The sequence below is a fragment of the Eleutherodactylus coqui genome, chromosome 7 (genome assembly GCF_035609145.1).
Source record: "Eleutherodactylus coqui strain aEleCoq1 chromosome 7, aEleCoq1.hap1, whole genome shotgun sequence".
NCBI lineage: Eukaryota > Metazoa > Chordata > Amphibia > Anura > Eleutherodactylidae > Eleutherodactylus > Eleutherodactylus coqui.
Genome location: NC_089843.1, coordinates 195,982,722 through 196,054,810, shown reverse-complemented (window position 1 = coordinate 196,054,810; position 72,089 = coordinate 195,982,722). Strand labels below are relative to the sequence as shown.

Sequence of the window (72,089 nt, the reverse complement as noted above, 5' to 3'; positions counted from 1 at the left end):
TGACCCGTCTCCCCTTCACGACCAGTCTCATTGTCCTGACTAATACCCCATTGTATTGGTGAACTGTGTCATACATTCCTTTATTTCACTGGAGTTAAAAATTTTCTCCATAAACCCCCTCCATTTTTAAAAATCTTTTGGGGCTTGCCTGTGGTATGTCTTTATCAGGCAGCCTGTAATTCAGTATAATGCAATACTGTAGTATTGCAGTGTATTAAAAATTTATATATCATTAAAAAGTTTACTATGGGGGGGGGGGGGGGGGGGAGTAAAATTAACAAAAAACTTAACATATCACTGTGGCTATAAAAGTCCAATTTATTAAAACATGTTTATCCTGCACGATGAACACCATTAGAGAACCCAAAATGGTAATAAAAACTAAATGTTGCCACAAAACAAAAAAAAACCAAGTGCTCATACACCCCTATTGAAGATAGGAGTGACGTTTGTTTTTGTTTTTTATGTGGGAGTGTTGAACATGGTCATGAAAGGTGAAGAACTTACCACACTGCTCGTCTGTACCATCAGGGCAATCCCTTTCTCCATTGCACAGCCAGGAAACTGGAATGCACTTCTCCTTACATACAGACTGCTGCAGGACGCTGCACCGCAGAGGATCTGGGAGACATGTTGGAACACATTACACTACTACGTACAACTAGCTCCACAATTCCTAGGAGTTCCCCAGGGTCAGTGCCACAGGTTTGGGTGGCTTCAAACATGGCAGCAGTCGTTTTCCTGTTCCATCATGGGAAAGAAAACCCAACCGACAGCAGATCTTATGGCTCATGTCCACGGAGGTATGCGTAGAATGCTGCATGGATTACGCAGCATCTTACCCGCCTGCTAGCTGGCTATTGCCATGGAGGGCAGCAATACGCTGTCCTATGCACTACACTCACGCAGGTTGTCATGTGCAGTGTGACTTAAAATTCCCCCATCTCTGTAGCAATGCATACACAGTGTATTGCACATGGCCAGCGTAAGCCTTTATTGGTGAGACTAATGGCACCCAACAGACCAGCGGTCATTTTCCCAGTCCGAGGAGTAAACTGATACTTTAACGTAGACAGAACCTCAGAGTTTTAGCAGACGGGTTTCACCATCTGCAGGTTCACACGGGCGTATACATAAGCTGTGTATTTATGCAATAGAGAAAAAAAAAATGCCCTGCATAACCCAGCCATGCCTGCTGGTTTGTGCGCACAAGTACGCTGTGCATTTATACATGCAAAAAAAAAAAAAAAATGATGGGTGGGAGACATCCATTAGCCATCTGTATCCCAATTCCAAAATTGGAAACTAAAGGGCAGTTGCCAAAAAAAAAATGATGGGTGGGAGACATCCATTAGCCATCTGTATCCCAATTCCAAAATTGGAAACTAAAGGGCAGTTGCTTTTGATCCAGTAAAAGAAAAAAAAAAAAAAAAAGAAGAAAAGAGGGGACAGGAGCCACATGCAGACAGAGAACCTGCACGGAAATTCCACAGCAAATCCATTGCGGTCAAACCTAGCCTTGGAGTCAGCAGCCAGACTGCCCCACCTGAGTGCAGCTTTGTCTTCACTAGTCTACAAACTTTTTTGCCTAAATGAAGCCAATCACACAGTCTATATTGGTGAAAACATCTCAGAGTTGGAGCAGCAACTCACCTGCAGTAAAGTCTGCTAGTAATCCAGACCAGAAGACCAAAATCAATGCCACACATTTCCACCTCATTGTTCCTCAGCTGGCACTTACACATAGACCGTTGCCTGAGAGGCCAGTGACATTGAACTAGGAAATGACAAACCCCTGAGCCCCCGTAGCACCGGTATTTATCCTGCCAGCTGCTGGCAATTCATTGTTAGCTCCAGATTGATCCCACCTGATAGGGTCCAAGGAAAGTGGTTGAGGAGGCCATATGGGAACTAATGCAAAAGCAGAGGTGCTGCACATAGCGAGCGACCCGCTTCCATAAGGCTTTCAAATAGAGCAGAATATTCTCCAACAGCGTTGCCCACTGCCATCCTGCAGAATACTCGGCCCCAAAATCTGCCCTACTGTTGTGAGGGTTTGAAAATAGCTAAATTCTGCCGGCAAGCGCATCAAAATCTGTTGCTAGACGTGTGGATTTTGCTGCGGAATTCCAGGACGCCATATTCCACAAAGTTCTTACAGAATATTCTGTCCTGTGTGAAAGCACCCTTGTACACCCGTAAAGAGAAACAATGCAAAGGCTTTGTAAGGCTTCCTACACATGGCCAGATACCGCGCACGCACGTGCAATGTACTGGCATTTTACAGTAATAAACTCCTCCAATCACTGCGGTGAGGTTGCGATCCTCCGGCGTGATCAGCAAGTTTTTCCTACCGTTTTCAATGGGAAACGTTGCATTACACTCGTGTGCGCATTGCACATTGAAAACAATAGGCAAGGCATTCTGGGGGAACGCCCAAAGATAGGACATGCTGCAATTTTATTTCCTGCACCGCGATGCGATGCGGGAAAAAATCGCTCATATATATGACCGATTCAAAAGAATGGGGTTCATATTGATGTGAGATTTGTTTGTCCCGCAATGCACAAATCTCACACAATTTTCATGGCTGTGTGAAAGTAGCCTACGGCCTCATGTCCACTGGCTAAATCGATTTACCAAATCCGCACGGGTGTCCCGCACACGTGATCCGCACCCATAGGGATGCATTGGACACCCGCAGGTAAGTAAATACCTGTGGATGTCATTTTTCCCTGCCGCACGGATCGCACGCGCGGAAAATCACCCACAGCATGCTCCATTTTTTGTGGGTTTCCCGCGCGGACAGCTCCCGCAGGCTTCTATTGAAGCCTATGGAAGCCGTCCGGATCCACGGTACATCACAGCTGAATTTCTGCTCTGCCGCAGGAGTGCGGGAGAGCAGGAGTTAAAAAAAAAAAAGCATGGCGCATGGCCCAGCACGCTGCCGGCCTGCTAAGCACATCCGCCAGGCAGTGGGAAAGAACATCCGGCCGCAACAGACGGGAACCAGCAGCGTCCGGACAGGTAAGTAACATCAATTTTCAGGCCTCATGTATGCAGGAAAGGAGGGACACGCTGCGGGATTCTGCATGGAGAATCTGCGCTGGCCCGAATTTCCTAGTGGACATGAGGCCTAAGGGTTCATTTACACGAATGTAGGCGTTTTTATGCTTGCCCGCCAGCACCGTAAAACTGTGTGAATGGGCGTCTTTCTTGCCCATTCACACACCTTTGAACGTCGTTTTTAGCAAAAAAAATATGCTGCACCCTAGAAAACCCTCGCTCTGCAAAAATCCTTGGGATGCCTTCCAATGCTTATATAGAGGCACCTGTAAGCTTTTTGCAGCGTTGGATGCTGCACAAAATGCCTCCCGCTCCCTTTTTTCCCCTCCTTCCATAAGAGTCTATGGGAGCCGCCGCCATATATTCGCCAAAAGATAGTTCCAGAACTATCTTTTTGGCCACTGTGTATACACTGGACATATTTCGGTCGCGTATGTTCTATCTTCAACGGGTCGATGTTTTAACGCGCAGTATATTCACACGTGTGAATAAATGCATTGAAAACCAATGCCTCAGATAGTCGCTAATATACGGTCAGGCGTTAAAACGCGGCTTATATGTGCTCGTTTGAATAAGTCCTAAGGCTGCATTCCCACGAACGTATATCGGCTCGGTTTTCACGCTGAGCCGATATACGTCGTCCTCATGTGCAGGGGGGGGGGGGAGGATGGAAGAGCAAGGAGCAGGAACTGAGCTCCCACCCCCTCTCTGCCTCCTCTCCGCCCCTCTGGACTATTTGCAATGAAAGGAGGTGGGGTGGGGATGGGGTTAAGTTTCGTGAATTAGCCCCGTCCCGCTCCGCCTCTTCCCATTGCAAATAGTGCAGAGGGGTGGAGAGGAGGCAGAGAGGGGGCGGGAGCTCAGTTCCTGCTCCTGGCTCTTACATCCTCCCCCCCCCCTGCACATGAGGACAACGTATATCGGCTCGTGGTGAAAACCGAGCCGATATACGTTCGTCTGAATGCAGCCTAAGGCTGTATCACACATGACAGTTGGGGTGTGGGCAGCAACTGCATTAAAAACAGATGGAGTTTTTATTCAGGTTCTCCCATAGGGCGCCACCTCTGCTCTTCTTTGCAGTAGCTTTCAAAATAAATGTGTCAAAAAAAATAAATTGTCTCTATTTTTGGCTAGGGGGCTCCACTGTAATTAACTTGTTACAAATTTGGTGTAATTCTTTGCAAGTGCTCCGCTCTGTCCCACCCACTCCCATTGCTGGCTGCGGACAAGGGGTGGGGAGGGGGTGGGAGCTTAGCTCCACCTATCCTGCCCACTCCTATTGCAAACCACTCGGAGGGGAGGAAAGAGACCGAGAGCTGGTGTGAGAAAGGGGTGGACTGCTCAGATGGAAGCGTATATCGGCGAACTGTGAAAACGCGGACCGATATACGCTCGCGTAAATTAGCCCTTAGAGCGAGTTCACAAGGATCTTTTTTCCGGTTTGTTTGCTGACCATGTATTTCACGGATAGCACATGGACCCACTATAGCCTATTAGGCTACTCACATGTACGAGTTTATATATAGACTAACGATCCAGGTAAAAAGCACGTCCACACATCAGACAGCAGGTGGGCTGCTTGTTTTGAAAGTAGTCATAAAGTTTGCCGATGACAAATTCTACCAGGTGAACAGAATACCCAAGCACGGGCCTCCTCAAAGGATAAGCTGTAGAGCTACAGATGTTTCTTGTGCTTTCGAAAATTTTAATTTTAGGCTACACTGTCATGGGCAAGACTCTTGTGCGAGTTTTGTGCGTGACAAAGTCACGTTGACAAGTGTGATATCAGGTGTCAACATGACTGACCACTTTGGTCACTTCCTCAGAGCAGGCTAAAATGGCACAAATGTCATGATTGGCAGCCACTGAATAGACATCAAGTGACCGACCTCCGTACAGCGCCTGCTAACGGCATATACTATCTAGTACTCCGCGCTCGCTCTCAACATATGCAACCCGGAATTTCACTGTGTAGGCAAGTCACAGATGAGACGGTTGGGTGGTAGTCCAAAGTATTGCTGCACATCTGCCAGCCAAGAGGCGGCTTGGTGTGAATGCTGAAGTGTGATCACAGTTTCCTGCCTTTTCCAGCACTGGATGTAAACTTGGGTAATTGTTTAGGAAGCGCTGCAATAGTAGGTTCATCCCGTGAGCCAGGAAAGGTACATATGTGAGATTGCCAAGACGAAGGGCTTCAAGTAGGTTGGCCCCATTGTCATGCATGACCTTGCCTGTCTGCAGTTTGTGCGGGGTCAGCTATGTGTCCGCCTGGACTCGCAGTGCCATCAACAGCTCTTCGGCCATGTAGCTGCACTTCCCTAGACATATGAGTTTTAGGACAGCATTTTGGAGTTTCCCATATGCACTGCTGTTTGAGGGCCAGATTTTATCATATACGGAATTCTGTGTCAATGTGGAGGGCGATGGAAGCTGATATAAGGAAGGAGAAGGAGGAGGGGGGTGGGGAAGTGACAGACAATGATGAATGTCCCACAGCTTTTGGGGGTACCATTAAACAGGGACCACCACTTTTGGCTTCATGCCCCACCTACAGGACAGTGACCCAGTGTGCTGTTAAAGATATGCATTGCTCCTATCCATGCTTGCTGGACCCTGTGTCCAGGCTTAGGTGCACCCTGCCAGTGACATCATTCTTCAACGCCAGGGACACGTCATTACTCACATGGTGGTGCAGGGCAGGGACGGCTTTTTGGGCAAAGAAATGGTGGTTGGGTATCTGGTACTGTGGAACAGCACGGAACACCTTGTTGCAGAAGACGTCAGGTCCTATGTTTTCACGCAGCACGGACTTTAAATGCGAGCATTTCAGTCACTTTTTCAGTCCTATCTTTATAGGTGCATGTTCCTTGCCCACCTAAAATTCCTTCATCTGAACATTCCCATAGGAAACCATTGGTTCTACTAGCCAAAAGTTTTTTACACACATGATTTTTGCGAGTGTAACGGCATATTTTACTGTACTTTTTGTATACGCAGGGCATGTTATTTTTGCGCATTGGGCACAACCGCTCCCCAATTTAAATGGCTATTTGGCCAAATTAGTTCCACATGTGTTGTTTTTTTTGCAGAATTTCGCATCTCCTTGCGCATTGCAGGTGCATATGTGCAACCTCCCCCCAAGAGACTTCTACAGAGACTTTGGTGTGCAAGTGCGCACAAAAATAGTGCATGCTGTGATTTTTTCCATATGCATGCGTAGAAAACAGGTAATGTGAGTGAATGGGTTCTGTTCTCTGCGTATTGCACACCCAAATTTTGGAAACGCAAATAGTAACCTAGTATGTAGGCCAAAAAAAGACCCCTGTCCATCCAGTTCTGCCTATTACCCCCCAATGTTAATCTGGAGGAAAGCAAAAAAAGCCCAATGAGGTAGAAACCAATTTTCCCCATTTAAAGGGGTTTTGTCATTAGAAAAGAAAATTTTATTACCTATTCCTCCCTGTCAGTCTTCTTACTGCAGCTTCTCCTCCCCAAACTTCTCCTGGCTCCCTCAGTCCCCCAGGTCACCTCACCTCCAGCCATCCGGATCCTCTTATTCCTGTGATGTAGCGTACATTCGCTACAGCTTACTTCCTGTAGGGCAGTGAATGCCAAATCCTTGCCAGCCTGCTTTAGCGTGTCTCACCGGGGGTCTTGCCGCTACGTCACTAGTGACCGGGTACACTATCCTGCAGGAAGCAGAATGTCGAAGATGTATATTACATCACAAGAAATAGAAGGATCGGCCGGCTGGAGGTGATGTGACCTGGGGGACTGGAGGAGCCAGGAGAAGATCGGGGAGGACAAAATGCCGTAAGAAGACTGATGGGGAGGAATAGGTCAGTTTGATTTTTTTTCTCTAGTGACAAAAACCCTTTAAAGGGGTGGTCTCGCGGCAGCAAGTGGGGTTCAGCACTTCTGTATGGCCATATTAATGCACTTTGTAATATACATCGTGCATTAAATATGAGCCATACAGAAGTTATTCACTTACCTGCTCCGTTGCTAGTGTCCCCGTCGCCATGGTTCCGTCTAATTTCGGTGTCTTCTTGCCTTTTTAGACGCGCTTGCGCAGATCCGTCTTCTCCCTTCTTCTCCCTTCGGCTCCGCTCGGCAGCATCGGCATTTTGGCTCCGCCCCCTTGTACGCATCATCGCGTAGCTCCGCCCCATGATGTGTGCCGGTTCCAGCCTCCTGATTGGCTGGAATCGGCACGTTGCAAACAGTCAGAGAGGAGGTGAGTTGGCGAGGGGAAGAGAAGGGGAAGGGGCAACGGCATGGTGGCCTCGGTGTACATGCTCCGGGGCCCATGCCATCTGAACAGGCACACAAACATCACATCTCAGATGGTAGCGTATATTGGCCGGCCATGAAAACGGCGGCCGATTAACGCTCGTGGGAAAGAGGCCTAATGCTGAGAATTGGAAAAACATTGTTTGCACTGCTAGACTAGGTTCACGTAACGTTTATTGGTACATCCAGCCCCTGCAAGTTTTCAACTTTTGTCTCCATTTAACTAATTTAAGACAATAGTTCAGTTCATGGTCGTGTCTTAATCCTTTCCAATCCAATCTCCCTGACAAGGTCCAACACTGGATCGGAAAGGGTTAATACCATCTTTGGGGATTCAGACAGAACCCTGATGTGGAAAGGTTGGATGTAGCCAAAAAAGCTGTGTGAACATAGCACAAAAGAACAATTCTATGCTTTTTTAAAATCCTACTGAAAAAATCTCATTTCTGCAGTGCAGTATTTCCAGCACTCTCCCCTTCAACACAGCATCAGAGAGCATTCCCGGCTCCGAAATGCGTTGTAAGCCATATCCTTGGACTGCTCTCACTCCCTTGTCGCCTGTGCTTCGTTTGAAGTATTGCAAGTTTTTTCGTATTACTAAGACAAAGACTTCTTTTGCCTGAGTATGTCCTTTTATGGGGGTCTCCATAAGAGAGACCTCCCACACCAGTAAGTTCACCTTTCTAAAACTGTCTGCACTTTACCCTATGAGCAACAGATCATCTTTGCATAAGATTTGTGTCTCCCCTCAAAGAGCTACAGAAACAAAGAAACTTTACACATTGATTCTACACTTTTTATTGTATTGATAAGTTCTTCTTAGATTTACATTTTGGCCTGGGTATTAAAGTATTCACATACTGCATCCCTTATGCTTTCAGCCTGACGGTCTGTAGGACAGGTCTGACAAAGAGATTGAGGCAAGACCGGCAAGTCCATAGTTTCTACTCCTTCTAACCAACTAGCATCGAATCTCTGTTCCAGTGTTTCACACATGTTGTGGAGCACACAGCAGGCCAGTGCTAGGGTGGGCACTGTCGTATAGCCAAACGGTGATAGTAAGTACTGCCATCGTGCACGCAATCTTAAGAGTGCGATTTCTGCCACACTTAGTGCACGCTCAAGGTGAAGGTTATACTGTTCCTCTCTCTGATTCAATTGCCCATCTTTTGAGTATGGTGTGAGTAGCCAGCTCTTTAATGGATAGCTAGAATTAGCTAACAAGAAATAATTAGGGGCTTTCCCTAAGAAATGATCTTTAGATGCAGTTCGGAATCTTCGTTCCTGAGCTAGATCCCAAAGAGCAGAATTCTCCAAGATTGTAGAACTGCTCATATTATCTGGATAACAGGCACAAGCTTCCCAAAGCAGCCCCTGTCCATCTACTACAGCGTGCAATACCAGAGCATGAGTGCCGTCCCTTCTTGAATTGGAAGACAAAGGAATTGGAAATGAACCTAGCGCCCCTATGCAATGTGGAAACCCCCAGTGAGCATTAAAGATGCGTGCTTTGTCCTTCAGGGACTGACAATCTGGTGGATGAAGGTATATGGGCTTCATGATTGTTATTATGGCTTGGCATACCTTAAGAAAAAAAAGAAATGTAGTTTAATATTTTAAAAAATGGATTGTGAAAAATAAATGAAAACAATACAATAGAGTACTGAGTAAAGTGTGCCACTTGAACTCACCTCCTTTAAACATCGGTTTACCAAATTACGACCCACTCTAAACTTCTGGTGCAATAATGGGCATTTGTTTTTACATGACAGCCTCCATAGTGCTATGCCCACCTTCTCCTCAGGTGCAAGACCAGGGCGATTTAGACTGTTTCGTAGCTGGTCACACAAGTAGATGAAAGTATCTTTGGACATTCGGAATATTTCCAGCCAATTGCATGCCTCGAATTTCCTGAGGAATTGAAAATGATCGGAATGGATGGCTTTTTGTCTACATTGGCTTGTTTGTCTTTCCCTCAGCAACATCAGCTAGAATAACAAAAAAGGAATATTTTATTCTACATAATGGAGAAAATATATATTTGCAAATACATGAAAAGGAAGAGACCGATCAATCATATTTAGCAGAGGAGAGCTACTCAAAAGACCCTTGTCACAAGCGTGGCACTTAAAGAGGTGCTCTCACGAAGACAACCCCTACCCAGATGCTCTACAAGGGCATATATATATATATATATATATATATATATATATATATATATAGTGGGAGGATAGCTTGGTAGCGTGCGGGTTTCGCGATATTCAGAGACGGAACACCAGCGGATGCAGTCCAAAAGAAGGCGTGACCTGCGTTTATTTTTATAATAGCAACATAAAAGTCCAACCTTAGCTTCAGGCAAACAAATAATAGTCCAAAATCCAGCTATCAGGCTGTCCCGGCCTGATCAGGTCGCACTTAGCAGGTGCAGCACACAGCAGGGCTTCTATCTCCAGCCGGTCGCACAGGCTGCCAGGGTCCAGCAGCCATCTTAGCTACCCTGTGTCCGTGCACCTGCTATTTATGTGCACACTTGATCAGGCTCAGCCTCAGCACCTGGGCTGATTGAGCTCGCCCACACCCTGGAGTGGAGGAGGTGGAACCAACCTGCCATCCATTCCAAAAAAAAAAGGCCCAGATATTTTTAAAGAACAGATCTCCAGCAACTGCTTGCTGGAGACCACATTACGCTCCTAGTTTCTTACATCTCCGAAAGTGGGACATGACCTTCCTCCAGTCCCCTTATGCATAGTACCGGAACCTAGGGGCGACGTAGCGACCGTCCACCACTACGCCCCTCAGTACCTCACTATATATATATATATATATATATATATAAACGTGAAAGCCCGCACTGACTGACTGACTGACTGACTCGCCACTAATTCTCTAACTTCCCGATGTCGTACAAACATGAAATTTGGCAGGAACATTCTTTTTCCTAAATAGGAAAAATAAAAGGGTCTCAACTCGAAAATTCTGTGCTAAGTACAAAAGTATTGGCGCCCCTGTGTAATGTACCAAATCTAATTCTCTAACTTCCTGATGTCGTGTAAACATGAAATTTGGGATGATCATTCTTTAGGTTCTAAATAGGAAAAGTGAAGGGGTCACAACTTGAAAATACAATGATAAGTGCAAAAGCATTGGCGCCCCTGTGTAATGTACCTAATCTATTTCTTTAACTTCCCAATGTCATACAAATATGAAACGCCTGTGTGAATGAGCCCTTAAGATGTGATATTCAAAATATGAATTTTCTAGTCTTAAAGTAGTTGCTGAAATTGAGAACAAATTGGAAAAGTGCCACAGGTATGATGTCTTTTCCTAATAATTTGAGAACAAGAAAAGGTTATAAGAAAATGATGATATATACTTTTTGTCAAAAAAAATCCATCACCTAGGAGGAGTTGTTGTTTTGCTGTGAAACTCATCCTGCAGTTCCATCTCAGGCAGATATGTAAATGATAAGAGTTGTGGTGATTAGATGAACGGTCTTGTCACCAGAGGCTCTAAAAGTGGTTCCCCCCTTGGCCCATAAGAGGTTCTCCAAGACTCCTTGTGTGTAGTGATTAAGCAATATTTGTCATTTTATTGCTCTGCCCAGTCTTCCTAATGGGAAAACATTGGCTAAACTGTTCATAGCTGATGTTGTTAGGTTACACGGGGTACCATCTAATATTAACTCTAACCGGGGGTTCAGTTTGTTTCTCGGTTCTAGTGCTTTGTGTGTCGCCAGTTAGGTATACAGCTGTCTTTTTCGACCGCTTACCATCCTGAGACAAATGGTCAGACGAAGAGATGTAACCAGAGTCCTCTGATAATTGGGGTATTTACCTCTAGCAGAATTTGCTCTGAACAATAGACCATTAGAGTCGTCGATCACGTTTCCCTTTTTTGTAATGATGGTTTCCATCCGTGTTTTGGTTCATTTTCTAAATCTATATCTGAGACGCCTGAAGAAAATTAATTTTCATCCAGCCTAAAGGCAGTTTGAGAGAAGGTCCAGAAAACTCTTAAAAGATCTGTAAAGACTTACAAAAGGGTTGTCTACTTAAAACATTAAGCTTAAGCAACCGTTTTCCAAATTGGGTCTGCGTTTCACTGGTCCTTTTAAAATCAAGGAGAGCATTAACCCTGTATCGTTGAAGTTGGAGATTCCTAACTTGTTGGTCATCACCGTTGTGTTCCACAAATCCCTTATTTAAGAAGTTTCTTAATCCGATGCATGGGTCATCTTCTGCTTCTCCAGTGATGCTGGATGGGAATCTTCAATTCAAGATCAGCCACATTGTTGATTCTCGTCGAGTCAGAAACTCATCATAGTACCTGCCGCACTGGCGAAGGAAAGGTCTTGAGGAGAGTATGTGGGTTCCAGCCGCTGATGTCAACGTGGATCAGTTAGTTAAAAACTTTCATAGACTGAATCTTAGTAGACCAAGTCCGAAGGGTCCTGAGGCTCCTCTTCAGGGGGAGGTACTGTCACGGCTTGTCGGTCACGACGGTGTCATGGTACATTACCACCATGTGGAAGCAGACTGGTCACTCTGCTCCTATACAGGTAGTTGGTTGACACTTTGTGTGAGGGTTGCCTGCTACCATCTGTATCCATATAGGTGCATGTTGGTATTTCCCTCAGAGTCCCCCACCTCTGAGAGAGGTTTCATTAGGAGCAGTTTCTTCTTTGGTCTTCCTATCAGCAGGTAGGGAGGGCTTTATATTCCTACCCCTTCCTTAGCTCATTGCTGTTTATTTTCAGTTGACTTGGTCGTGGTGCTTGGAGTGGTGTCCAAGTACTCCTGGAGTTAGCAGTACCTCTATCAGTTAAGTAACGGTTTGTTTTCCACAGGCTGGGTTAGGTATACTATGTTCGGTCTTCTCCCTTACCCCTGTTAGGGTCAGGTAGCAGGCCGAGAAGTATTCAGCAGGTTCGCACTTTTCAGAGCGGTCTATCTGCTTTCAGATAGGGACCTGCTGTAACATCGTGTATTTTTGTTAGCCATTAAAAAGTATCTATCTACAAGGGTATTTGGTTTCTCTTGCAGAGAACAATCACACTTTGCTTTGACTAACATAGTACCAAACTTTTTCTTTTTATCTAATTTTATACTTTAAGTAGGTTAGTTGAGAAGAGGTATATATATATATATATATATATATATATATATATATATACAATTATATATATTTATAATCACACCATGTCTGTGCCCTCCATATGTGTATATATATATATATATATGTGTGTGTGTGTGTGTGTGTGTGTGTGTGTATATATATATATATATTTCTTTGGATCTGTCCTATTAAGTCTGTGTAAGACCCCCAAGTAGGTTCTCAGCTTACTGTATCATAAGGTGACTGGATTTTCCCAAGGTCAAAGTAGGAAAAAGGGGTGTGGTCAGGGGTGGTGCTTATCGTAACATATACATAGTAACATAGTATGTTAGGCTGAATGAAGACAATGTCCATCTAGTTCAGCCTGCTTCAACCCCCATCCCCCCTGTTGGTCCAGAGGAAGGCAAAAAAACCCAAGCAGGCATTTTGCTCATTGGAGGAAAAATTCCTTCCTGACTCCATAATGGCAGCCAGGGCAATCCCTGGATCAAAATTTGAGATCAACAACCCCTCTGGTCACCTAATGTCTATATCCTGTAATATCATAGCGCTCTAGAAAGACATCTAGTCCCCTCTTTAATTCCTCTATGGATTTTGCCATAACCTTGTCCTCAGGCAGAGAGTACCACAGTCTCACAGCTCTTACAGTAAAGAATCCCCTTCTGTGTTGGTGATGAAACCTGCTTTCTTCTAGACATAGAGGATGCCCTCTTGTTACCGTCGTAGTCCTGGGTATAAACAGATCATGGGAGAGATCCTTGTATTGTCCCCTAATGTATTTATACATAGTTATTTGGTCACCCCTTAACAGTCTTTTTTCCAGGGTAAATAATCCCAATTTTGATAGCCTCTCTGGGTATTCCAGTCCTCCCATTCCGTTTATTAATTTACTTGCCCTTCTTTGTACCCCCTCAAGCACTGCAACATCTTTCCTGAGCACCGTTGTCCAGAACTGTACGCATTATTCCATGTGAGGCCTGACAAGTGCCTTATATATTGGAAGAATAATGTTCTCATCCTTCGCCCCTATACCTTTTTTAATGCACCCCAAGACTTTATTTGCTTTTGCAGCAGCTGACTGGCATTGATTGCTCCAGTTAAATCTACAATCCACTAGTACCCCCAGGTCTTCTTCCATATCTCTTTTCCCTAGCAGTCCCCATTTAGTGTATATTGGTGACATCCATTTCTCTTGCCCATGTGCATAACCTTACATTTATCAACATTGAACTTCATTTGCCATTTCTCAGCCCAAGCCCCCAGCCTATCCAGGTCTGTTTGTAGCCGTACATTGTCCTCCGTTGTATTGATTATATTGAATAATTTTGTATCATCTGCAAATATTGATATTTTACTGTGTAGTCCCTCTATCAGGTCATTGATATATATCTTGGACAGAATGGGGCCTAATACTGAACCCTGTGGCACCCCGCTAGCAACGGTGGCCCAATCAGAGTATGAACCATTTATTACTACTGTCTGCTTTCTATCTCTGAGTCAGTTCCTTACCCATATACACACGTTTTCGCCCACATGTCACATGTAAACATCTCCTAAATCGGCTTGAGGTACGCTGCCACGTGCAGAGTGGCCCCAGTAGTAATAGTGTCCCCTTTAGGGATGAGCGAGTATACTCGCTAAAGCACTACTCGTTCGAGTAATGTGCTTTAGCTGAGTATCTCCCTGCTCGTCCCTGAAGATTCGGGAGCCGCCGCAGCTGACAGGTGAGTCGCAGCGGGGAGCGGGGGGGAGCGGGCGGGAGAGATCTCCCCTCCATTCCTCCCCGCAGCTCCCCGCCCCCCGAATCTTCAGGGACGAGCAGGGAGATACTCGGCTAAGGCACATTACTCGAACGAGTAGTGCTTTAGCGAGTATACTCGCTCATCCCTAGTCCCCTTCTATCAGCCCCAGCAATAATAGTGAAACTAGTCACAACTGCAGCACTCTAAGGGGGTTCAAAAATCCAGTAAGGTTCCCCTAATAAAACTGTGATACACAGTGAGGAGAGAAGACAAGCCAAAGATATCAATAATGTCCAGCAATAATAGTGACCCACACAGTAGCCTCAGTAGTATTAGCGCTCCCCTATATCAGCCCCAGTAGTAATAGTGACCCCCATAGTGGCCTCAGTAGCGATAGTGCTCCTCTATACCAGCCCCAGCAATATTAGTGACCCTCACAGTGGTCTAGTAGTAATAGCGCTCCCCTATATCAGCCCCAGCAATAATAGTGATCCCTACAGTAGCCTTAGTAGTATAAGTGCTCCCCTAGGACCCATATACTTATCTCCTTGCAGTCTTCACAGCATTGCTGCTCCTCTCAGTGCTCGCAACAGCACCTCCTCCCCTCTCCTCTCTTGCGGAACCAAAGAGGAGGGTGAGGGGAGGAAGATCCCAGATGCGCTGCAGAGTGATTAATGGCCGCGGTTGCTGCAGAGTGATTACCGGCTGGGGAGCTGCGGCACCCCTGCCAGTAATCACTTTAATGGTGACCTGATGTCCCGAAAGTGGAACAAATGGTGTCCTGCTGGGGTCCCGGCGGAAATCGGGACACAGGGTCTCAGCTAAATCGGGATGTATGTCACCTTCTGCAACATCATGTCTTCTTGTTAGCCATTAAAAGGCTTCATATCTAGAAGATTACTTGGTTTCTCTTGCTGGGAACAATCACATTGTACACGATTGCAATGTTCATATTTTTGTGATAATGGTCACAACTGGAGTATATATTTGGTAAAGTTAGGTTTTATGAGACACGTTTCATGCACATATGACTTTTTCGGTGACTTGAGAGAAGCAATGTACAGCATGCATGCTCCCGGGGACATACTAATTGTGTATTTACCATGAGTACTTGCTGCTGGCTGTGTAGATGGTATGTCCGGAGTCTATACCTCCTCCTCCTGCGACTTTCAGATTTGATTTGCTCCACAGCATTCTGCAGCCCATTTCTCCGAGTTGTTTTCATAAAACAATGCAGAAGAAGCAGGAGGTGATTGTCTGCCATCAGAGCCATGTGCAATCTATGCTTTCATTCTATTTGGGTGTAAGAGTGCTCTTCGGTACACAATGGCTCTCTCTTACCCTCCTCTCTGGGATTCTCCACCTACTCTGCTTTTTCAATGGCTCCAATATGACGGGAGAAAACAGCCTTGAGGATGCAATCTATAACAGACGTGCTGCCCTCTACTGGGCTCTTTCTGTGTGTTTCCTCAGTGCGAACAAGAAGACAAAAAAAGCCAGGGAGTGAAAGCAATTCCATTAGTAGCTGGTGCAATAAACAGTGCAGTGATTAATGCTTTACAGAACGGGATATACTCTTCTATAGGCATGACAAAAGCTTATTATTATCCTCAAATTATACAGCACCGACATATTAAGCAGCTTAAATTAACTTAAAATGATGCAACTATGTCAGCTGCTTATAACTAATAAGCACATAATCACCTTTTAAGTACTTGTGAAGACAATGTCCGTCTAGTTCAGCCCAACTATCCTTCTTCCTCTGGATCAACAACACAGGAGGATAGACAGGCTGCACTAGACGGACATTGTCGTCACTCGGCCTTACGAACTATGTTACTATGTTACTGCAGTTCAGATATTATCATGGCTGCTCAGTGGCCTCAATATACTGGAGTCAATTAAGAAAGCCTTTATTATAATGGTAGTATTGTCTAGAGCAGTGAGAAGCTGGCAGGGGTGCCACGGACAGAGGAAAGAGAGGGGAAAGACAGAGAAAGAGAGAGAGATGAGGAGGAGAAAAACAGAGAGAAAGAAAGAGAGCGCAAAAAAGAGGGAGAAAGAAAGAAAGAGTAAGAGAGAGAGAGAAAGTGTAAGGAAAAGAGAAGAAAGAGAGAAAGAGAGAGAAAAAGACAGAAAGTAAGAAACAAACAAACAGAGAGAAAGTGTAAGGCCTCATGCCCACGGCACACGTGGATTCCAAGTGCGGTATCCAGCAGTGGAATCCACCGGTGCCCGCAGCCATTGACATTTTCTTACCTGTCCGGATGCGGTGCAGGTCTTCTCCATCCCGGCCAGCTCTTCTTTCTTCTACGCGGCGGATGCGTGCGAGCGCAGTGCATTTAAAAAAAAAATCTCCTGCTTTCCCAGTAAGCGGACCGCGTGAAAACTAACTAAATCGTGGCATTTCCTATTCCAGTGCGCGCCTTGCAGAGGCTGTGCGCCAGCTGGTACATTGCAGAGCAGAGAGAGAAGACGCCGGACAGGTAAGTGAGTGGTCAATGCGGGGGCGCATCCCGCTGCGAGAATCTCACAGTCAGAATCCGAGCCGGCCGTCTGCATTCACCCTTATTCTAATACAAATAATGGAAGGGAAAACCGTGTTATGTAGTACAGTATAATAAACCATCCCCCAATCCTGTCTACAGCTCATATGTGATGTGTACCTGAAAATGACAACATGTCACACCTTATAGGAGACAATCAGAACATCAGCAATACACAAAGGGACCAATAGAATGTCAACGTGGTATATGAGAACAGCAGCCGTGGCTTACCATGCAGGGTTAACAAAAGACAGTCATCTCCGGGATAATCTCTCAAAGGCTCCTTTACTATTGCCTGTCAAAGTAGATAAACTATTACCCACTGGAGGCCCATTTACACGTAACGATTATCGCTCAAAATGTATTCAGACGATCGAACTGTTACGTGTAAACGCGGGCCGTCGTGCGTTCAATATCTGTCCATCGTTGACTTTTTGTCCGCATAAAACCCGTCGTTTGGCGGATCGCTTGGTTTAAATGACAATCGTTCAGCGATTCGTGAGGAGGGGTTATCGTTTGGCAGGGCATACTTTCTTGCATCTAAAAAGGCAGAACAATTGACTGTCGGATGAACAAAGCAGCTCTTTTTACACGCCCTCCTAGTGCTCCACCATTGGCTGGTAAATCATCGGCTGTTATGACGCGCACCGCAGCAGCTACAAAGAGGATCGAAAATACATTCACCATCTTTTACTTCGCATGCAAAGGTCACGGCATCTACATCGAGAATTTCTCTTTGGGCACCAGCAGATTTCACTACTTCTTCCGACAAAAAAATATTTGTGAGCTTGACACCTAGAGATTCTTTTAACCCTTTCCAACCCACTGTCTGATGCCTTCCTACATTCTGATTAAAGCTTGTACAGCTCCAATGTCAGAAGACGTCCGACAGGGTATTCTTACCATCTATTGCCAGCCACTCCGCTGTCAGTGCCTCTCTGGCGGATACACACTGGCTTTAGCCAGCAGATGGCACCGTTGTATAACAGCAAAAAGAGAAAGCCTTTTAGAAAACCCTGAATCCAAAATTGGATTGGAAAGGGTTAAAAGTCAATTCACTAAACTTCTTGCTTTTTTTGTAGCAAACTTACCACCTACTGATTTTTTCTCAATGCCAATGCAGAGAACGCCTATACTAGCCATTGGTTTTTTCAGTCATTACAAACTTGACACCTAGAGATTCTTTCATATGTCAATTCACATAACTGCTTGTTTTTCTGCACTCACCTAATTAGACCTCCTCTCAAAGGCCAATCCACTTGGTGATTTTTTCTCTTCACTAATGCGCACGCCCTCCTATCAAACTATCATCCATTTATCTTTACATGTAAACGCTACCAAGTGACACGAAGGACTGGAATGCCCAGACGCCATGTCCATTTCTAGCGATAATCGTTAGGTTTAAACGCTCATCTTTAAAAGCAAAACCATCGCTCACTTTCAATCGTTTGAACGAATTGTTAGCGATAATTGTTACATATAAATGGGCCTTAGGGCGCCCACCCACTGGCGATTTTTTTCCCTGCGAAATTCGCAGCATTTTTTTCTCTGCAGGGGTCTATGGGACTTGTAATGTTAAAATCGCGATCGCGCAAAATCGCGATTTCGCGGTAAATTGCGATTTTGCGCGATCGCGATTTTAACATTACAAGTCCCATAGACCCCTGCAGAGAAAAAAATACTGCGAATTTCGCAGGGAAAAAAATCGCCAGTGGGTGGGCGCCCTTAGGGTGCGTTCCCACGAACGTATATCAGCTCGGTTTTCACGCCGAGCCGATATACGTTGTCCTCATGTGCACGGGGGGGGGGGGGGGAGGATGGAAGAGCCAGGAGCAGGAACTGAGCTCCTGCCCCCTCTGCACTATTTGCAATGGGGAGAGGCGGGACGGGGGCGGGGCTAATTCACGGCACTTAGCCCCGCCCCCGTCTCGCCTCCTCTCATTGCAAATAGTGCAGAGGGGCGAAGAGGGGGTGGGGAGGAGGCAGAGAGTGGGCGGAAGCTCAGTTCCTGCTCCTGGGCTCTTCCAGCCCCCCCCCTGCACACGAGGACAACGTATATCTGCTCGGCGTGAAAACCGAGCCGATATACGTTCGTGTGAATTCACCCTAAGGGTGCGGGCAGACGAGCGTAGGCGTATTTATGTTCGCACGAGCGCAACGTATAATCGCCCGAGCGATCGTTTTTCACCGATCACGACCAGAGCGAGAAAGCGTATTTTCGTTTGTTCCTACTTTGCAAACGGTCTTTTCGGCGATCGAATATGCGTTGGCGCGTATTTCGGTCGCATATGTTCCGTTTTTTTTCGAATTGCCGTTTTTACGCGCCGTAAAATCGCCCATGTGAACGAATACATTCGAAAGCATTGCCTCAGATGGTCACGTATATACGTTTGGTCGCAAAAACGCGCCGTTTATGCGCTCGTCTGCCCGCACCCTTAGGCTGCATTCCCACGAACGTAGGGAGGTAAGCAGCAGCCAGACAGCTCTGGGGCCGGACAGCTTGCTTCTTGAGGAAGAAAAGGATTGGGCATTGATATTCAATGTCCCGATCCTTCTTTGAAAGTTGAGTCTACTAAGGTCGAATGTTTATGTGGGTCTTAAGGCTGGCCATAGACGACTATCTCTTCCAAAACCCCTTCCCCATATACAACCCCAATTCCAAAAACGTTGGGCTGCTGTGCAAAATGTAAATAAATGTTAAGAAATAAAGAATGCAATGATTTGGAAATCTCATATAACCATCTTTTATTCACAACAGAACACATCAGAAGGGGGAGGGGAGACATTTCTCCATTATGTTCTAAAAAATTAACTCATTCAGAAATTGATGGCAGCGACATATCTCCCAAAAGTTGGGACAGGGGTAACAAAAGGCTGGAAAAGTAAGTGATACTAATGAAAAACAGCTGAAGTCACATGACTGTGCATAATAAGGGCATGTTAGAGAGGCCGAGTCTCTCAGAAGCAAAGAGGTCAGAGGGTCACAAATCTGTGAAAGATGCATCTAAAAACAATGGAACAATTTCACAACAATGTTCTTCAACATAAAATTGGGAAGACTGTAAATATCCTACCCCCCCCCCCCCCCCCCCCCTCTACAGTACATATCATCAATTGATTCAGAGAACCGGGAGAAATTCATGTACACAAGGGACAAGGCCAATGGTCAATATTGGATACTCAAGATCGGCCCTCAGGTGTCACTGCATTAAAAACAGGCATGATTCTGGGATGTAAATCTGTGCATGGGCTCAGGAATATTTCCAGGAACCATTGTCTGTGAATACAGTTCTCTGTGCAAGCCACAAATGTAAGATATAGCTGAAGAAGCCATATATATCAAGACAATGCAGAAATAATGGCGTCTTCTCTAGGCCAAAGCTCATTTGTAATGGAAAACTGTTCTGTGGTCAGATGAGTCAAAATGTGAAATTCTTTTTGGAAACCACGGACGCCGTGTCCTGCGGGCTCAAGAGGAGAGGAACCATCCGGCTTGTGATCAGCGGTCAGTTCTGCATCTCTGCTGGTGTGGGGTTGTATTACTGCCCATGGCACGGGCAGCTTACACATCCTGACAGGCACTATCAATGCTGACAGTATGTAGAGGGTGTAGAACCACACACTGCATCCATCACAACAGCATAGCTTCCCAGGAGAAGAGTCCGGGGGTGAACCGGCCGCCTGCGGTCCCGACCTTCTACCAACAGGAAACGTGGCGCATTATGAAAGGAAAATCCAGCAAAGACGAGGAGGACTGCGGAGCAGTGGGTATCCTCCATCGGACTAGAATGGGACAGTATTCCTCCCCCAAAACTGCATGTACAAACTGTTGTAACAACTTAGTAGACATGGGCCCGCCCCAACTTTGTGAGATGTGTTCCTTCCATCAATTTCTAAACTGGCTACTCCGGTCACATCGGTCGGGCCCTTTGGTCGGAGATTTTGTCACAGGTTCAGCTCAAACTTCATGCAGCGCTTATTCTTCTACGCAAAAGCCGGCCAGCAGGGTGGAAAGTGTGCGGACCCCATTATAGTCATCGGGGTCCGGCCGGCGCTGGTCGTTTTATCCAGAGATGGACCGTTGGCCCATGAGGATCCCAGATCGATATTTAACCCCTTAACGCAACAGTATGTCCACGTGCGCCCTGTGGATAGCACAAGATCAGAAGAGACCCTGCGGCAGCCGGACTGATACATAAGGACAGCGAGGCCCGCTGTTAACCCCTTACATGCCGCAATCTACGTAGATCACTCTTTCTGTGACATCATCGGAACCTCCGCTATGTAATCTTGGAGGGCCGATGGGTTGCCATGGCAACAGGACGCCAGCTACAGGCATCCTGACTTGCCTGTGATCGCTGTTACAAGCAATAAGGCATTGCAGTACAGAAGTCCTACAAAGCCTTCGCAGAGCGCCGGCCGCGGGAGGATAAAGCTTTGGACTTGGGACGCAGCAATGTAAAAATTATGAGGTTTTCTGTACAAAAGTGGAAAAACCTAAAAAGGTTGTAATGTTTTTGGCATCGCTGTAGTCGCACCAACAAGCAGGAGACGTCGATGGCGTCATGTACGCCGTGTGATGGACGCTGTGAAAAATGTTTAAAAACAACGGCAGAATTGATGCATTTTCTCTCCCTGCTGTCAAAAAATAGCAGTTTGATATTATATGCACCCAAAAATGGTGCCAATAAAAACTAGACTTCACGGCGCGAAAAACAAGCCCTCACACGTCTGCGTCCTTAAGGGGTTAAAGGGCTGCGGTCACCTACCTTTATCCCTACGTGAAGGTAGGTGACCGCTGAGACGGGGGGAGGTCAGCGCTTCCTTGCTGTCAGCGATGGAAGCCGCCGCTGAATGCGTTCAGCTGCGTATTTTGGCGCTGACACCAAGGGAACGAGGGAGGTAAGTAGAACTCTTACACACCCAGACTCAGCGGTCACCTACCTTCTGCTCATAGGGCTAAAGGTAGGTGTCAGCCTCTTTACACCCCACACTGTCGCACCCAGCAGCCGGGGACTTGCTTATATAAACTAGTCTGCAGCCCTTCAACCTAGACGCCATTGTATCCCCCAGAAATGGCGGCGCAGCGCCGTTCTGCGCATGCCCGGTTTCCATGGAGACGCGTGTGCCGGCCGCTCTTGTATTGATTCGAAAGCAGTGACGTCCGCAGCACCTCCCGACATGCAACGGGGCAACCAAATCTGAAAGTGGGCGGAGAGAAGAAGAAGCAGCCGCGCCGCCATATTGGCCCCGCGAAGTAAACGGAAGGCTGGGAGCCCGGGGAGCAGGCAAGTAGGGGGCGGTAGTGGGGTCGGTAACCCTGCCGGCGGCATTACGCTCGGACCCCGGAAGCTGCAGGTCCGTTAGTAACCGCCCGCTGCTCCTCCTGGTGGTCGCCGGACTGTGGTGCCCCCTGCGGCCCCGTCTGCCAGTCTGCATTGTTTGCGTGTAGCTATAGCTGCGGTATGTCGTGCCCCAGGCATCAGTCGGGACATATCGCGACAGTGGGCGACCTGCCTCTATGGACGTCTTATGGTTGACCTGGCCTCTGCTCACCGCACGCAGCGGTTCGCACTCCTCGTCCGTAAATAGCGCCGCGCCGATACGGTTGTATGTGTATGTCGTCCCGTGAGGTCGCTACGTGTTCGCGGGTCAAACGCTGCTCATTGTGTGTTTCTGCGTATCCGTTTTTTTCCCTACCTGTATAAATACGCGACGTATTCGCGCAAAACACAAACCCCGTCCTGCGCATCGGTGGGTAGTTGCCAGTGTAATTCGTACCCAGATCGGACAGCTGCGGTTTTATATCACATGAAAAAATGCGCAGCTGTGAGTGACGGCGTTAAAATTAACGGCGCTATCCACGGCATTTTTCGTGTAACGCAGCGTTTTACTGCGGTCCTCTACTGCGCAGGGTGGCGGTCTCACACACGAGGTCCGGCGCCTCTGATTTGTTCCATTTTCTTCCTAATCTGCCGCTTAGCGATGTTTCGTATAAACGCCGCGCCTCCGCAGTGTTAATCCGTATGTACAACGGTGTTGGCGCGCCAATGAAGACCAATAGGGCGCCGCCGCGTAACCTACGACTATACACAGTAAAAACCGCTAGTGTGAGCGGGTGACGAGAAGCAATGTACCTGCGAGGACACTCCGCCCGTGTGCGCCCGGCCCGACGCGTGGAATGTGCTGCGTGAATGCGCCCGTGGGCCGACATCACACGGGTGTAGGTGCGATTCCCGATGGGCGTTGCTGTGCGTCTGTATTTTTTGCGCACTCATGTTGTGTATGTGTGTGCAAAAAAAATCTGCGCCGCCATTTAGTTCATTCGGCAGTTACGTTACGACACGCGCCATATTGGTGCGCAATACATGCGAAAATAGAACATGCTGCGTGTTCTTGGGGCAAACGGAACGGACGCGAAAAATCTGGTCATGCGAACAAACCCGTCTGTTCACTGCGTGGTGCGAGCACAAAGTCTGTACGCAATATGAAGCCGCGAATAGTGTGAATTCGCCTTTACGGCGGATACGCCTTGGCCAGTTTCACGTCTTCTGTCCAGCAGTCGACTTCAATGTGTCCTTTTTTTTTTCTCTTGCAGTGAGACGGACACAAAGGGATTATTTTTTTTATTTTAAGTCTTCGGGTGATTTCTCGTAAGGAACCGCCTGCGGTTTCCAGTGGGATGTGTAAAAAGAATGGCATCGCCCCCGCGTACCATGTGACCAGCGTGCGACGGTTACTACTGAAAACACTTGTATTTTGGGGGGTTCTTTCATGCACTTGACAACTTCAGTTACATTCAGGTGATGCCAGCTCCTCGCCCGCATCCAGAGTCGCATTCTTACGGGGGTAATACTAGTCCTAGTTTCTCCACAGCCTGCCTGTCGCCGTGACCCTGATCAGCGGCCGGCGTGCAGTGAGCCCCCTTTATTCTTGGTCTAGTAGTGGGTCTCGCTGGTCGGACCCCACCAAGTGATGGGAGAAGCTGTCATGGTAACATCTCTTCCACTTGCTGATACAAGTTACCACGTAACATCGCTGGCGCTCTACGAAGACCAAACATGGCCGCCGTACGGTAGTGGAAGCTTCCCGCCGTACTGTCAGCGGCCATAACGCTGCCGCTCACGGACAAAAGGCACACCGCTGATGAAGACTCAAATGTGACCTTTATTGATCCCACGTGAAGGCCTCATGCCCACGGGCAGAATTGACTGGCGGGTCACCCACAGCTCACTTATGCCTCCCAGACAGTCATTGGCATCTGCAGGTAATTAAATACCTGCGGATGTCATTTTTCCCGGCGTGCGAATCGCTTACGCGGGGAAAAAAATATATAGCCTGCTCCATTTTCTGCAGATTCCCGCACGAATGGCTTCCTTTGGAGTCAATGGAAGTCATCCGACCGGCGGCACAGCTGACACTGCGTCCGTGCCGCGGGAAAGCAGGACATTTGAGAAAACAGGCGCACGGCGTGCTGGTCGGCGAGCCAAGCGCATCTGATGTGTAGAAGAAAGAAGATCCGGCTGGGACTGAGAAGAAAATGTCCATGGCTGCGGGCACGGGCGGCATCTGCGCATGAGCCTAAAATGTGTCCTATATATGGTACATCTTAATCTCCATCAGAGAAGTGTGCCTTTACGTCTGTGAGCTTCTCTTTTGGGGTGCTTTTACACCGAATGATTATATCGTTCAGAAATGATCACGATGGAAGGATAATTTGTTTGCCAGCATAAACCCCCCGCTGGCGCATCGCTGATCGCTCCGTCGCTCTCCATCACCGCTACGGAGAACCCAACCGGCCTGTAAGAAAAGGCTTATCTGTGTGCTTAAACTGAACCTCCGAGCGAACGGACGGTATTCTCTTAGGTGACCAACTATCCCTCACACTGCCTTCACTCATTTTTACTGCCCCCCCCCAGAGGTTGTGTCTATTGTGAAATACAATATACCGCTATACAAGACCCAAATAATACCGCCGCCTCATGATCCCTACACAGGCCCAAATATTACCGACACACCACTATTTAGTAACTTAGTAACGAAACAACAAGGCACTATGCAATGACCAATAATGCCGCCATATAAGTCCCAGATAATACTGGCTTACCATGGCCGTTACCACTAAACACGGACGGAATAGTATTACCATATTGGGTATTTATATTATTTGCTCAGTATTTAGTGGTGTTGATTGTATTTATGGTATGGCGATATTATCTGGGACTTGTATAGCAGCATTTGTCATGATGGTTGTCTTTCCATTGTCTGTTATACAAAGACCAGTAATAGCACTATAGTATGACCACTACCATTATCACTGCATGGTGACTGAATAATATTACCGCACTGTTACTGGGTAAAAACAACCATACAAAGACCAATATTACCTCCATACAGTGAGCATATAGCGGTAGATAATACTGTCGCTTTACACAGGTGTTGTGCAGCCCCTAGAAGTGAGCACAGTACGGTCATATCCTGTGATTGCACCTGCCTTTTTCTGTGTTTTCCAACTGGCCCAGACCACCATGATGACTTTTTCCATGGACGGCTTGTCTCTGTGACATTTACAATGCAGACATTTTTGGCTTCTCGGTCTTCCAGCACCCGTCAACATCTTCCCAGCCGACACGAACTTCCCGTCCTGCCGCTACCCCCACTGCTTTTAAACGTGTAAACGGACAAATTTACTTCGAATTTACAAGCTATTAATTATAACCCGATGTCCCCGTAAAGGCCGGGCGCACACGGGCGGATATGGATTGTGGATTGAATGGCCTGCATTTTTGTTCACTTGAAGATATAAATTGCGTGTTCCGTGAGCGGAAAAAAATCACAGCATGCCCTATTTTGCTGCAGAATGTGCGCAGACAACTTCCGTTGATGTCAATGGAGGCTGTCCGACCCACATTGCCCATGGGCTGCGGGTACCTGTGTTATCACGAAGCGGCGACGCAGGAAATATAACTTAAAAGAAAAACAAAAAAAAACAGCCGGAAACTGCTGCAGGCCTCCTGAATGGTCGCCCGTCTGAGTCCGGTTTAAGGTTTACACTCTTAACGGGCCGATGCTGGAAGGCCTGTCGCCTGTGTGCACCTTAAGCTGGGGCTGTAGTGCGGCGCGGAGATTGGAGCGTCATCTGATAACTGTCAGCTGTGTCGCATTGTGACCCGTTCCTTAGGACAACTGCGACAGGACAGTTGCAGGAAATCCAATGCATTTGGATTTTGGTCACTAGTCACGTGACTTTTTTTCCCACCGCAGACACCTATGTAAGTTGCATGTAACTGTAGCGGCTCTTTTGGCAGCGCACCGCACATATCCTGTGCATCGCATACTTCCTACGTGGCAACCATCTTGGCGGAGGGACGGGGGGCTAATAAGAACCAAGGTTTTTTTGGGTGCGCTGCGTGAGAGGCACAATTTGAAAGTCAATATTGAGAACGGTTCCGTGTATTACGCTATGGCGTACACTGTGAGAGCCCTGACCTGCGTGTGGTTGGGCTATTGCTTGACAGCAGTTGTAAAACCGGCGCATGATGGAAAGGTTGAAAAAATGTTTAGTCGTGCAAATCTTGTAAGACTTTATATTGTACGACCTGTCGCCATGCTGCCCTAGATTAACTCTCCCAAGGACAGGCTTACCATCTCGCTGTTTGAGGTTTTTGGCTGCCATGGTTTGATTTTCGCGGATTTTGGTGAACCGACTATTTCTGTTGGGTTTTGTACCTGCGCCCAGATGGGTAGTCTATAAGGGACTGCAGTAATAGCGCTTCATTCACTGTTCTATAGCATTCTCACTTCTGTGCGTGTTTACTAACAGTATCTCTATGTATTTAGCTCTCTGCCGTAGGCATTAGGTGGACGGTCCCACCGGAGCTGAACCTCGCGGTCATCTCTCCCACACTCCTAGTTCTACAATTTGCCGTCACCATGGACCAAGATTATGAAAGGCGCCTCCTGCGGCAAATTACTCTTCAGAATGAGAACACTATGCCTTGTGTAAGCCCAATGACTTTTTTTAATGAACTTGTGACTGTGACCGCTACTTCTCCAATGTAAGGTTGTATTAAGATGGCCGTATGCAAGTTGCGCTTGAGAAATTCGGAAGTACCCTGTATCATACAGCACACGGACTGAGGTCCGTGCGTTGCCGATACATTGGTCTGTGTGTGAGCACAACCGTGTATATAGCGTAATTGGCTATAGTGGATCCGTGTACGCTCTGTGGAACACAGACAGCATACGGCCGTCTGAATGGGGCCTAACTCGGTACGGTGTTGGCTGTTTGCATTAATCCCATTGACATTGAATGAAGAGACAAGGCACATGCTCAGGCACCGCTCCATCCAAAGCCCTCACCAAGATTGTGTGCTGAGGAGGAACAGGTGATGTCACCGTCATGTGATCAGTAACGTATGTGATGTGCATGTAGCAGAGCTGTGTGTATGTGATGTGAATATTTTGACCAACTCCAATCCCTTTCACTATTTTATATTAAGTGGCACATAGCGCCACCAAAAACACTGGTACTAGTGACTTTACCACTTTACACTGGGCCACATTTTGGGAAAAATGTCTCCCCAGATAACCCGTCTAAAGGGGAAGGGGGGAGAATTTTGCAGCAAGTCTGAATTATTTCACAGTACAGGCAGTGTGCAAGAAATCTCATCCACATGTGGCTGAAAAAACCGCAGTGCGGATTTCCATGCGATATCCATTTATGCTGTGGGCTTTCCCCATGGATTTCACCTCTTCACATGAGGATATGAAATGTGCATGTAACGCATACGGACTTCATGTGGATTCACACAAACTTTTAATCTTGATGCTTTGGTCAGGGACATCTAAGAGCATAAACGCTGTAGAGGAATGTTTAGATAATGTTCATCTTCTGACATCTCAGATGGAAATACTGGATACTGATCTACAATCTATAGATTTTCTTTATGGTAGACCGACATAGATCGGCCATCATAAGGACGCTTTGTCCTTGGTGTGGCTAATGTAGAATCTCTCTGGACACTTTTGGTGTGTATGTCCGGCGGTTTCTCCGTACATGCTACGTTTACGTGACAGGCGCTGTGTGCGCTCGGGCCACGTCATGCAACATTAGCAAAGCTCTACTTTTGGCACCACCTTTGTGCAGCTTGCTGGCTATTTTATGGCTGTACGAGGGCCAAACCACCAGTATCTACATGGCTGCTGCCGGCAATGATGACCGACCTTCCTCTACCTTCAGTAGAAGAGATGTGAAGTGATTTTCTATTTTTGATGGCTTGTTCCTTTGTACCCTTTGCTAACGGCCATAATGTGGTGTATAGTCAGATTTGTAGTGTAAGTCACGACCTGCCGACTAGCTTGAGCTTTTCTTTTCCTGCATAAGTCTACATATTTCCCTGCAGGGTTTCCCATAGTAAATGCCAGAAAGAATAGCGCAGCATGTGTTCTTCCTGACCAGACGCGTGTGCTTAGCCTAAATATTCTCTTTTTTAACTCTTCCTCATACAGGTATCTGAAATGAGAAGGACATTGACGCCATCCAATTCTCCTATGTCATCACCAAGTAAGCATGGAGATAGGTTTATTCCATCTAGAGCCGGAGCAAACTGGAGCATTAACTTCCACAGAATAAACGTGAGTGAAATGTTAATGGCACTGAATGCAATATATATTGGGGAAGCTTTATAATAAAGGGGCTGTCCGGTCAGCAAAAGATACAGATCAATATTACAGATGAGCGAGCAGTCGCTGGAGTAACTGCTTTATCCGAGCGTGCTCGCTCATCTCTAATCAATATCTTTGTGGTCAGTATGTGATTGCACTTGCCATAGGATCAGTGTTCCCTTTGGCTCCTCGTCCTCCATTGCTGACGGGCACATGAGGCTTCCTTGCGGTGTTGTCATTGTGGCGAGGGTGGCTCACAGCTGCATGTGCGCAGTATTGTCGTTGTGGGACTACTCGCTGCAAAAACTGACTGAATGTGGTTTTTACCATTTGATTTGCGGTTGTGAAGCGGCTTACTGGTTGAAAAGTTAGCACAAGCAATTATGAAAGTATTTGGGGCACTTTGGAAATCCAGAAATAACTAAATCGGCAATCCTAAATAAAATAAAACTAAGGTTAGTTTCACACGGTGGATTTTGGCATGGGATCCACAGCAAGTCTGCTTCCAATACTCCAAGCTGTAGTCTATGCAGTGCAGGTTTTAAATCTGCATACGGAAAATAAGTGACCTGTCCTCCCCGATGCGGATTCCGTGCCTTATTTGAATAGGGAATTCCACGTGCGGATTTGCTCACTGAAAAGGAATTTCTACTGCGACATCCATTTGGAAAAATGTGTCCACCATGTGAACAATACCGTAAGATCTGTATGTACCAGCTTCACAACCCATTAAGCCCTATTTTTGTTTTGTAGGAAAATGAGAAATCGCCCAGTCAAAACAGAAAAGCCAAAGATGCCACTTCTGACAGTGGAAAAGGTGAGACGTTACGTAATGTGTTACTGCATAATGTTCAAGGTAAATATAGCTCAACTAGCAGCACTAGATATGATTAGAACCGGCCTGGTCTTCATACCCAGCGGCACTATAAGGCTAGTGCTACACAGGGCAGATTTGCCACGGATTGCCGTTGCATATCCGCACTGCGGCAAAACCGCTGCGTTTGCAGTGCAATGCAGCACAAATGAGATTTGCCAAAAAGCTGTTCTCACAGGATGGATTTTTCCCGCACAGCCGCAGTGCGAAAATGCAACTGCGTTGCGGTTTTAAAAGACGCAGCATGTTCATTCTTTGGTCTTTTCCGCAGCGCTTTTTTGTCCATAGACCTCTATGGACGCAGCCAAAACCGCACCAAATACGCGACAAAAGTAAAAAAGCGCTGCGGGAAAAAACCGCTTGCGGATTTTTCCGCACGAAAATCCGCAGCAAAATCCACAAGCCCAAATTAACCTTTGAAGCGGTTTTGCCACAGAAGCAGTTCTTCTGTGTCAAAACCACAACGGAAAAACCACAACAAATCCGCCCTGTGTGACCCTAGCCTAAGAACATGAGGGGCGGACAGGGCAGCAGACTCCAGTAGACAATGCAGCTAAACTGTAGTCCCTGATCATGGTCAGCATTGATGAAAATGAATAGCAGGTATAGTTATCATCAATCACGGGGATTAGCTTAAAGGGGTTGTCTTCCCATCTGGCCAGTGTGGGCCAATGTACAAAATAACAATAGAACATACTCTCCTCTTTTCTCCTCCTGGGAAACAGTGCAACAGCTCCGGCGACTATCCTGGTCTGTGTTGACAGCGTAAGTCAGGTGATCGCTGCTGCTAACCGGAGGCCGCAGCACTGAACTCCTGGCACCTTGGCAGCCAGGACGTGAGAGCTGATAACAGGTGGTGATGTTGCGGCATGTGATTGGCTGCAGTTGACCCGTGGTCTCCATTCCACAACTAAAAACAAGGATGACCGCAGGCCTGCAATGCTGGATCACTGGGACTGAGGACTAATGCATTTGGATTGAATTCTAAAATCCTTTTGTAACCGGACAACCCCTATTACACAGAGTTTTTAGACCTCAACTGGAATTCTGCTTTAAAGTGACCCTCCGTAGTCCCTGTTACTAAGGCGGCTTTTCCTCGGTATATGTGCAGCAGATCACTGGTGCTTTAGTACTTGATAATTACTCTCCCCTTGCTGCAGTAGAAATCTGCTCTGTGTACTGCTGCTCTGGTGATCAGCAGAGGCGGAGCTGCAGGGGAGGAGATGGGGTGTGTCTCTAAACTAATCCAATGGTGAAAGGGGGTGTGGCTCAGGCTACCTTGTTGATACTGCAGGTAAACTTTAATTACAGCTCTGCCTTTGTGACTAAAAAGTAGCACATTGAGGAAACTAAATGGCAGCTAATAGTGTATATATAGATTAACTTGCGTATTGGGCTTGGCGATGTGCTCTAAAATATATATTTTGTTTTTCAATCTCATCTTGATTTGTCATTCTCTTCCTTTTTTTTTTTTTTTTTTTTGTTGTGCTAAAATTGGCAAAACACAATTTTTTTTTTTTTCAGGCCTGTGACATGTTCATTGGACATATGGCTTGAGAGCTACGTAGCCCCACTCAAGTGAATGGGATTGCGCTGCTATACAGCATACTGCATATAGCCTGGTGTGTACTGAATTGACTGAGGCACTCATCCGAGTGCCCCTATCACCTCATACACCTGAACAGTGAGGATATCAAATGGCGGACCCCTACTAGTCAACTATTGATGACCTACCCTGTGGATAGTTTATCAATAGCTTAGTCTTGGAAAACCCCTTTTTAATATATAATGATTATCACAATTGTCCCATTCAGTTCTAATAATTTATCAAGGAATTGGAACTCGTATGTAAAAGAATGGGGTACAAACTAGTCATACACACATGAAGGATAGGGTTCCATTTCCCTCTCAGTCCCCTATGTACTATCCACATCCCGTCATCCTATTCTCATGTACTCCCCTTCTCCCTAACACAGCCCATTGTGAAGGATCTATGTTGTTACTCATCGCAGCCCTCATAGTATCCTCTTCCCCTGCCCTGCCTCCTTCCAGAGCCACACAGTCTTCTCCTCTGTGGTTCAGTAGCTTTACATGGATGAGCTGGTAGACCATGTAGGAATCGAGCGTATATAGCCTAGCGCTGATTGATTCCTGCAGCGGCTCATGAGTGTCCTCTCCTGGGCATCCAGCACATCCTATTTCCCCTTAGTCCGATGGTTGTCCTGCACTCGGGTGAATGGAGCTATCGATCATTCATCAGAATCATGCCTTAACAAAAAGGAGACTTGAATGAATTTGATTAATCGCTTCGTTCTGCCTGTGGATCATTTCTGAGGTCATGACTGTCTTTTGCTTTAATGACACTTGTCTATGGATTCCGGTTAATCACAGCTTTATACATCTCATATGATGGTTCTTTTAGATCAGTTGAGCTTGCACCTCACATTTGTCGTTACTTCTTTCCAGATGGCTTGGCGTACTCTGCTTTATTGAAGAATGAACTGTTGGGTGCTGGAATCGAAAAGGTTCAGGACCCCCAAACTGAAGACCGCCGACTTCAACCATCCACACCTGAAAAGAAGAGCCTTTTTACGGTAAACTCCTTGGTCTAATACTGACATTCTCTGTGCAGTGAGCAGTGTTGTATTCAGAGAATACATGGGTAGAAGTGAAGATCTGTGGACATCTAATATAAAGCATGGCAAGTATGTGCAAAATAAAGCAACTCTTGGCCCAGCCGTGCCCTCCGATAATATTTGGCAATACTGTATTATTGTCTATGTAGTAGTGCTACGTTTTTCAGAGGTGTGACATGATAGATGGAATCTGATTCTTCCACCGAATTCAGCACCCCAAAGTTAGTTGAATCAGCTTGTTTCCAAACCAGATGCAAAAAAATTTGGGGGCTTTTTTTTGACCAGTGTTATCAATGTACCGGGATCACCTTATGTGGAAGCCCTGATGAGGCTAATTTTACACAAGCGGGCGCAATGTCAGTCTGGGAAACTCTGCCCGATATTGAGCTCACCAACGTGCGAGGTACCAGCGGAAGAGAGATGTTTTGTGTCAAACTCCTCCATCACTTCTGTACAATTGCAATCCTCTTCAGTACAGGAGTGTTGGCAATTGTTTCCCATTGCTTTCTTTCAAAATATGTTTATTAGTTTTCAAAAACACTCCCCGCTGCAACCCCCCACTCACCCACGGCGCCCCCCGAATCTTTTCGCCCGAGTACGGAAGTACTCGAAAATCGCGGCGCTCGGGTGAAAAAGGGGCGTGGCCGAGTAGGTTCGCTCATCTCTAGTGACAATTAAACACAAATATTAACAGACGCTAACAGCGGTGTATGTCGGGGGAGAGTGAAGCAGGGGAGAGGGAGGAAAAAGGAGAAGAAAAAAGTGGGAGGAGATAATAAGGGGGGATGCAGGGGGGGGGGGGGGGACTTTGGCCTTCGTCTACCTCCTTGCAACATTTTGCTTGGTAGGGCACCGTGGAGCAGGGCAAATTGACGGTTGATCACTTATCTAGGTTCTCGTTTCTGCCTCGTGTCTCCCAATATATTTGCGTTTACAATGATCCGTCAGCCAGCCATGTATGGAGATCCCTTAAAGTCTATCCAGGCAGTCCAAATGTCGGGCTCTGAGTCGGAGCTCCTAAGTTCCTCCATGTGTTTGATGTATTCCATAGCCTCCACCCATGTCAATCTCCGGACTGCTCCCCTTTGTCTCCAATGCTGTGAGATGATTAGGCACATAGTCACGATGAAGTGTCTTAGGAGACCTTTTTTGATTCGAGATATAGTGCCTGGCAGCATGGAGAGGAGGACAATCTCAGGGGACAAGACAAGGGAAGCCCTGCAGATTTCATTATATAGCGCAGCGATGTCCCCCCAGAGTGAAGCGATAAGCGGACAAGACCACCATGTGTGTAACATAGAACCCACCTTCAAGCCGCATCTCCAGCATTCCTCTGGAACGTCAGGAAAGATTCTATGGAGTCTATCCGGGGCCCTGTACCACTGTGAGACAATCTTGTAATTGAGTTCTTTGGCCTTAATTGATATAGACATCTTGTGGGAAAGCTTATATGCTTTGCTCCAGAGCTCCTCGGAGAACTGCCTCCCGATCGCTTCCTCCCACCTCGTCTCCCACGGCAAGCGCGACTCGCTCTGCCTTCCGTCGAGCAACAGTCCATACAGCAGAGATATTGCGTGGGTCGGGGAGGCTGGGGCTGTACAAATCTCCTCGAATGGGGTTAGAATCGAGTTTAGCTGTCCTGGTTCCTCGAGCGAACTCAAATAGTTCCTGATTTGTAAATATTGCATGCAGGAGCCCTGTTTTAATCTATGGTTTCCAGCGATATCTTTCAGTGGGCGCATACCACCTGACCCCCACACCCCTCGAGCTTGTGGCTTAGGATTGCCTGGAAGGATGGACAGTGTCTTTACCGTTAGTGTGGCCGGGATTTGGGGGTTTCCTGTGAGTGGTGTCTGAGGTCCAGGCACGCTTGCTATCTTACTGTTTCTGGTTACGCGCCTCCACGCTCTTAATAGGTTCAGTGCGAGGGGGGACACCTCCTGCCCTTGCCAATCTATTTTCCTTGGAATCCAAAAGGGACCTTCTAGGTTCAAGTTATTCTGATCTATTTCCAGGGCCACCCATGTTTTTTTATCTGGGTGGTGGAGTATGTCCAGGATGCATTTTCCGACCGCGGCCTTATGGTTAAGTTCAAGGTCCGGTAAGCCTGCTCCTCCGGACGACCTAGGGCAAGATAAGGTCTTGTAGCTAATTCTGGGTTTAAGGTCCCTCCATACAAATTTTGCTAAGACCTTTTGTAATAGGGTGAAGAAGCTCCTGGGAATGTCATATGGTAGAGTCTGGAAGACGTACAAAATCCTGGGCAGTATATTCATTTTGAGGGAGTTGATCCTCCCAAACCATAAGTGTAGTTTGGACCAGCCTTCTAGTTCCGTCTCAAATAATGATAGTAACGGTCTATAGTTTAGGTTAAAGATGTCTTGTGGATCAGCTGGGATATGTATGCCTAGGTATTTTATTGCGTCTCCCCTCCACGTATATGGAAGTGACCGGCTCAACTGGGTGGCCGCTGAGGTTGGTAAGGATATATTTAGGATTTAGGATTTTTGGGGATTGATTTTGAAGTTGCTGAGGTTCCCATATCTGGTTAGTTCTGCTATGATCTCGGGGATGGAGCTATCGGGTCTCGTGACGTACAGTAGTAAGTCATCTGCAAAAATGGATAATTTGTGCTCCCTGCCTCCCCCCCACCATCCCTCTAATGTCTGGATTCCCCCTCAGGGCCTCCGCCAAAGGCTCCATCGCTAGTATATATAAGAGAGGGGAAAGGGGGCATCCCTGCCTGGTGTGTTTCCCATTGCTTTCAATGGAAAGCTTCGCATCACTCATCTGCACCTCGCAATGTGTTTTCTGGCCCCACTGACTATAATGGGCAAACATGTATGAAGGCGTACTTCCACCCTCAATGAGAGAGGCTATAATTGTTTTAATTCCTAAAACTGGGAACGGATTTGTCTCTTCCTGATCTATTATTGATCACTGATGGGAAAAGTCTAGCTAAGGTACTTGTGAACAGATTACTTTAGGTTATGACTATTTAATACATGAGGATCGGTTTGGCTTTATGCCAAACAAATCAACAGCTATAAACTTAAGGAGGCTTTATATAAATCTCCAGGCGGACCATCGCCGGATGTTGTGATTACATTTAGTGCATAGGGTTTATCATACGCCATTAAAGTTGTTTAGTTCGGCTATTAGATTAACCCCTTAGTGACCACCCTATAGTGTTTTTACATCCAGCGCAGGCGTCAGCTGTTTATTACAGCTGACACCCGCAGGCACTAGCCGCGCTCGGCCGTTCGGAAACGACAGGACATCCCGCAAAAAATGAGCCCTTGCACAACTACATTGACAGAAAAATAAAAAAGTTATTGCGCGCACAAAATGACCACAGAAAATAATTGAAAAAAATTAAATATCTTAAAAAAAAAAATACAAGTACTACAGCAAAAAAAAAATATATAAGTTTGGTATCGTAGTAATCGGACTGACCCATAGAATAAAAATATCCGGTCGTTACATAGAGGTAGAAAAGCTCATTGTGTTTAGAGTGGGCTCGGGGGATAGGCGAGGAGGTGAAGAGTTAGTCTTCAGTGGTGGTGCTGTCTTTTGTATGTGGTCCAAGTAGATTTTGTTGGGGATGGGGAGGTTCCGATTTCTTTAGAGACTGTCACCTTTTCTTGCAGTCCTCAATGAAAGCACCCTCAGGTAGAGCCTGTCGCACTGATTACAGTGATATGTCTGCTGTGTGGAGCTGTGCAGGGCTTTAGGAGAAACTTGCATGTTATTAGTAGCAGCCAGACCCAGAACTAGTCCTGGATATTCATGAGCTGCAGTCCAGCCACACCCACCTCACCCTCCAGCCATGATTGACAGCTGACTGCCCATTACTATGCATAGAACGATGCCAGTCATTGGCTGGAGGGTGGGTGTACCTAGCCTGCAGCTCAGGAATATCTAGGACAGTGATGACGAACCTTTTAGAGACCAAGTGCTCAAACTGCAACCCAAAACCCACTTTTTTACTGCAAAGTGCCAACACGTCAGGGGGCGGAGCTTATCACGACGTATGATTTTTACCCCCGTCATCCTAAAAAGGACAGGGCCGCTTCAAAATAAACAGGGTGCAGATTTTGACTGCTTTTTGAATGCGGAAATGCTGCAGAATGTCCTCATCAGAAAATGCTGTGGAAAATTCTGCAGCATTACTGCATCCAAAAAGCAGTCACAATCTGCACCCTGTCTATTTTGAAACAACCCTGCCCATTTCTGCCACATGTAAACCTACCCCAGCGATAATAGTGACACCCTTCCCCAGCGGCCCCCAGTATGACATCGACGACCCCCCCAGTGGCCCACAGTATGACAGCGACCCGCAAGTGGTGAGCGTCCGATGGCGACGCGTGCCAGCAGGGAGGGACGCCTCTGGCATGCGTGCCATAGGTTCGCCACCACTGGCCTAGGACTACTGTAAGTAGTCCTCTATGCATGTGCTGCCTCTGTTAAAAGGCAGGTTTCTGAAAAAGTCCTTCTCGGATCCCCACAGCAGGCCTATCCCTGTAATGAGCATGCCTGTCACTACCTTCTGCTGCTCTGATAGGGGTGCAAAAAGATGGTGACAGTCTCTTTAAATGTAATAGTTTCAATGCATTGTATGTGTGGGTAACGATACGCCTCATGTATATTATGCATAGTAATCATGGGGTGCTGTATTACATTATAACTTGGATAAAAATTCACGTCGCCTTTTTAATTCACAGTATTCGTTAAGCTCAAAGCGATCAAGTCCTGATGATGGAAATGAAGTGTCTCCATATTCTTTGTCACCTGTGAGTAACAAAAGGTAACTATTTTTCGTTTTCTCTTTCAGACATTCAAAGGTGGCTTGATGATGACTGGATATTTCTCCCTCTGTCTTTATATATAATGTTTTGGGTTTTCTTTTCTCCCTTCCCCACAGTCAAAAACTTTTGCGCTCTCCACGAAAGCCCACAAGGAAGATTTCCAAAATTCCGTTTAAAGTACTTGATGCTCCAGAACTGCAAGATGATTTCTACCTCAATCTGGTGGACTGGTCGTCTCTGAATGTTTTGAGTGTGGGGCTGGGGACCTGTGTCTATCTATGGAGCGCATGTACAAGCCAGGTAAGGAAGAAGAGCGGTGTGCATAAGTGTATGAAGTCTTACAGGGTCCACTTCAAGTGAAGTCCAAAAGAATAGTGTATTTAGAAGGAATCTGTTGGCGCCATCTGCCGGCTGTATGGTACAGAACAGTAGTAGCTGAGGAGGGATTTAAATTGAATGAAATACAAGTTATCCACAAATAGATATATTATATGATAATAGATCTCTATCCCAGGACTTTCTACGCTTAGGAGCTTTCTATCAGCGATTGACAGCCATCTGTGTGCGCAGTCCTACAGGAAGGCTCTCACTGCACCTACAGTGTTTAGCCTGGTATTATTTGACAGGTAGAATTCTTTCCTTTATAATGATACCGAGCTCTAAGCTCTGGCGAGTGCGTCTAGCTGCCACAAGCATTGAGTTCTCATGCCATACGTATGTTCTCAGCAGTGACGTGGTTGTTACGGTCTTAGAACTTTTCCTGTACTTCTGAACTTGGCCTTTGGGCGCCTTCACACTTGTGATAAAATCGCATGCTGCAAGTTGTGAGTGAAAACGCAGAATTATGAAACCAACAGTTTCATTCCCATTTGCGATGTTTTCACTCATGCAATGTGGAGTGGGGAAAAAAATCTTATTTATTTATTTTTTATTTATATCTCCCATGCTTCTCTATGGAGCCTCCTTTTTATCACACTGCAAAGCACAAGCTTGCCATTTTTGTGTAATGCGTTTTTAACATTAGAAGCGGCAGAGATGTTGTTGCAAGAAAAGGCATTGCTGAAACTCGGCTTTTTTTATTATTTTTATTTTTTTTTGCAATATTTGTAGATTTCTTTGGCACACAACTCATTTGTCTTAATTTTTCTTAACCTCTGTGACATAAATAAGGGGGTACTAACTTTTCGAACAACTTATGCTCATGTAGTAGCCTGTGTGTCTCATCAATCCCATAATATACTTTCATTAAAAATGTTTTTGCTCCTGTAAATCAAGTTTGATGTGGTCTCCTATCCAGCTCCTCTGAAATCCACTTTCTGTTGTTAGGTATTGAGCTTCTGTAGTTACTGGAGTACTAGGATGTGGTGAAGGACTGAGAGGTCTGCAGACAGTGTTTGAAATCTGCACATTCTCTGCCTCCCGTGTGTGTGTGTGTGTGTGTGTGTCCGACCGACCGACCGACCGACCGCAGTTTGTAGCCTGTTAAGGAAGAAACAATAACTTGTAAGACGTGGTTTGTTACAGTCTGGGTGTCTGACGTATTTTGTCTTGTTCTAGAAGGGTAATAAGGTGGCATTCGCTTATAACGCGGTAAATGTCACGTTTTATTTCCAGGTGACGAGGCTCTGTGATTTATCGGTGGAAGGGGATTCGGTGACCTCTGTGGGATGGTCTGAAAGGGTGAGTACGGTTTAATGGTGTGGTGACATGGTTTTGGAACATTTTCTCTATATACCGTATTTTTTGCTCTAAGACGCACCCCTGTTTTAGTGACTGAAAAGAGGGGAACAAATATTTTGAACCAGGGATTGTGCAGGGAATAGTACCAGTGACGGAGCAGCAGAGCTCTGAAAAACCGGAGCTCTGGGACAGCAGCACTCATGTACGGGCCAAGGAAGGGAAAAATCTGATTGGTGGAAGCGGGGGAGCAGCAGCAGTTCCCACTGGCCCTCACCACCAATCAGCAGTACGTATGGGGTGGCAATGCAAAGGTGAAGGAACTAGTAAATTTGTTTCCGCGACCACAATTTAGATCACGTGTTAAACTCGCGATCGCACCGGAAACCTTGAATTTTGATATGTTCTTGTTTTACTTTTACCTTACCACCTATCAATAGTTGCAGTTTGTAACATTGCACTGCTCAATGTGTTTCCCCCCCCCCCCCCCCCTTACTACAAATATTCTATAATGCATTCAGTGTGCATTGTTACTAACCAGTGCTGTTATAGGGGTTGCACTATTGGAACATATGGCCATCATGGACAGGGGACCCCTCTTATTTGCCAGAGTGAAGAACTGCTGCTAGGAGTGGCCGTCAGGGTCTTGTCCTGAGGGTAACGGCTGTTTGCTAAGATGCACAGCAGCTATACCTTGCAAAGACTGCTGAAGTTGGGTAAAGACTGGGCAACCCACTTTAGTTTTAATATGGTAAGGGAACAGAAGATTCAGGGCTCCTATCCTTAGTGAAATGCATCAGTAAATGCTTAAAGGGGTTGTCTAGAAACTTTTTTTCTTATTGTAAAAACAGTTTCTCCACGCAGGAAAATTATAAGCGAGCGAATACTTGTCTCTCCCATCTTCCCACACGTCTCCCTCCTATAACTCCAGGTTATAGTGCCAAGGTGCACTGATCTGGAGCGGTCAATGGGAGACATGGGGATTGGAGAGATGAGTATTGGCTCGCTTATTTTCCAGCATGCGATGGGAAACCTGTTTTTATAATAATGTGTTGGCTGAACCTTTTTAAATGTGTCGTATGCATTAGATTATATATGTATTTGTATGCTTAGATTTACTTACTGTTGAGAAGTTTTAGGCAGGTGTGGAAAAAGTGCTATAAAGTAAGGATACTTTCAAATACAGAAGTGTTAATAGCTTTTGTCAATTAACAAAATGCAAAGTGAATGAGTAAAAGAAATCTAAATCAAATCAATATTTCGGTTGAGCATCCTTTGCTTTCAAAACGGCATCAGTTCTTCTGGGTACACTTGTACAAAGTCAGAGATTTTGTAGAGTTGTACTTAGGTGTACTAATAATCAGTTATACCAACACAGGTGATGGTGATCATCATTTACACATGTAGGTTTAAACTCTGTAATTAACTGACCTAGAAACTGCTGTGTAAGAAGTTTACAATGGGGTGAGGAACAGCCAAACTGTGCTACAAAGGAGAGGTTGTGGAAGACAGTTTCCGGTCACAGGTCCTATACCATGGCAAGACCGAGCACAGGTACAAGACACAAGGTCTTTCCCAGACAAAGATTTTAAAGTGGACTGCGGTTTCAAAGTTTACTGTTCTAGTTCTTTTGAAGAGGCCAAAGAAACGGGCAACGTTGAAGACTGTAGACACAGTGGTTGCCCATCGAAACTTAGTCCGTAAATGAAAGACTTTATTATGATTCCCTTCAAAACTAGCAGATGTCCAGCAGTGCCATCAGCTCAGAACTGACCAAGTAGTGGGACATTGGTACACCCATTACTGTTCAGACGACTGTCCAGAAGTGGTCTTCATGGAAGAATTACGGCTTAAGAGTGTGGAAACAAGGCCAAGCAAATCAATCATGCATGAAAACTGGGGTGAGAAAAATGGCAGCAGGTCCTCTAGCTTGAATACAAGATGTGATTACAGGTGGGCATGGAGGCTCTAGTAACCTGATGTATAGCTTTTAGCTTTGATATGAGATGTGATATGGGGGGCATGAAGGCTCTAGTACCTTGTTGTACTGCCTCTAGCTTGGATACAAGATGGGATACAGGCTGGCATGTAGACTCTAGTTACCCTAATGTATAGCCTCTAGCTTCAATGCGAGATGTGATACGGGTGGGCATGGAGATTCTAGTACCCTGTTGGGCCGTCTCTAGCTTGCATACAAGATGGGATACGGGTGGACATAGAGGCTCTAGTACCCTGTTGTACCACCTATAGCTTGAATACGATATGTGATGTGGGTGGGCATGGAGACTGTTGGAGCTGCCTGTAGCTGCCCAAACTAAACCTGGATTTGTTGCTGAAGACAACCTGTTTCCATTTTGTAGCAGTCCAGTTTTTTCACGACCCCGCAAACAGAGGCGATGGTGGTGTCAAAGGCAGTATATGTAGTGAACACTGTGTGACCAAATGTCCTTCAGCCAAGTACCTGGAAATGATTTAGACAGATACAGCGGCCTGTAAAGATAGTGTCACCTGTCTCTGGATAGCGAACAAAGAAACTTTTAGGCCTCATGTCCACGGGGAAAATCAGATCCGCTGCAGATTCTACATGTAGAATCTGCAGCGGGTCCCTCCTGCCCCGCGGACATGAGCGCTGAAAATAGCAATTTAAAAGCATTTACCTATCCGTAGCGGGCGACGAAGCTCTGCTCTTCCTCACGGCCGGATCTTCATTTTCGGCCGGCGGATGAATTCCTGACGCCGGCGGCACGTCGCCGGCACGTCGTCGACGTGCCGCGCGCATGCGCCGGGCACATCCGCCGAGCCGAAGCAAGGGAGATGCGGCCGTGAGGAAGAGCAGAGCTTCGCGGCCCGCTGCGGGTGAGTAAATGCTTTAAATTCCTATTTTAGGTCTCCCGCGGATCCGGACGGCTTCCATAGGCTTCAATAGAAGCCCGCGGGAGCCGTCCCCGCGGGAGACCCGCATGAAAATGGAGCATGGTCCAGATTTTTTCATGCTCCATTTTTTTTAAAATCACTTTTATTGACGATCCGCGGGTATTTATCTACCCGCGGGTGGTCAATGCATCCCTATGGGGTGCGGATCCGCGCGCAGGAGATCCGCTGCGGATTTTAAATCTCATTTTGCCCGTGGACATGAGCCCTTATAGTTGCTTGTGCTAGTTGGACAATCAGACCACCTTTTCTATGGTGATCTGTTGGGGACATCCTGAGACTGGTCACCTTGTGTGTCCTCACATTTCCACTGGTCCCAACACCTCCTAAAAGTCTGGTCAGGCGCTCCTCTTTACTGGTGGTCTGTGGGGGTCCTGAGCCCGGTCACCTTGTGTGCCCTGATCCACTGGTCCCAACACCTCCTAACAGTCTGGTCAGAACGTCCGGTGGGGACAATTCATCGATATGACCATCCAGCTTCTCACATCCCAATAATGCGCCCCACTCAGACTCTGGTAACGATGTGAAATCTCTTCTCTGCGTCGTAGAGGCGTCTAGTGGTCAACAAGCTCCACACAAGCGGAAGAGGTCACTACACACAAGGAAATTCCAAGAGCCTCTTATAGGCCAAGAGGGGAACCACTTTTAGGAATGTATTCATATACCTTACAATAGCGTCTTAAATGTATCTGAAACATCCTAAAACGTAACTTGGACCCAGGACTCTCCATTCTTGTCTATATGTTAACCATATTCAAAATCTAGAAAACTTCTGAGTGATTTGAAATTCCTCTTAGCTTAGCCATCTAGTTTCAACCTAATAATAATAATAATAATAATCTTTATTTGTATAGCGCAAACTTATTCCGCAGCGCTTACCTCTTTAATTTTTTTAAATCCTGTCTGTACATGACTATGGGGGCGGCCATAGCAGTATTTAGAGAGACGCTTTAAAGCAGCCTGTTGAGCTACACCGTTGATAGGAGCTTGATGCATTGACTTCTATGGGAGACTGTTGTAGGCATGCTCATGGCATACACCGAGGTCATTGTGCAGGGAGTGGGAGTACATAAGTGGTGTCCATCACCTATTGTGAATGGTGGGTCCTATGTTAGCTATTTACATAGGTGGTGCCTTTCATTGTAATACTGCCTATGATTAGGATGAAAGGTTTTCTCTAGAGAAGTGTCAGACTAATATTAGGCTTAATGATGAGTTTGGAAACTTCAGGATTTTAGGGTCTTTTTTAAAAATCTAGCTCAACATCAAAAATAAAATATCTCTTAAAATATGCTTAGCTTAAAAACCTCTTATACAGCCGGCCATTTTTCTGATGATACATTCCTTTTAACGTAAATTCTAATGAAATAAGATACGTGTAGAGGACATTTCACTTTACTGACAAGTTAAGCTGATTGTTGTATCGTTTTTTAAGATCCGGATTGAGAAGAAACAAAGTATAATTGTAAATGGCCTCTGTGTTTGCAGGGAAATCTTGTTGCTGTAGGGACTCATAAAGGCTTTGTACAGATCTGGGATGCATCTGCCGGGAAGAAGCTGTCTACTCTAGAGGGGCATACGGCCAGAGTTGGTAAGGATTAGTTGTCACAACACTATGAACTACATTATGGTGCTGTTAGGTGAATTATTGGTTATCTCGCTTACCTGCTTAGTGGATTCAGCGCCATCACCCTCTGAAAATCAAGCCGGCGCTGCAAATCTGACTCTTCACAGTGGCCTATGTATGTATTCTGGCTCTGTTTGCAATTCCCAATCATTGTCATAAAGACCTGTATAAAGGGTTGGACATTGATTTGCTGGAATGCTGCCATCCAATAGGTGGCGCTGCAGAGGTATTGTTCCATCTTCCCTATTTGCATATATATCCCAGAGGAGCATGAATGGTCTGATAAGCCTCCTCGCTCACCACCTAGGTGCTCTCCTTATGGAAAGATGATAACCCTCCCGATGTTTCGGGCTGTAATGGTGAACGGTTCACTCCTGCTATCAAATATAATGTTGTACCTGTGCCCCTGAAAGACTACAGAAACTGGCTAACTCCTTTCATAAAGAAGCATATCCACTTTTATGCACCCAAGGCTATTGATGCTGGCATCATTGTTTCCATTTTTAGAGAAGCCATTCAGGTATGCTGAACCCATTTTGCAATGGACTCTCATGTATGTCATAGACTCAGAACTGTTTTTTTTCTGGTGCAGCACGCTCCACTATCCAAAGAGCACCCGATAATATGGCAAAAGTAGGGACCTAGCCTAAGGACTCATGCACGTATTTAACATTACTGTGTAATTGTACATATATACGTGCACTGTAATACATTGTACATTTGTTGTCAGATGGATGCTGTCTCTGAATAGCTAATTTGCATATTGACTAAAAATATTTAACTTTTTTTTTTATTTTCCCTTTTAACTTATTTCAGCCCCATTTTAAGAGTAGGGTCTCATGATATGGTAACCGCTCAATTTGAATTTCTGTTCACCCGTGGCGGCCAATGGCCACACTCTCTTGCTGATAATGCTGGCAAGATCGTACAAGCATTGGCTGCTGTGGATGGGCAGGGCTTTGATTGCATGAGGTTATCGCATCATGAGGCTGTACCCGAATACTGTTCTTACCTGTTACAGGTGCTTTAGCTTGGAATGCGGATCAGCTGTCCTCAGGAAGTAGAGACCGTATGATCCTACAGAGAGATATTAGAACTCCACCTGTGCAATCTGAAAGGAGGTTACAAGGGCACAGGCAAGAAGTTTGTGGTCTGAAGTGGTCCACTGATCACCAACTACTTGCATCAGGAGGAAATGACAACAAGGTGTGTGTATAGAATTATTCTATGTGCCTACATACATGCATTATTAAACATAATATAACTCTGTATGGGTTCCTATGAAAATTCATATGTATTGTAATATGTATTTTGTATGCACATTGGCAGAGAAATCTGCTAATACAACACTGGAAATGGCAGAAGCCTCCCCCTCCCCCTCATGTTCCCCAACTGAGGGTGTGCATGTTTCTCCACATTGCTGGGAGCGGCTCTTGGGACTACTGAGTTCTTTGAGACGCAGAATAAGACATCCCACACAGTTTACATTATTTTATCTTCGATTTAGGGAACGCCAAAAAGGTGCGAAGGGGGGGAGGGGATTATTTTTAGGGAGTCAATTTTTATTCTGCACAAGTGAGCAATGGGGCCTGGAATTTATTCAGTTGTGCCCTGAGAGTCAACTGGTGTTTCCTCCATTGTAGGCCTAGCCATGTGTCCTGTAAGTAGATTAGGGCTACAATGGGTATGTTTCTGAACACTGGACAAACGGGGGGATCCATTTTGGGGTGAAAGTTTTCATTCATGTATCTGCTGTACAAAAAAAACTTTTTAAATTGACACAATTGCCAAAAAAAAATGAAAATCGTAATTTTTTTTCTCTTCTGCATTGTTTTGACTAATTCAAATACTGTGTGGTCAAAATACGCAGAACACCCCTAGATGTATTCTTTAAGATGTGTAGTTTTCAAAATGGCGTCATTTGTGGGGTTCTCCATCATTTTGACCACTCAAGGGCTCTGCAAGTGTGCAGTAGACCTAAAACGCCTTCAAGCAAAGTTTCTGTTCTGAAATCCAGTGGCTTTCATTTTGGGCTCCTTTGTGCATATATACATAGGATTAGGGCCACAGTGGGTATGTATCTGAACACAGGACAAACGGGGTATCCATTTTGGGGTGATCCTCATTTTCATGTGCACTATAGAGGAGAAAAAATGTTCATGTTTTTGCAAATACGTAATTTTAAAAAACAGTTTTTTTTCCAGGAATTAATGCAATTTACACAAAAAAAACTGAGTCAAAATACTGATGACCCCCTCAGTGAATACATTACGGGGTGTAGTTTTTAAAATGGGTTATTTGTGGGGGTATCTATCATTCTGACACCTACGAGCCTTTGCAATCTTGGCTTGGTGCAGAAAAACAAAGTGTTCCTCAAAATATTGATAATCAATGTTAAATTTGTACGTCTCCTAAATGGTTTTAAAAAAAAAAAAAACAAAGGTTTTTCAAATGTGCATCCAGAATAAAGTAAACAGATGGAAATATAGAGCTTATCAAAAATTTCAACAGTATATTTGCACATATTTGAGATAATGCAATTGAAAATGTGAAAAAGTGATCACTTTTTTTCAAACGTTTTCCAATTTCGGCGCTTTTGATAAATATGCATAAATTCTATCAGTCTAGTTTTACCGCCTAAAGCCTCATGTCCACGGGGTAAATCAGGCCCACCGCGGAATCTTCATGCATAATCCCACAGTGGGTCCCTCCTTTCCCGCAGACATGAGGCCGAAAAATAAGAATTTACTTACCTGCCCTCCGTCGCGGCCAGATCTTCTTTCTTCGGCCCGGCGGATGTACTCGGCACACCAGCAGCGTGTCGTGCGTGCACTTTCTTTTTTTTTTTTTTTTTTTTAACTCCTGCTCTCCCGTGCCGGAGAGCAGGAATTCTGCTGCAGGTGTCCCACGGATCCGGACGGCTTCCATAGCCTTCAATAGAAGCCTGAGGGAGCCGTCCCCACGGGAGACCCGCACGAAAATGGAGCATGCTGCGGGTGTTTTCCCGCACACGCAATCTGCGCCTCAAGGGAAAATGACATCCGCAGGTATTTAATTACCTGCGGGTGTCCAATGCATCCCTATGGGGCTGGGATCACGCGTGTGGATCTGTCCCCGTGGACTTGAGGCCTAAATGAAGTACACTATGATGCGAAAAAACAACGTCAGACTCCCTGGGATATGCAAAACCTTTACGGAGTTATTCTATGTCAGCGACACATGTCAGATTTCCAAAATTTGGCTCTGTCACTAAGGGGGTAATACTTAGTGTGATCAGATATCTTGAGGCCTCATGCCAATTTTTTTCACCAATTTGTGAGTACAGGATTTTGTCGGTACACTTCCTTCACCCTACTTATTCCAAAACGCCCTTTTGAAATTGTTTAAATGAACCAGTTCACAAATAATACCCGAGCTGCCTGTTTTGGCATCACAGGGGGTTTTCACTTCGTTAAGAGGTGTGATGCTTCGATGGGCACAGGAGGAATTTTATAAAACTGGATAAAAGAAACTGCTGCCCATAACCAATCACAGCTCAACGTTCATTCCTCATGAAAAATAGAAGCTGTTCTGTGATTGGTTGCTGTTGGATGAAAATTATGGAGCAGATTCATGAAAGGCTTCTAAAAGACGTAAATAAACAGTTGCTATGTCCGTTTTCATAGGGAACCATACAAGAATTTAAGCCTGCCAGACAATCGCCCTGTATATAATCTTGTACGGTCTCATTTTGTGTTCTTCCCTCATAAGATGTTGCTCTATAAAATGTTTCTTTCAGCTCCTGGTATGGAATCACTCAAGTTTGACCCCTGTACAGCAATATACGGAGCACCTGGCTGCAGTGAAGGCAATCGCTTGGTCTCCTCACCAACATGGTCTGCTTGCTTCCGGAGGGGGCACCGCTGATCGGTGTATCAGGTTCTGGAACACCCTCACTGGTCAACCACTCCAGTGTATTGACACCGGTTCACAGGTCTGCAACCTGGCCTGGTCCAAGCATGCCAATGAACTGGTGAGTGTATGGTGTGCTTTCTTTATATGATCATGTCTGTATAGGTGGCTATCATCTACAGCGGACAACATGAAGCACCATTTAGGAATCGTAGCCACTGTACGTGTAACAGCAAACTGGTAATGGCTGCACAACATTGCATCTATTGTGCCCATAAAGTACTGAGACCTAACCTATCCTGAGGTTAGGTCCTCAATAGATATCGATAGTTGATGTGGGGGATACTGCCGCTCAGCATCTCTGACGTGTAGCTGTTTGCCAGGTCTACTGTCGTTGGGAGCACAAGCAGGAAACTGACAGCTCTGTCTTGTGCACAGCCCAGGTTGCAATTGTAAGCGCAGCTGCCATGGAATTCAAGTATAGCTTGACTTTTCAGAATAAGCTGCAGTGTGCGTACATAAGCAATAACACTGTTTATGTGGCTGTTATATGACTTGTATCCTACATTTATCACATTTTTTTCCCCCTTATATAGGTTGTGTCTGGTTTTTTTTTTGTTGTCGCTGAGCTGGTGTGAGGAGTGCGCCTGCTGTGCTGTGTTCACTGCATTGTGCACAGAGAAAAGTGCAGACTCCACTGTCTAACTCCCTGTAAGGCCAGCTGCACATGGGAGAGCTGGATTCCACATGTCGGAATACAGCTGTGACCCTGCGTACCTGCAAAATCTGTAATTCGGATGACTATGGATGCTTGCAGGCAGTACTGCGCATTGCAGATTAAAAAAATAATGTATTGCCTTTGCCGTAGCTAGGCGATGATGAGGGTACCCGCGGCCCATGCGCACTGTTAATTGCGGGTAGACTACAGGTTGGAGATCCTCCATTGATTTCAATGGGAGCTGTTCGTGCAGAGTCTACAGCAAAATAGAGCATGCTGCAAGGTTTTTTTTGTTCTTTTGTATTCCTATGCTTGCGGAATATGCAATTTGTTTTCGTGAATGTGAAGGAAAAAGCGAAAAATCGTGCGATTTACTGCGGATCCTCTGCAGATGCTGACGACTGATTTTGCAATAGGAAACCGGTCATGTGAAGCCAGAGGAAAGCAAACAGATAATATCACAGAGGGCAGTGTACAGCAGTATTTGGCAATGTACGGGGTTTCAGTAGCTGGAACACAGTAAATAATCAGTCTTGGCTCCAGGCACATCTTGCCCTCATCTCTCTATAGACTTCCAGGGGCAGCACGAGTCATTCTCCTCTCCTCTCTGCAGACTTTCATGGGCGACATGAGTCATGTCCCTCTCTATAGTTTCTCTTCTCTGTCCTTTTATCTCTGTCTCTAGAGGTGGATATCAATTCACAACAGGCAGTGGACAGCGGTAGAAAAAAGTCAGACCTCTAGTGACCAGCACTTTAGTGATTCTTCAGCACAAAAGTGTAATTTTAGGTAAATAAAGTGATTTTACTAGTGATTTTTATGTTAACACAGGTTGTGGGAAAATCCCGTGACCAATTAACTATTTAAAGATTGCTGTGTGCTGGTAAGAATTGTACTGTATAACCTCTACAGCCAAAATGCGCCTGCGTTGGGATGAGTTGTGTAAAATGCATAGATGTCCTAATTCAGTTCCCTTCATATCAATGTTATGGAAAAGATGTGCCGTTTGTATAATGTGGCCCATAACATGCTGGCATTCCTTCACCACTAGCTGTTGTCTTCTTCCCCGCAGGTGAGCACACACGGCTATTCCCAGAATCAGATCCTAGTGTGGAAGTATCCATCTCTTACACAGGTGGCAAAACTGACTGGACACTCTTATAGAGTTCTCTACCTTGTAAGTATTTTGTTATAAGATTAAAGCCCCATTATTCACCCCACGGGACCGTTATCGCTCAAAATTCGCCCAAATTATGTCTTCCGAGCGATAATCATTTTGTGCAGATGCTACAATCGTTTGCTTTGCAGTCAAATGATTTTATGTTGAGTTTAAAATCCATAGTTTACGGCCGGGCAGCTCATAGCAGGGACTAAATGCTGTGATTGTACATGGGAGCACTGATTACATTGTTCTGCTCCGGGACTGTAGCTGAATACAAAGGGGCTGTGTGTAGATAACAGACCGCCTGCTGTTATCTGCATACAGCAACGAGAGCCTCATTTACATGCATCTGAAGCTAATAAGCTGCTAATGGTCATTAATGCCCATTAGCAGCTTATGCAAAATGATCACTCAGAATGTCATTCTCCCTATCTTTTGAACTAATTTTGAGCGATCATCTTTGCATATAAATGGGGCTTAAGTATTCTCGGTACTGTGTGAAAGATCCATTGTAGCCAATCACTTCTCTGGCTAAATCGGGAGGGGGTGCACAACCTTTTGTGGTCCAAGAGCAATATTATCAGACTGAAACAATCCCAAGGGGCTGAAATAAAACTTAGTGGGGTATTTCCGTCTGAGGCATTTATGGCACGTCCGAAGTATATGCTATGAATGCCTGATAGATGCCAGTCCCACTTTCAGGTCTCCCATCCATGTTGACATATATTTCTATGCTGGTTTTCACAGGCCATGTCTCCAGATGGTGAAGCTATTGTAACTGGTGCTGGAGATGAAACGCTGAGATTTTGGAATGTTTTTAGTAAAACTCGCTCTACAAAGGTGAGGAAGATTACTGCAATTACTGTCTTCTCTAACAATGTCATTTAATGTTACTTAGAAATGCTGTACCTGCTTGCTTAGGTAACCCGGTTCTTAATGCTCTTGGCTCCTTAACCACCTCCACAGCCATTCAAGGGGCAGCTTATGATCCGCCTTTTACGGCGGCGCTTCAGAAGAAAGCAGCACTATGCACTACAGTATTAAGGCTCATGCTTCTACTAACAGCATTAAGAATCAGGGAACCAGTAAAGTCGGTCACAGATTATTTAACCCCTAAAATGCTGCAGTCAAGGTGGTCAACTGAGCGAGGAGGTCCTGCTATAAACTACGAGGTCTGACATGAAATTTTGTATATTAGCCCCAATAGCTTGCCTGTCAGTATAGCACCGCACGTAATAATGCGTTTGAAAAAAATATATGGTACCACCACAATTATTACCACATGTATATCGTACACTGAACTAATGCTTCAGGGGAAATGAGGAATGGTGACAATTGGTTCCTCCTCCAAATTACTCATTCAAGGAAAAATCGGGCAAGGGGTAACACCATCTCCAATTTTGTGAGACTTTGATATTTTTATATATATTATCCTAACACATAAATGTGCAATTTCCAAGCCCATCGGGTCATGGTGTTCAAGAAGTGCAGGACAAACCCCTTTACAAAACAGACACTAAATATAAAACTACACATTTTATTTCAAGTAGTTAAAAAAACGGGCGCACTAGTAGACCAAGATGCGATAGGGGCCGGACGTTATACAGTGTCATAAAGGCTGTGACACCAATTTCCGTGATCCAGCACCGAGGTGCAGTAGCTGTATAGGGAAAAGCATTCCTGTTGCCATAGACTCCCTCCGGCATGTTAGCGGTGGTAAGAGAGGAGCGGTTACAAGCTTACTACGTCACTACACACATGCGTCATGACGTTAGACACCCTGGGGGTCGTCTAGACGGGACCAATCCATATGCAACCGGAAGGCTTTCTCCTACACAGCTACTGCGCCTCGGCGCTGGATCACAAAAGTTAGTCACACAGCCTTTATGACACTGTAGGAGTTTATTTACAGCCAGGTACGCTAGTATCACGTTTATAGCCCAATATTGCTCTATCGGGACTACATTCTCTGATTTGAGGCTTATGCCATAAAAGTCGGATGATTTTGTCTGAGACTCTTCCAGTGAAAGTTGCTGTTTAAGCCAAGCAAGCACTTCCATGTTCTGCAGGTTTTCTCTTGTGCAAACCTTGTCAAAATGTCTCACGGCGTTGCATTTTCTCTCTTTCCTAGGAATCGGTCTCCGTTCTGAACCTCTTCACCAGGATACGATAATTCTTCCATCGTTCTCTACTTTCTTCACTGAGCCAGGAATTTATTGCTTTCCAATCCAGCAAAGGGACTAATGTTCAGGGATTCATCAGTAGCCCATACCGGCATGGGAAGCATTAAATAACACTGTTCTATCTCAGATTCATTTTTCCATCATTGGTGTTGGAGGAAGGAGGGGCCACACGATTTTGTGTAATGGGCAGTGGGTCTACAGCCCGACCAACCGATGTTCTATAGATATGTATTTAAGTGCGTGTATATAAATGCTTATGTATATTTTATTGTTTGGGATCGCCCCCTCTCGCGGAGGAATTGTTTGCAGCACTCTCTAGCAGCTACAAAGCTACCATCAGAGCACCTATTAGACTTTTTGGGACCATGCTCTGTTTTATAGAGGCACAGAGAATCCCTGTATAAAACTGTCTTGTTTGCATGCAAAGGATATCATAAACTATATATAAAACCTGCTCATTACAACGCTACTTGCAACTTTTCACGTAACCTTTTATTTGTCAATACATGTGCTCAGTCTGAGGTGGGAGGGCCTAAACCAAGGGGGAGGGGCATATTTTATGTATGTGTGGATGACAGATTGATAGTCTTATTGTAGCAAACTTATCTGTTTTAGTTCCGTGCAGTTTTTTTTATGGGTGGTGATCTGTCTTTTTTAATGTTAATTTAAAACCATTTTTTCAGGATCAGTCGGCCTGATCTGGTTCCTTCCTCCTTTCCTTTTTTTTTTTTTTTTTTTGTTGTTGTTGCATTGTTTTGCACGATGGAGGAACTTGGAGGAAGAAGGTCTGTTTGCTGAAGGAAAGCACTTAGTTTTGGAATCGGTATTATAACAGTTAAGGGGTTGATGTAAGAATTTGGTGCTGTTTGCTCTGTGCTAATGTTGGAATCCTCCATTTTTTTTCTCCCCAGAGGTGGGGCATGTAAATCTGATTTATTCTTTGTTTTTAAAGAAAAAAGAAAAAACAATGCCACTTGATGTTGAACTGTGAAGAATGTGTTTATTTGTAACTGACAACTTCTTCTTTTAAGAGTCAAATGTTGTAAGACGTTGCAGTCGTCGGTTAGAGATGCATATCGGGTAAGGGTGCCCGTACACATAGCGGTTTGTGCTGAGCGTCAAAACTGCATGTGGGAAAACCACAAGTTGCCTTGATTTTGCAATGCAGTGTACATAGCCCTTAACCCTTTGCAATCCAATTTTGGATTCAGGGTTTCCTAGGGGTTTTTCTCTTTGTGCTATTATACAATGGCGCCATCTGCTGGCTAGAGCCAGTACTGCGGCATGGGACATGCTGGAGTGGCCGCCAATAACAGAGCAGCCAGTAATATACAGTAAGAATACCCTGCCCGACGTCTTCTGACATCGAAGCTGTACAGCCTTCAATCAAAATGTCTTTAGACGTCAGACAGTGGATTGGAAAGGGTTAAACACAGCAAAAAAACCAAAACCCTTTCTGATCCTGCCTACTAGCACGGGCAAATTGACCTAACGTACCTGACTTCTCAGATGACCTGTTAGAATAGGCTGCTGTGTCTACATGAGCAATTATAGGATTTCTGAACATTCTATGACTTGCATCCTGTATTGGTCTCCAGATTTCCCCTCTGCAGGCTTCATCTCTAATTCGGTTTCTCTAAGCTGCTACCCACACACTGAGCAATCCCTTTTCTTAGGCCGGGTTCACATCTGCATTGGAAGCTTCGGTCGGCGGTTCTGTCGTAGATCCGGCACAAAATACAGGAAGAAAAAGCTCTGCATGCAGCACTTTTTCTTCCATTTAAAAGCAGAGCAGAAATCAAATGGACCCAATTATAGTCTATGGGGTTCGTTCATCGCTGTTCAGTTCTGTCCTGAGAAGGTCATTCAGCCGCAGTGATTCCCGTTTCCTGCTCTCCAAACAGTTGTGAAACCGCCCTAAACCTCCTTTACACGCAACAATTTTTTTTAACCCTTTCCAATCCACTGTCTGACGTCTTAAGACATTATGATTTAAGGCTGTACAGCACCAATGTTGGAAGACGTCCATCGAGGTTCTCTTACTGTATATTGCCAGCCTCTCTGCTGTCAGAGCCTATCCAACGTGTCACCTCATGCAGTACTGGCTTTAGCCAGCAGATAGCGCCGTTGTATAACGGCAGAAAAAGAGTAAGCCCCCTAGGATAACCAGGATACAAATTGGATTGGAAAGGGTTAAATAACATTTTTAAGGCTGTCACATATAGCTGGTTTTTTTTGTTTGTTTTTTTGCAAAATGCTGCAGGTCAGTAGGGAATTATATAATGCATTAAAAAAAAACTTTTGTAATACCACACCTGGCCAGTGCAGTGGAAACAGAGCTGCCTACTTACAGACATCTGGCGGGGCTCCCGGACAGTAGACCCCCGATGATGATCGGGTATTGGTGACTTCTCCTAAGGACCTGTCAAGAATAGTTTGCAACTACACAAACCACCTGCTATTTTTCTGTCTGCTTTAAGTCCTACAAAGAAACTTTCGGGAAAGCAGACAAGACAAAATGCCACAGACAAAAACTGTTTTACTTAATTTGTTCTAAACCTTAAGGTAACATCTGGTCACGGCGGTTTTGACCTTTTTAAAAAGATGCACAAAATGCTGTATGTGATCCGGCCTTAGAATGGAACATATAGAGTTTTTGAGCCAAAGCCAAGAATGGATCCAAAATGGTTATAAAGGAAGGACTTGTTCATCTTTTGTATCTGCCCCACAAACTGCGCGTACGATTTCCGGTCTTCAGGTCTCCACAGACATAGCCTTTTATTCTGGCGGTTTTTGTTTGGTTACTGGAGGTTTTTATTCATGCAGGTGTTTTTGGTTTGCCAGTGTTTTTCCTACGGAGAGAAGTAGGGCAGAATGCCAGAAACAAACAGACCCTGTAAATATTATATCAGCAAATGTGGGAAAAACGTCCACACAAGAAACAGCGTTTGTTATAAAAATAGGAAATGCCCTACAAACAGCAGGGGGCAGCGTTTTACTCTAGGGTAAAAAAAACAACAAAACACTTCTTTAGGGCACATTCACATGGGTGTGAAAATCGCACTGAAGTTAGCGCTAAAAAATTACGGCTATGGCTGCGGAAAATCGCATGAACGTGCGATTTTCTGCTAAGTTTTAGCAGTGTTTTTTTTTTTTTTTTTAAACGCTGCCTGGACACGAGTGACCGAAAATATCCACTCCTGTCCTGGGGGAGAGTAACTAAACAAATACTTTTTTTTTCTCTCAATCGAGGCGGCAGTAATCCTTCAACTCGCTCCATAGATCCATCTGACATCCATAACCAGTACTATGCGATGCTTGACTCTCCCTCCCGCTGCCATTGTTTAGTAAACTCCCCTTTCCTCCCGCTGCCATTGTTTAGCAGGGTTGGACACAGCTAACACCCCTCCCTTTTCCCCTGCTCCTATAGAAGTTTCTACGATTTCTGGTTTAAAGATGGGTCAAGACCTATTTTTGCACGCAGAAGGGAATTTTAATGGCATAGTCACTGATGTCCTATGTTCTTGGAGTTTTTTTTTATGCTGCTTAAAATTATTTATGTAAACTGTTGCTTTTTGGGGGTTATTTTGTACTGTGCAAAATCATACATGCGAATGATCCCTTAAAATGGTGGCTTTGGGGGGGGGGGGGGAGAAAGTGAAACCAGCCCTTACACCTTTTTTTTTGGGGGGGGGGGGGGGGGGGGGTGTGTGAATACACACTGTAGCCAGATGTTAGCTGGAAGTTTAATACAGAAGTAGTAAATGCACTACGACCAAAGCGCATTTTTGTCTGTGAACTTTTTTTTTCTGTAGCCTTTGGTGGTTTAAAAAAAAAAATCTGTGCCAAGTGTGTGAACAAAAAAGAGCTACCGAAGAATAAATGCTTGTATAAAAAATCAGAAATGAAATTCATGATATTTTTTAAAGCCTAAAAAATTGCCCGAATAGTGTTTTTGGTGGGGGAGCAGTCCCTGAAACGCAGTCTTTTGTCAAGAACAAACAGTGACTTTTGGTTGTGTGTTACTTAGCACACTGGCACTTGTTTTCTCCCAGCATAACATGATGATCCACCATCTTGGCTTTTCATAAAACAATTGTAGGTTCCTCTGTTCCACACCGGTACTTGTAGGAATAACTTTCTCCGTACACAATAGTCGGTGCCTGAATGAGTGTTTCGCAGACAGCTATCTTGCCCCTATAGCCATGCACCCTCCACTTGGCTGTATGTGCCTATGTCCTAAATGTAGAGAGGTGAGCGATCTACTGCCAAATCTGCCAGACAATGGTTTATGTCACTGACCACACAATTGGGCAGTTGGAAGCTAATGGAGTGTAGATTTCAGAGCATGTCTCTTGGGATTCGAAATGAGTGGATTTCTTCCACCGCCTTCAGTTAAAATGACACTTGAAATGTTTTTCAAATCCACAGTAAGACTTGCACATAGCAGGTGGATAAAGCTCTACCAAGTCTAAACTCATGTCGGCGTTCAGTCATAAAACAGAAGAATGAAGATATGTTACACCGGATCCGTCAGCAACGCCTAACAACCCACTTACTATGAGTTCAATCAGATTAATATAGCATGCAAGGCCAAAAAAAGACATATGTCCATCCAATTCAGACTGTTACCCCCTCCAATTCCCATTGTGGATTCCAGCATTTTACTGGGAAAAACACTACAGTATGCACTATTTTTTTTTCTTTCCTGGCAGGGAACATAACAGCTGTAGATACAGTCATAAGGGAAACTTAGTACACCCTCTTTGAATAATATGGTTTTACATATCAGGATATAAAATCATGGCCCTTTTTAGGAGGTCTTAAAATTGGGTACATATAATCGATAAACTGGCACCCTGGGCTTCCCCAGTGTTCAAAGCCGCACTGCGTGTTACTGATAGATACGAGGTGTTGGTTAATAATATGGCCAAAATACATAAGCTCACAACCTGCGTCAAGGGTCCTTGTTTCCTTTTTGAGTCCCTACAGACCTCAATTAAAATCAGTGTGCTTCACCTATGAGGTGCATGGCAGCCCGCTGGGTTAAAATATGGCATCGCTAATAGGTTGTAGGCCTGCAAGGTGCACTATACGTACTGTGTGATCTGATACCCTGAATTTATTTTTTTTCTGCGGGAATAAGTACTAAGCAGCCGCCCTTCTCAATATAAGGAAGGTGTGTGAGTGGTTGTTCATCAGTACCTTCACCTGTGCAACTGTTCCTCCATATATGTAAAAAAAAAAAAGAGGTAGGTAGGCTTCTACATCTAAAATCTTCTTTATTTTCAGGGAAAAGACCTCATGAAAGACAAGCTGTCAAGGAGCGGGACACGGTTCAGCTAGTCCTGCAGGCTTTTTCAACAGCTTCTCCATATAGCAGTCTGGCTGTCTGCATGTCGAGGGATATCTGATGTTATTACCTGCCCTTCTGTATCAGTATATTAGTAAGGGCTCCTTCACACTGGCATGGACAATTCACGTCCCGATATATCGCACTTGCCAACATGGGAAATCCCCACAGAGGATCGCGGAGTCCTCCCATTGCTTCCAATGGGGCTGGAGCTGCCTTGGGCAATCTTACAGAAAGATAGGCCACGCTGCGATATGTTTCCTGTGGTGCTATGCAGAAAAACTTCGCTGATGGGAATTAACCCAGTCAAAAGAATGTGGTTCATATTTGTGCCTCTCGCAGCGCACAAACCCTGTGCGATTTTTCACGCCAGTGTGAAGACAGCCTTAGGATATAGCCAATTTTTGTGATTTTATATAATTTTTTTTCTTTTTCAACATCAGTGGCATTCAAATTGGTCATCTGTTGTTCTCATCGTGCCATGTGCGTTTGGACACGTTAGTTGGAGCACTTTCATTATATTTGATTACACTTTGACTGTAAACTGCTTATTTTGTCAGAATAATTCTTCTGAGCCAATGGATTGTTTATAGCCACATGATCCCCCTTCATTAGTTATCGTCCCTTGATCATACCATTCTCGGTATACTCTCAAGACTAAAGGCCCACTTACATGGAGCAATGATCGCTCAAACGACAGTTTAAGTGACAGCTTTAAGCGATCATTTTGCATAAACTATTAAGTAGCTTCTCGGCTAGTTAATAGCTATTTAGTGTGCAAATGAAGCCTTTAGCTAATTGCAGTTAATAGCCCAAGGGCTCTTATCTGATTTCAGTTCCTTTGTTCTCCAATGGGAAACAATGCTATCGGCACTACCCGTGGGGAATTCCTGATAAGGTTGAATGACTGACTATTTTTAGGTTGGCCTGAATTTAATAATCAGCTAGCAGTGCACGATGGCCGCACGTTTAGACGCAAGGATCATCGCTCGAGCAATCACTTTTTAGCAAATTTTTTTTTTTTTGAGTGATTTATAACTGTGTAAATGGGCATTAACATATGAAAACCCCCACAAGGTTGGCAGTTTTTAAAATGCCAGCCCCAACTACTCTAGCACCGATAACCATGCCTTGTTAGAGGTCACTGCATTTTCACATTGTAATGCGGATTCACACTAAAACTGATCTATAGAAAGTTTACTCGCTTGATTTTATGCTGCACCCTGAGATCATGTATTTAGTTTCCATATAAGGAAGCTGTAATTGTGAAGGGGCAGTTATCTAATGAAGTGGCCATAGGTGATGATCACAGCTTACCTCCTTCCCTTTCCTGCAGAGTGACTTCTACACCCATCGCAGAGCATACCTACAATGCTCTCCCATAGAAGCCAATCATCTTCATTTTACAGGGTGTATATCTTTGAATGCTATTAGCCGAAGGGAATAAAATTTAGAAAAGAGACACTATCCAGTTTTAACTATTTAAAAATAGCCATGAGAAAAACATATGTGCGCCCTCTGAATTTCATGTTTTTACAGATCGGGACATAAAATAAATCTGGTCCTTTTTTTAGATGGTCTTAAAACTTTGGTTAAATACAACCTCGGATGAACAACAAAAGAAAAATTTACACCGTGGCATTGGTTTTTTTTTATAACTATCCCAAAATGCAGAAGCAGTATGTGAAAAATTAAGTACACCCCTGAATCATTAGCTTGTAGAACCATCTTAACAGCAATAACTTGAAGTAATCGGTTTCTGTATGCCTTTATCGTTCTGAAGGGCTTTTACAATGCTGCTTCAGTTCATTGAGGTTTGTGGACGTTTGTTTATGCTCAGCTCTCTTAAGGTCCCAATACAATATTGCAGTTAGATTGAGGTCTGGACTAGAACTTGGTCATTGCAACACCTTCTTTTTCAGCCATTCTGATATAGATTTGCTGGTATTCTCGGCATCCTTGTCCTGTTGCATGACCCAGTTTCTGCCAAGCTTTAGGTTTTGGATAGATGGCATCATGTTTGACTCTAGAGTACTTTTGTATACAAAGGAGCTCATGGTCAATGACTGCAAGGTGCTCAGGTCTTATGGTTGTAAAACAAGCCCAAATCATCGTCCTTCAACCACCATCTTTCATAGTTGGTGTGAGGTGTTTGTACTAATGTACTGTTTGCTTTTTTGCCAAACCTCTCATTTGAAGGTTGCATCTGAACAAACCACAAGACTTCCAGACTTCTGGAACAAACTTTGACGTGCTGCCATGTCCCTTTTTTTTTTTTTTTTTTTTTTAGAAAGAAGGGACTTTCTCCTGGCAACCTTTCTAAACAGCCCATACTTGTTCAGTCTTTTCGATATTGTGCTGTCATGACTTTCGACATTCAACATGCGCAGTTCTTTAAAGTCTGTGACATGTAGCTCTTGTTTTTTTTTTTCTCCAATTTCTTTCAGCATTAGGCCGATTTCACATGGGCAGTCTGGATTCTACATGCGGGAGCCTGCAGCTGAATTTGGCTCTGACCCTGCGTCCCTTTGCTTTCTGTATTGCGAATGACCGCGGACGCTCGCTGTCGGTCAAGCAGACTACCCCTTTTTTTTTCCTTTAAATGTTATTTTTCTCGAATTATCACTAGCCAATGACGCAGTTACCTGGGGCCTATCCGCACTGTCATTTGCGGGCAAGACCGCTTCCATTGACTTCGATGTAAGCTGTCCAGGGGGATTCTGCAGAGAAATAGAACATGCTGCAATTTTAAATACGCTCGTGGAAATCGCAATCGCTATCGGCTCATCTGAGCGGACATGTGACTGTTCTATTTTCAATGTGTGCAGAATACTGCGAATTGTCCACGGAGGTGACCTTTGTGGATTCCGCAATTGAAATGTGGTCGTGTATTTACCTAATTTTAAGGCCTAAGGACCAAATCTTTTTTTTTTTTTTTATATATATATCCTGATAAGCAAAAGAAAAGTCAAAGATGCTTACAGGATGAAAATGGTGAATTGATTAATGATGGTGAGAAGGCCGAACTTTTAAATTCCCATTTTGTATCTGTTTTCTCTCAGAAAGTAGATGGAACATCAACTGATCTTCCCTGTGCTATTGGGGGAATAAAAGAATGCAGGCTATCTATAAACAGAGAGATGGTGAGGGAACACATAGCTAACATAGATCCCATTTACGCTGACAAAAGTCGCTCAAACGATAGTTTGAGTGACAGTTTTGAGCGATCATCTTTGCATAGGCTATAGTATCTAAGTAGCTACTTAACACCTATGCAGGTGTTTCTCCAATCTTTTGAGGGTTCTGGCTCAAGGATTCGTTAGCGAGGCGCAATTTAGGAAGGGCCGATAGAAAAGGTCTGGGTGTGAGTCTACATGCTAGAAGTCTGCCCTGCCTGTCACCCTGTGACAAAAAACAGTATCTAGACCATTGCAATTGTTTTTCAGCCTGGGTGGTTAAACATAAATTTAATTCCGTCCGTGCTTTTGCAATTTCAGACAACAGGTCTAAGGAGGGGTTAGACTTATGACGCTGCATTAAAGAGGAGTAGGCCGCTTCCCTTTCCCGTAATTCTCTCATCCGCTCGGCTTTTGCCTTTAAAGGTAACTGAATAATCTTTCCCCTCACCACCGCATTGTAAGCCTCCCAATTGATAGCCTATGAGGTATCCTCCGGACAATTATGTAAAAAAAATCTTCTATCGTATGGAGGATTTCTGTACACATTGACTCATCATAAGGGAATTTGTTCAACCTACAGTGGTTCGTTTTAGGAAAGTTAACAAGATCTATAAATGATGTATGGTATAGGGAACGATCAGACCATGCACAAGGCAGTATCTTTGCATGGCTCACCCTCGGGACCAGGCCCGTATGGATAAAGACATGATCTATCCTTGTATAAGTATTATATGCAGCAGAGTAATATGTGTAGTCTTTCACCGAAGGATGGCAATTCCGCCATATGTCCACTAGGTCGAATGAGTGTATTAATTTTGCGAAACGAAGTCCCACCTCTGATGGGGGAACACGTCCTGCTTTAACCGGATCTGATTTGTCAATTGAAGTGTCAAGTGCCAAATTGGAATCTCCTCCCACAAGTACTGGGCCTTCAAATCGCAAGAGCCAGGTAGATAGTAAATTCGCCAAGAAGGGGACTTGCTTGGAATTGGGGGTGTGATAATTAACAAATGTGATCGAGGACCCATTAAGTATACCGGAAATCACTATAAACCTTCCCTCAGGGTTCCTTTGGATCTCCCGTGCAGAGTAGGATACTCGCCTAGAGATCCAAATGCCAACGCCCCTCTTTTTCTCCCGTGCTAAGGCCAAAAAGAATATCAGGTAACTGCGATGGAAGAAGGCCGTTACAGCAGCAAGCAAAAAGTGCGTCTCCTGGAGAAAAACCACATCAGTATGTAATTTATAATACTCAAGAGCTTTCCGTCGTTTAACAGGCGAGTTGAAATCTTGCACATTATGGGAAATAAGGGAGATTGGTTTAGAAGCCATCACTCATATAGGGGTATTTTTGTATATACCAAAATCGTGGAGCCATGCTATCTTGACTGAACTCCGACAGGGGCTCCTCTAGTGTTCTTTCCATGAGGACAAGTCATCGGAAGTCCAACCCTGGGATGGGAAAAGGAAGACACATAAGGGTAGAGACTAGAGATGAGCGAACGTACTCTTTTCGGGTGTTTTTGCACTCGAGCACCGCGTTTTCCGAGTACCTAACCACTTGGACGAAAAGATTCGGGGGGCGCTGGGGGTGAGCGGGGGTTGCAGAGGGGAGTGGGGAGAGAGAGCTCTCCCCTGTTCCCCACTGCTACCCCCCGCTCCACCACGCCGCCCCCTGAATCTTTTCGTCCGAGTAGTCAGTTACTAGGAAAAAGCGGTGCTCGAGTGCAAAAACACCCTAAACGAGTACGTTCGCTCATCTCTCCTAGAGACCAGACCAAAAACAAAAGGAAAACATAACAGATAACAAACCCACTAGTAGTGCTGGGACCCAAAATCCCATATAAAATGTCACAAGTGTGACCAAAGATAGAGTGATGACAGAGTAACCACCTAACCGCCAATCCATCGGGATGGGGAGCAGGAGTTCCTCAGTCATCTACCCCACACAGAATCCTAAACACCAACCATACTTATTTGTTAAAAGAATAGTGAGTTACCTAAAAACCCTATAACAGTGTTGGCGAACCTACGGCACGCGTGTCGGGGAGTGCACGCCGAGCCCTTTCTGCCGACACACATGCTGTGTGCTAGTATCACCCGCCCCCCTGCACTGCAGCCCTAATGGAAGAGCTTTCCCCCCTGTCAGAAGTAAGGCGGGCAGTTCAAATCCAGCGCAGACGGCAGCCTGAGGTGAAGGGGATTACCGGCATGCGCTGTTAGCGAACGGCTCCTCATACCCCCGCCCCTCCGCACAGCAGCCCAATCAGAGCCCTTCCTTACTCCCCTGTCAGTGGTAAGGTGGGCAATTCAAATGAAGCGCAGACAGCAGCCTGAGGTGAAGGGGATTGCTGACAAGTGCTGTAAGCTACCGGCTCCTCATATCCCCGACCCTCCACACAGCAGCCCAATGGGAGCGCTTCCTTCCTCCAATGTCAGAAATAAGTTGGGCAGTTCAAATGTGGAGCCGACGACGGCCTGTGCTGAAGGTGATTGCCCTGTGGTTGGGAGGAGCGGAGATGGAGTGCAGCAGTAAAGAAAATCTGAGACGGAGATTAAAAAGAAGATCCTAGCTGCCTGGTTAATGTAAGATAAAGCAAACAGCCTTTACTGCAAAGATAACGGCAGAATTACTGTAAGTTCCTGTAAAAAACACCTAGATGTACAAAGTAACTGACAGAAGAGTTTCACTTCTAAACACTTCTCAGCTCACCAACTCCCCGCTGCACACATGAACAGGGGGGTATTTGCATTGCGGAATCCAGAACGGGCGTCCGCCTCCGGATTCTGCAGCAAATACTGCGCATAGACATGCTATGGAAAATCACTTTTCCATGTCCATGAGCAGAAATCAATTGTGACTTCTCAGTCGCGGAGGGAAAATTGCAGCATGTTCTATTTCAGCCGAACGCACACAGCGGATTTGCATTGCGGAGTCCACAGAGGGCGTCCGACTTCGGACTCCACAGCAAATACCGCACCACAGCATGCTAGGGAGTCATTCAATATGTGGTTGCTGCACTCAATTTTCCTTGACACAAGGTGGGAGAAAAGCTCATACAATGCCAGCTTACCCGGATATGGACCAAGTATCCAAAAATGTCACCTCCATAAAACAAATGTGTAAGCAGCATGCAGGGTACATGCATGTGTAAGCAGCAAGCAGCATACATCAAAAGAACCGATCGGAACAACTTGCTTCATTACGATAGCAACCATCCACCAGGCACAATACGTTCTTTACCCTGGAGTCAGTTACTCCAGGTTAGACGTATTGTGGATGAGGAGTGTGTGGAACCCCGTCTGGATGCTATGTGTGATAAGTTCATAAGTAGGGGTTTTCCTCAAGAATTGGTGAGGGAACTTAAAACACAAGTGTTGGATAGAAACAGGGCTGAGTTGTTAATACCGGGCAAGAAAAGAGCTAAATTGGATAGAATGCCTTTTGTCTCAACATATGGTGACATGAGTAACCATGTAAAGAAAATTATTAATAGACACTGGTCCTTATTGGCACAATGCCATCCCATGATTGTTGAGTTTCAGAGACCACCTATGATGGCCTACCATTGAGAACCAAATCTTAAGGACACTTTGGTCCATAATTTAATCACTAAAGATGTTGTGGATGGACAACGCCGTCTATCCCCTTTAAAAAATGGCAATTTTGCTTGTTTGAATTGCGTGAATTGCAATAACTCACTGAGGGGTGACAGTTTTGCCCATCCTCACATAGGACAGAATTACAAAATTAAACGACACTACACATGCAATTCGTCATTTGTTATCTACATAATTATCTGCCCATGCGGCCTCTATTATGTAGGCGAAACTACTAATGAAATCAGAAAAAAGAATCTCTGGACATAAAAGCACCATAAGGACGGAAAAAATAGATTTGCCTGTACCGAAGCACTTTAAAGAGGCTGGCCACACAATTAGTCAGATGCGATATAGGATTATTGATTCGGTGTCTGATAGCGGGAGAGGAGGAGATCGTGAGAGGAAGCTGAAATTATTGGAGGCTCGATGGATCCATGATTTGGATACTATCTTCCCAAAGGGTCTCAACCTCGAGTATAATCCTCTCCTATATGCTTGATATAATGACAGTGATTATGGTATCATCTGCTGTAGATATTCCTGTAACAGAGTCTATGTGGAGTTATTGATTCGTTTGTTTTTATTTCACTCTTTAGACCACTATTCTATAAGGAGAACTGTACCGGAAGCTGTGGATACCGATTACATGCGATTTTCCCCACACTGAGGGGTCTGACGACCTATTTAAAATCTATGCGATTGCATCTCCATGCATTTTCTTTATAACGTTGGTTTTCTCTGCTAAGCATTAATGAAGAAGTTTGATTAATCAGCTTTATAAATTTGCATTGACGGCATCATTAATTTGTTAAGCTTCTAAAATTGGGGCGAGAATTAATTTATGGATTGGGTGTGAACTGGTTGAGACGACAAACAAACATTGGTGATTGCGCAAGCCATCCAGTTGGGTGAATATACAATCATCTTCATTTTACAGGGTGTATATCTTTGAATGCTATTAGCCGAAGGGAATAAAATTTAGAAAAGAGACACTATCCAGTTTTAACTATTTAAAAATAGTCATGAGAAAAACATATGTGCGCCCTCTGAATTTCATGTTTTTACAGATCGGGACATAAAATAAATCTGGTCCTTTTTTTAGATGGTCTTAAAACTTTGGTTAAATACAACCTCGGATGAACAACAAAAGAAAAATTTACACCGTGGCATTGTTTTTTTAATAACTATCCCAAAATGCAGAAGCAGTATGTGAAAAATTAAGTACACCCCTGAATCATTAGCTTGTGGAACCATCTTAACAGCAATAACTTGAAGTAATCGGTTTCTGTATGCCTTTATCGTTCTGAAGGGCTTTTACAATGCTGCTTCAGTTCATTGAGGTTTGTGGACGTTTGTTTATGCTCAGCTCTCTTAAGGTTCCAATACAGCATTGCAGTTAGATTGAGGTCTGGACTAGAACTTGGTCATTGCAACACCTTCTTTTTCAGCCATTCTGATATAGATTTGCTGGTATTCTCGGCATCCTTGTCCTGTTGCATGACCCAGTTTCTGCCAAGCTTTAGGTTTTGGATAGATGGCATCATGTTTGACTCTAGAGTACTTTTGTATACAGAGGAGCTCATGGTCAATGACTGCAAGGTGCTCAGGTCTTATGGTTGTAAAACAAGCCCAAATCATCGTCCTTCCACCACCATCTTTCATAGTTGGTGTGAGGTGTTTGTACTAATGTACTGTTTGCTTTTTTGCCAAACCTCTCATTTAAAGGTTGCATCTGAACAAACCACAAGACTTCCAGACTTCTGGAACAAACTTTGACGTGCTGCCATGTCCCTTTTTTTTTTATTTTTTAGAAAGAAGGGACTTTCTCCTGGCAACCTTTCTAAACAGCCCATACTTGAAAGTCATGACAGCATAATATCGAAAAGACTGAACAACATTCAACATGCAGAGTTCTTCAAAGTCTGTGACATGTAGCTCTTGTTTTTTTTTTCCAATTTCTTTCAGCATTAGGCCGATTTCGCATGGGCAGTCTAGATTCTACATGCGGGAGCCTGCAGCTGAATTTGGCTCTGACCCTCCGTACCTTCGCTTTCTGTATTGCGAATGACCGCGGACGCTCGCTGTCGGTCAAGCAGAGTACCCCTTTTTTTTCCTTTAAATGTTGTTTTTCTCGAATTATCACTAGCCAATGACGCAGTTACCTGGGGCCTATCCGCACTGTCATTTGCAGGCAAGACAGCTTCCATTGACTTCGATGTAAGCTGTCCAGGGGGATTCTGCAGAGAAATAGAACATGCTGCAATTTTAAATACGCTCGTGGAAATCGCAATCGCTATCGGCTCATCTGAGCGGACATGTGACTGTTCTATTTTCAATGTGTGCAGAATACTGCGAATTGTCCACGGAGGTGACCTTTGTGGATTCCGCCATTGAAATATGGTCGTGTATTTACCTAATTTTAAGGCCTAAGGACCAAATCTTTTTTTTGATATATCCTGATATGTGAGTATGTGAAAAGCAAAAGAAAAGTCAAAGATGCTTACAGGATGAAAATGGTGAATTGATTAATGATGGTGAGAAGGCCGAACTTTTAAATTCCCATTTTGTATCTGTTTTCTCTCAGAAAGTAGATGGAACATCAACTGATCTTCCCTGTGCTATTGGGGGAATAAAAGAATGCAGGCTATCTATAAACAGAGAGATGGTGAGGGAACACATAGCTAACATAGTTCCCATTTACACTGACAAATGATCGCTTAAAAAGTCGCTCAAACGATAGTTTGAGTGACAGTTTTGAGCGATCATCTTTGCATAGGCTATAGTAGCTAAGTAGCTACTTAACAGCTATGCAGGTGGAGCGGGACACCACTGCTATCACTCGGCGAACAATACAGCTGTATTGTTCCCCAGGATTACAGCTTGCATCCTGCTGTGAAATACCAGCGGGCCACAGGCTGTAAGAATCTTATGTGCGCTGCGCCTGTGATAACCTGCACCCCTGATGAGAGTTTATCGCTTAATTCAAGAAAACTTGAATTGAGCGAGGAACGACTTGTGCACGAAAACTGCACAATATGTGCATTTAAACGCAACAGTTATTGCTCAAAAGGGGGCTTTGAGCGAGAATCATTGGGTCTAAATGGGCCTTTAAACGAATTGAAGTCTCAAGGTCCAGATGAATTACATCCTAGGATACTTAAGGAAGCAGCGGAGGTAATTGCTGAACCACTCGCCATAATCTTTGAAAATTTCTGGAGAACAGGAGAAATCCCAGAAGATTGGAAAAGGGCAATTATTAAACATCATGTATAGAGATGAGCGAACCTACTCGTTTCGAGTAATTACTCGATCGAGTACCGCTATTTTCGAGTACTTCAGTACTCGGGTGAAAAGATTAGGGGGGCGGGGGGAGGCGCGGCGGCGCGGGGGGTAGCAGCGGGGAACAGGGGGGAGCCCTCTCTCTCTCCCTCTCCCCCCCCCCCACTCCCTGCTGCAACCCCCCACTCACCTACGGCGCCCCCCCGAATCTTATCGCCCGAGTACGGAAGTACTCGAAAATTGCGGTACTCGGGCGAAAAAGGGGCGTGGCCGAGAAGGTTCGCTCATCTCTAATCATATATGCAAGTACTTGACTTTAGTAAAGCATCTCATGTGATACTTATTGAAAAAAATGTCCAAATATGGGATTGACAAGGCAACGGTTAGGTGGATTCACAACTGGCTGCGTGATTGTATTCAAAGAGTGGTCATAAATGGCTGCACATCCAAGTGGAAGAATGTATCAAGTGGGGTACCACAAGGCTCTGTCCTAGGCCCAGTGTTGTTCAACATTTTTAGAAATGGAGGAGGGAATTGATGGGAAACTGATCAAATTTGCCGACGGCACAAAGCTAGGAGGGATAGCTAACACTAGGGAAGAGAGGGAGAGTATTCAAAAAGATCTAGAAAAGCTTGAACAGTGGGTGGTGACTAACAGAATGGTATTCAACAAGGAGAAATGCAAAGTCCTACATCTGGGCAAGAAAAAGGCAAACCCAATTCTGGGATGTATTATGAGAAGCATAGAATCTAGATCACGTGAGGAAATTTTCCTCCTCTACTCGTCCTTAGTCAGACCTCATCTAGAATACTGTAGAATCATAGAAAGGTAGCGTTGGAAGGAACCTCCAGGGTCATCTGGTCCAACCCCCTGCTCAGTGCAGTATTCATTAAATCATCCAGACAGATATTTGTCCAGCCTTTGTTTGAACACTTCCATTGAAGGAGAACCCACCACCTCCTGTGGTAACCTGTTCCACTTATTGATCACCCCCACTATTAGAAAGATTTTGCTAATATCTAATCTGTGTCTCCTCCCTTTTAGTTTCATCCCATTGCTTCTGGTCTTTCCTTGTGCAGATGATATAGGGCTGATCGCTCTGCCCTGACAACCCTTTGGATATTTGTAGACCGCTATTAAGTCTCCTCCCAGCCTTCTTTTTCGCAAGCTAAACATTCCCAGATCCTTTAACCGTTCTTCATAGGACATGATATGCAGATCGCTCACCATCTTGGTAACTTCTCTGAACTTGCTCTACTTTGTCTGTCTTTTTTTAAAGTGGGGTGCCCAGAACTGGACACAGTATTCTAGATAAGGTCTGACTAAGGAAAAGTAGAGGGATGTAATGACCCCACATGATCTAGACTCTGTGCTCTCTTAATACATCCCAGAATTGTGTTACTATGGTTTTGTACCTTTTGTAGGGCATGGAATAAATATAATGTCTTGGGTAGCCAGGTCATATTTATTGAATGAATCCTACCTAGCCAGAAGAAATTTTGTATGGACCACGACACAAGGTTTTTCTCTAACCACTTTATCAATGGGGGATAATTAGCTTGGTAGAGTGTTTTAAAGGAAACGGTAAGGTAAATCCCTAAATATGGAAGGTAGGAAAATGGTAGAGACAGCGCCTTGGGATTCAGAAAAAGATGAAAAAAGCTGTGGGATGGTCAATCCACCTGTAATCCACAGTGAGTGGAGAGCTGCAATAGTAAAGAATAAACCCCCCACCAAGAAGAGGTGGGGGTCATGCAATCAGAGAAAAGAATATCCTACTGTGCTCATACATAGATGGATGAGACTATACTCACTCAGGAAAGGGGAGAAAATCAACCCAGCGATCCCAGGGTAAATATGGAAGATACTTGTCTACCCATCTGAAATCAAAATATAATTTTAAAGGTTTTGGCATTTGAGGGGGAAATTTTTAAATTTAGCGCCAGGTATTTAGCGTTGTTGACTCTGAGACCAAAGACTGTTCCAAATTTATCTAATATGTTATAGATGTTGGGAAGGGTGACCAAGGGGGAGGATATGAACAGTAACATATCATCAGCAAATAGTGCGCATTTATGTTTTTTTTCTCCAATACGAAACTCCTTAACACTAGCGTTAGATCTGAGTAGGGTGGCCAGAGGTTAGATCGCTAGCACGAAAACGATAGGGTAAATGGGGCAGCCCTGTCTAGTTCCCCTCTTTATTGTGAAATTATCTGATTTGTATCCACAAATACTTACCGAGGCTGTGAGAGATGAGTATAAGGCTCGTATACCCGTTAGAAAGGATATCCCAAAGCCCATCCCTTCCAGGACATAGGAATAATATTACTGGGAGACAGAGTCAAAAGCCTTGCACAAGTCTAAGCTCAGAAGTAAGCCCTTTCTATCTCTATCTCCATTCCATCCTCAACGCACTGCGGAAAAAACATATATTGCTCGTCTTATCTGGTCCATGGTCTGATGACCCGGAATAAATCCCACCTGATCCGGATGGATATATTGTCCAATAAATTTATTAAATCTGTTGGCCAATTTTGGTGAGTAGCTTCAAGTCATTATTAATCAGGGAGATAGGACGATAATTTTTGCAGGCAGTATGATTCCTATTAGGATTAGGGATAACCTGAATATATGACTGGTTACCTAGGGGTCGTAAACGCAGTTCCAAATGCAGGTAATTAAAGAAGCCTGCTAGCGGGGGTTTCTAAGGCAAACAAAAACGTCTTATAATAAACATTAGAGAAGCCATCCGGCCCCGCTGCTGTGGATGATTTAAGTAACTTGACTACCTCTCTAATATCCTCAACGTATCTCCCTATCCATCAAGTCACGGTGTTCTAGGAGCAGTTTAGGCAAGGTCTCCTCGAGTAACTCCTTACATCTTTGGTCCGAGAAATGTTCCTTGGCGTATAATTTACTATAGAATTGGTCAAATGTTTCTCCAATCTTTTGAGGGTTCTGGCTCAAGGATTCGTTAGCGAGGCGCAATTTAGGTCTGGGTGTGAGTAAATAGAAAAGGTCTGGGTGTGAGTCTACAGGCTAGAAGTCTGCCCTGCCTGTCACCCTGTGACAAAAAACAGTATCTAGACCATTGCAATTGTTTTTCAGCCTGGGTGGTTAAACATAAATTTAATTCCGTCCGTGCTTTTGCAATTTCGGACAACAGGTCTAAGGAGAGGTTAGACTTATGACACTGCATTAAAGAGGAGTAGGCCGCTTCCCTTTCCCGTAATTCTCTCATCCGCTCGGCTTTTGCCTTTAAAGGTAACTGAATAATCTTTCCCCTCACCACCGCATTGTAACCCTCCCAATTGATAGCCTATGAGGTATCCTCCGGACAATTATGTAAAAAAAATCTTCTATCGTATGGAGGATTTCTGTACACATTGACTCATCATAAGGGAATTTGTTCAACCTACAGTGGTTCATTTTAGGAAAGTTAACAAGATCTATAAATGATGTATGGTATAGGGAACGATCAGACCATGCACAAGGCAGTATCTTTGCATGGCTCACCCTCGGGACCAGGCCCGTATGGATAAAGACATGATCTATCCTTGTATAAGTATTATATGCAGCAGAGTAATATGTGTAGTCTTTCACCGAAGGATGGCAATTCTGTCATATGTCCACTAGGTCGAATGAGTGTATTAATTTTGCGAAACGAAGTCCCACCTCTGATGGGGGAACACGTCCTGCTTTAACCGGATCTGATTTGTCAATTGAAGTGTCAAGTGCCAAATTGGAATCTCCTCCCACAAGTACTGGGCCTTCAAATCGCAAGAGCCAGGTAGATAGTAAATTCGCCAAGAAGGGGACTTGCTTGGAATTGGGAGTGTGATAATTAACAAATGTGATCGGGGACCCATTAAGTATACCGGAAATCACTATAAACCTTCCCTCAGGGTTCCTTTGGATCTCCCGTGCAGAGTAGGATACTCGCCTAGAGATCCAAATGCCAACGCCCCTCTTTTTCTCCCGTGCTAAGGCCAAAAAGAATATCAGGTAACTGCGATGGAAGAAGGCCGTTACAGCAGCAAGCAAAAAGTGCGTCTCCTGGAGAAAAACCACATCAGCATGTAATTTATAATACTCACACGCTTTCCGTCTTTTAACAGGCGAGTTGAAATCTTGCACATTATGGGAAATAAGGGAGATTGGTTTAGAAGCCATCACTCATATAGGGGTATTTTTGTATATACCAAAATCGTGGAGCCATGCTATCTTGACTGAACTCCGACAGGGGCTCCTCTAGTGTTCTTTCCATGAGGACAAGTCATCGGAAGTCCAACCCTGGGATGGGAAAAGGAAGACACATAAGGGTAGAGACTAGAGATGAGCGAACGTACTCTTTTCGGGTGTTTTTGCACTCAAGCACCGCGTTTTCCGAGTACCTAACTACTTGGACGAAAAGATTCGGGGGGCGCCGGGGGTGAGCGGGGGTTGCAGAGGGAAGTGGGGAAAGAGAGCTCTTCCCTGTTCCCCACTGCTACCCCCCGCTCTACCACGCCGCCCCCCGAATCTTTTCGTCCAAGTAGTCAGTTACTAGGGAAAAGCGGTGCTCGAGTGCAAAAACACCCGAAACGAGTACGTTCGCTCATCTCTACTAGAGACCAGACCAAAAACAAAAGGAAAACATAACAGATAACAAACCAACTAGTAGTGCTGGGACCCAAAATCCCATATAAAATGTCACAAGTGTGCCCAAAGATAGAGTGATGACAGAGTAACCACCTAACCGCCAATCCATCGGGATGGGGAGCAGGAGTTCCTCAGTCATCTACCCCACACAGAATCCTAAACACCAACCATACTTATTTGTTAAAAGAATAGTGAGTTACCTAAAAACCCTATAACAGTGTTGGCGAACCTACGGCACGCGTGTCGGGGAGTGCACGCCGAGCCCTTTCTGCCGACACACATGCTGTGTGCTAGTATCACCCGCCCCCCTGCACTGCAGCCATAATGGAAGAGCTTTCCCCCCTGTCAGAAGTAAGGCGGGCAGTTCAAATCCAGCGCAGACGGCAGCCTGAGGTGAGGGGGATTGCCGGCATGCGCTGTTAGCGAACGGCTCCTCGTACCCCCGCCCCTCCGCACAGCAGCCCAATCAGAGCCCTTCCTTACTCCCCTGTCAGTGGTAAGGTGGGCAATTCAAATGAAGCGCAGACAGCAGCCTGTGCTGAAGGTGATTGCCCTGTGGTTGGGAGGAGGAGAGATGGAGTGCAGCAGTAAAGAAAATCTGAGACGGAGATTAAAAAGAAGATCCTAGCTGCCTGGTTAATGTAAGATAAAGCAAACAGCCTTTACTGCAAAGATAACGGCAGAATTACTGTAAGTTCCTGTAAAAAACACCTAGATGTACAAAGTAACTGACAGAAGGGTTTCACTTCTAAACACTTCTCAGCTCACCAACTCCCCGCTGCACACATGAACAGGGGGGTATTTGCATTGCGGAATCCAGAACGGGCGTCCACCTCCGGATTCTGCAGCAAATACTGCGCATAGACATGCTATGGAAAATCACTTTTCCATGTCCATGAGCAGAAATCAATTGCGACTTCTCAGTTGCGGAGGGAAAATTGCAGCATTTGTTTGTTTTTATTTCACTTTTTAGACCACTATTCTATAAGGAGAACTGTACCGAAAGCTGTGGATACCGATTGCATGCGATTTTCCCCACACTGAGGGGTCTGACGACCTATTTAAAATCTATGCGATTGCATCTCCATGCATTTT

At 45.0% G+C, this 72,089-nt stretch overlaps 2 protein-coding genes across 2 annotated transcripts; one reads left to right on the top strand and one right to left on the bottom strand.

Annotated features, from left to right (window-relative positions):
* Positions 1-8,141: 8,141 nt before the first annotated feature.
* Positions 8,142-15,573, bottom strand: LOC136573647 (uncharacterized). Its single transcript, XM_066574910.1, has 3 exons — positions 15,319-15,573; positions 9,051-9,347; positions 8,142-8,943 (listed from the first exon to the last, which is right to left on the bottom strand). Exons 1-3 carry the CDS (start codon positions 15,487-15,489, stop codon positions 8,185-8,187), a joined length of 1,227 nt encoding a protein of 408 aa, XP_066431007.1. The 5' UTR covers positions 15,490-15,573; the 3' UTR covers positions 8,142-8,184.
* Positions 15,574-21,953: 6,380 nt separating this feature from the next.
* Positions 21,954-51,921, top strand: FZR1 (fizzy and cell division cycle 20 related 1). The gene is made up of 14 exons (XM_066574208.1): positions 21,954-22,050; positions 26,603-26,764; positions 28,274-28,399; positions 29,183-29,246; positions 31,770-31,897; positions 36,664-36,746; positions 36,864-37,047; positions 38,362-38,427; positions 42,844-42,946; positions 44,004-44,188; positions 46,761-46,994; positions 48,664-48,768; positions 49,501-49,593; positions 50,885-51,921. Exons 2-14 carry the CDS (start codon positions 26,696-26,698, stop codon positions 50,924-50,926), a joined length of 1,482 nt encoding a protein of 493 aa, XP_066430305.1. The 5' UTR covers positions 21,954-22,050; positions 26,603-26,695; the 3' UTR covers positions 50,927-51,921.
* The last annotated feature ends 20,168 nt before the right edge of the window (positions 51,922-72,089 follow it).

Bases quoted from the DNA above. Each gene is read 5' to 3' on its own strand.
- LOC136573647 (XM_066574910.1), bottom strand. From the start codon at position 15,489: ATGGCTCTGATGGCAGACAATCACCTCCTGCTTCTTCTGCATTGTTTT. The intron at 9,348-15,318 runs GTAAATACACAA...TTGTTATTCTAG, and splicing joins GCCAGCAGCAAGTACTCATG to CTGATGTTGCTGAGGGAAAG. The intron at 8,944-9,050 runs GTGAGTTCAAGT...TTTTTTCTTAAG, and splicing joins TAAACCGATGTTTAAAGGAG to GTATGCCAAGCCATAATAAC.
- FZR1 (XM_066574208.1), top strand. From the start codon at position 26,696: ATGGACCAAGATTATGAAAGGCGCCTCCTGCGGCAAATTACTCTTCAG. The intron at 28,400-29,182 runs GTGAGTGAAATG...TTTGTTTTGTAG, and splicing joins TTAACTTCCACAGAATAAAC to GAAAATGAGAAATCGCCCAG. The intron at 38,428-42,843 runs GTGAGTACGGTT...CTGTGTTTGCAG, and splicing joins CTGTGGGATGGTCTGAAAGG to GGAAATCTTGTTGCTGTAGG.